Raw genomic sequence first — 69,549 nt, forward strand, 5'->3', positions numbered from 1 at the left:
TGCGAAGGTTTTGGGCCAAAGCCTCCTTCCACTCTTCTTCCAGTGCCATGATGAGAAGCGGTGTGTGGCAAAGGTGAGGTTTTGTGTGATGCTGGTGGATCTTGGGGAGGGGGCTGGGCTGCCTCCTGCCCTGGCACCTCCAGGAGTGCAGCCTGGTGCAGGCCTTGGCACAGGGATGTGGGTCCTGTGCCTTGGCCCGTAGGGCCATCTGTGGGTGTCTGGTGCCCTGCAGGCCTCTCGGGAAACGCTGCTTGGTGTGGCCAAGTTCCTGAAGAGGAGGAAGCTGAAGCAGCTGGTGAAGAAGGGGCAGCTGTCAAAGTTCAGCGAGGTGCTGGTAAGGAGGGCCTGGAAGGCCCAGGCTGAGGCTGGAGAAGGCCCCTGAGGGCGGTGCTCAGGGTGCGGGGCCGGGCAGCTATGCCCCTGGCCGCTGCTGCAGGCAGAGGCTGCGCGGGCTCTTCTCCAGGCTCCCGTGGGCCTGAGGCGGGTGCTCATGGAGCCCCGGCCCGGCAGGGCGGCACGGCGGCTCCCCGGGCAGCAGCCGTCCCTCTGCCCCCTCCCCTCAGGAGCCCTTGGCCAGCGGCTGCTGTGGCCGCGCCTCAGGGCTGTGCGGGCAGGGGAGGCCGGGGCTGGGCGCAGGCAGCGCCCGGCCCAGGGGCTGAGCCCGCGCCAACGCTTCCCTCCTGCCGCTCTCTGCAGCTGGCAGAGGACAGGAGCCGAGCGGCCGAGCACCTGCGCGGGGCCTTGTGCTACCTGCAGAGCCCACAGGAGCCCCTGTGAGAGGCGGCCGTCAGGATCATCGGTGAGTCCCGAGCCTGGGCTCCCTCCCCGGGCCGCCGCAGCTCGGCCCCTGTGGGATCTCAGCACATCGTTCCCAATGTCCAGAGATGCCAGGAGAACCCTTGGGGGTCTCGAAAATCCTGGAATGTTGCCAAGAGTGTTTGGTGGCTTGATTTTGATCCAACCACAGAAGTAACAAGAGTCTGAAGACAAGAGAATCACTTTAGAGTAAAAGGTGTAAAAGAGACACATTTAGAGGGTGAGATACAGACTTTAAGGTTTTTGGTACAGGGGGGTTATGGAGACAAGATGGAGGGATCAGGGCGTGTCTTGTCCTTCTTCTTTCTTCTTCTTGTCCTCCATCTCCTGTGATGATGTTGGCACTTAGAGATTGGTTTATGGTGAAGGTGCACTTGCTAACATGGGTGAAAAGCATTGGGAAATAAAGGTAAATATTGTGTACGTAGATTTTAGTATAAAAAGACATGACCGCCCCGTGGGTGGTCAGAGAGTGCCTGTGACTGCTTGCAGATCAGACCTCTGTTGGGCAGACAGAAAATTTTGTAGATAAGAAATAATAAACAATCTGAAGACCGAAAAGCTGAAGAGTCCAGACTCGTCCTTTCCATCGTGTGCCACCCAAGAACCACTCTACCCGTGTCGGGGCAGAGACAGACAGCCGGACCGGACAGGCCCCGGCCCCGCCTGCTGTCCCGGCAGCGGCAGCCGGGCCCGGCGCCGTGGAGCCCCGGCCGGGCTGGGCGCTGCTGCCGCCCTCTGGCAGCCGCGCCCTGGGGAGGCAGCGTGCGGCAAGGGCGCGGGCTGAGCCCTGCTGGGCCAGCAGCCCGTGTGGCCGCGGCGCCGGCAGCGGCGCTGGCAGGGAGCTGCGCCGCTGGGGCCGTGACAGGCTCTGTTTTGGCAGGGATGGCCGGGATGGTCATGAGGGGCCGCAAGGAAGAGCTCCAGCTCCTCAATGAGGGTGAGTGCGGGCAGCGGGCTGACAGTGGGGGCTGCCGCTGGGGGAACTGCAAATCCTGCCCTGGCTGTGGCAGGCTTCGCTCCCTGTGTGGACAAGCACAGAGAGATCTCAGGGAGACGCGCAGGGGAGATTGGTGGCCAGCACCTTCTAACCCATCCCATTGTCTCCTGCTGCCTCCTGTCCATGGCCAGAGTTAGGAGCTATGGCCCTGGCAGGAAGGCCTCCTTGGCTACCTGCAGATCCAGGCTCTGACTGTGGCTCTGCTCATCTCTCTTGCAGCCCTTCAAGGCCTGAGAAGAGATGACAGCCCTTCCCAAATGAACATAGCCCTTCAGCAGAGAATCATGGAGAGATCTGCAGAACTCCGTTTATCTGGCGGCTCAGAAGAACCATTGCTGCTAAAAGGCCTGAAGACACCATGGAAGAGAAGATCACCTGGAGAGACCAGAAGAGACCAGGAGAGACCAGCTGGAGCTTCAGGCACAGCTGATGATTGGCACAGCTGAGCCTGTGGGAAGTTGCCATAGCTCCTGCCTTCTCTCTGCCTGTTGACAATTGCGTGCCTCCCCAGCCCTCAGACCCTGCCCGTCCCCTTTCTTCCCTCACCACTCCTCCCTTTGCTTGGCCTTCCGTGAATAAACAGTTTGGCTTCTTCACTTTGCCCGCATGCCTGTGGAGGTGAAGCAAATCCGCGGCCCTGGGACACACAGGCCCCTGCTGCTGTTCTCTGCCACGCCGTGTTTTGTGCACAGAGCCAGAGGAACAAGGGCAGGCCAGGCTGGAAAGGTCCCTGTGCTGAAGGTGCAGTTGCAGAGCACCGTGCAGTTCCAGATCTTGCTGAGCACACTGGAGGCCAGCAGTGGCACAAGGAGCCTGTGTGTCAGGACCAAAGTGGTGTCTAAGGCCCTGCCATATTTGGTCCGCTGTTGTGCGTGTCAACAAGATAATGAAGAACAGACAATGAAGGAAACCTTATGGTTTAACTGGTGGGAATTTGACCCTTGAGGGAAACAATGGACTGGTCAATGGATGGGAAGCTGTGCCACAATGGAGCTGTGCTTGGCATGGAGGGAGTATCACAAGTCATTGCAGCCTCATCTCATGCACTGGCCAAGCGTGAGATAACGTAACAGGAAAAGCTCCATTCCAGAGGAGGAGATGTCGGGCCTTGCCATGGCACAGGCACTGAATCATCCCCAGCACACGCAAAAACCTTCCCGGCAATAAAGGAAGCTCTTGTTGGGCAGAGCTGGGGGCATCTGACCCCCAAATGGTATCAAATACTGCCTTTGGTAGCCCAAAAGCCCTGTGAGAGCCAGTGGAGCCCTGTGTTTGTGCACAGGGATGCTTTAGGAGCACGGCTGAACTTCAGTAACTCCAGCTATAATTACAACACCTCCTTAAGAGTCTGAGCTCCCAGAGCGGAACAGGTGCATTGGCCCAACCAGCTGCAGTTTTGCCCCATTTTGCCCTCCCAAAGCACTGCGTTGTGCAGGGCGTGTGCCTGGCCCCGGGACACTGCTACGCTACCAGTGGGCACTGGGATCCAACCTGCTGCCTTGGCGGCTTCTGCCCGCTGCCGGTGGTGGTGCCGGGACCGATTGGTGGCCGTGAGTTTGCAAAAGGAGCGATTTGCCCTCCTCCCTCCCGCCTGAGGCCGCCATGGCCCCTGAGGGGATGGAGCTGGAGCGGGGCGCCCCCTGCTGGCCGCGGTTATAACTGCCACAAAAACCAACAGCGCTGAGTGGGCGGGAAAGTTCTGGGTTTGTGTTGTTGGTTCTGTTCTGCTTTATAAATTTCCTAGTAAAGAGCCCTATTACTTTTCTTACACTTTTGCCTGGAAGCCTCATCATTTTTGAAACTAAAACAAATTTTAGACATTTGTCTTCTTTCGATTCCAGGAATGTTCCCACTTTCCATGGCAGATATTTCTCATTTAAATGAGTTGCCAACTCCTGGGTTCCAGCGTGGATGAGACAGACAACCCAAGAGCAGACACGGTCAGGGAGTGTGCCACCTCATGGTCTGCCTTTTGAGCCATTAGGGCCACCAAGGGCCCTCTCCCCAGCTGGCACTTCTGTTCATGTGGACACTCAGGAGCTGGCTTTGGCAGAGTGTCATGCTGTCCCAAATGTGCCAAGGCTGACAGACTGATTGACAGACGGGGCCCTGTCTCACCAAAAGCAAGGCCTCACCCACCCCTGCCACATGGAGGTGTTCCAAAATGTCTCCAGACATCAAACTTTTCCTGTCTCTGACACCCCACCCTGTGCCATGGCCTTATCCCGACTGCCCTGGGACAGGGGGAGGCTCTGGAATCCACCCAGGGCCTTTGTGACATCATGGTGTGGGGAACACAGCAGAGGAGGGGTTTGGGACAGAGGACAAGAGAATCCAGAGCCTCCTGAAGGCCACTTCAGAACAAGGAAGGTCCAGGGCCCTGCAGGTTCCCCTAGTGGAGAAAATGTGCTGGGGCAATCATCTGGGATTTGCCTCTATTTTGGGGGCTTTCCCAGGAAATAATTCGTTTTCAGATCCTTTGGACTCTGAACATTGTTGCTATTTCTGTTGGTTTTATTCTCTCTCGTTGCTGTTTCAGGAAATTGTTCTTCTCTCAGCCCTTTGGCATCTTTGTGCCCACACGGGGAGGGATTGGGGCAGTTTTTAGTGGCAGCACAGACATGAGTGGGTGCCCATGGGTGGGGACCCCCAGTGCCCCCAGTTCCCCCCAGTGTCACAGCACATTCCCGTAGATGTCACCGGGTTCCCGCGGTCGCCCCTGGAGTCCCCGCAGCTCCGCGTTGGTCACCTGGGGATGCTGGAGGGTGGTGGCACGGGGGGACGCTGCGAGAGACACGGGCTGTGGGATCTGGGTGGGGTGACACTGGTGGGTGACGTGTCCCTCTGTGTGTGTCCCCCCCGTACTCACCCCCTGCCCTCTTGGTGACCACGACGTGGGTGTACAGCACCTCCCCCTCCCCTGGGGGGGGCTGGGGGATCCGGGGGGGCCCTAAGGGAATAAAGGGGATGTGGGGGAGGGAATGGGAGATCTTGGGGGGTTCAGGTAAAAGGGGAGAGTGTGGTTTGAGCCCCCACTCACTTTTCCTGGTGCTTCCTGGCAGCTGCAAAAGAAAGAGAGGAGGAGTCACTGTGGGGTCCCAGGGCCCTGACCCCTGTCAGGATTGCTGAACCCCCATGGTACCCCCAAGCATCCCTGAAGCCCCCTAGAATCTGTGAACCTCTCCAGTGGCCCCAACCAAGTCAGCCTCAAACACCCAAACCCAGCTGGGACAAAGACCAACAAACACCCCCAGAGCCCCCATGAGGAACGCCCAGCATCCCTGCAGGACCATCCAGACACTGCCCAAACCCTACAGGACTCCCAGCCAAAGTCAGATTTCTGGGGCCGTGGGTGCCGCCCTATCGCTCCTCAACTATGTGGGCCTCTACAGCTCCCTGGGACCCCCGTCCCCGTTGTCACCCACCCAGGTGGTGCCACCGTTGCCAGGCCACAATGACACCCACGAGCAGGAGCAGGAACAAAAGGGCCCCACTGACCCCTGTAGCCACTGCAAGAAACAGAGGGGGACACATCAGGGTCACCCATGACCCCCGGGGTCTTGCATCCCCGAGTAACCCTGTGTGACTCCACCTGTGACCCTGTGTTTCTCTGTGTCCCACGCTGTCGCCTCCAGGGCCAGCTCTGGGCTGAGTGCCCGGAACACGCAGGGCCCGTCCTGTCCCAGCTGGTTGGTGGCCATGCACTGGTAGGTGCCTGAATGTCCCACATCGATGTCCCTGAGCTACAGGAGGGGACCCTGGGCCACCTCCTTCCCGTTGTGCAGCCAGGTGAAGGTGACAGGGGCTGAGCCCACCTGCACTGAGCAGCGCAGGGTCACATTGTCACCTGCACGCACCTGGTGTGATGGGGGACTGGGGATGATGGTGGCATTGGCCACAGGCACTGTGGGGACATAAAGAAGGCTGGCACTGGGTGAGGTGGGATGGGGGTGCTGTGGTTGGGGTCACCCCCAGCCCGAGGGTCCCGCTCACCCAGGATGGTGACATTCATGGGGTCACTCTCGGCCACGCTGTCCCGGTCACAGACCCGGCACCGGTACTGGCCGCTGTCATTGTCCCCAATGTGGTGCAGCTCCAGGTGGGGGCTGGTGCCCAGCAGTGCCCCTGAGCCCTTCCGGTGCCAGGAGAAGGACAGGGGACCTGTCCCTGTGGCCACTGTGCAGCTCAGCACCAGGTGGTCCCCGAGTGCCACCTGTCCCCTGGGGGGCTGTGCTGACAGGGACACCCCCGAGAGCGGGACCCCTGTGGGAGGGGGTGACAGAAGGGGACAGTGAGGGACCTGGGGGGTAAGGGAGGGGAAGAGGAATCCCAGTGAGGGAGAGGCTGTGAAGAGACTGGGGGGTCTTGAAAGGGACTCCAAGAAAGGATGGGAGGTCAGGGAAGGGACACCTGGTGAGGGAGGGGGCTGAATCCAGGGAGGGTACAGGGACCCAAGGGAGGGGATGGTGAGACCTGGGGAATGTGATGGGACTTCAGAGAGGGGGGAGGGGACCTCGGGAGGGGTGAAGGGACCCAGAGAGGGATGGGGTTTCCTGGCACTGATGGAGGTCCCCAGACAGTGATGGGGGACACAAGCAGACCGTGAGGGCTCCCCGTGCCCATCCCCGCACTCACTGCGCACCGTGACGCGGAGCCGGGCTCTGCTCTTCCGCACGACCCCCCCTCAGAGTGCACCTGGCAGCTGTAATTCCCTGAGGGGGAGGCCCCCACGGTGGGCACCAGCAGCTGCGGGGACCCCTGCAGGCCCCCCACCACCTGCCTGTCCTGGTAGAACACGTGCAGGAGGGGGGCTCGGGGCCTCAGGGGGCTGGGGGTGCTGAGGCAGCTGAGAGTCAGGGGGACCCCCGGTCAGCTTGGGGTGACCCTCCAGCACCGGGACCAAGAAGAGCTCAGGGAAGGAGAGGGGAGGTGAGGACTGTTACTCTGAGTCTGCTGGGAAGGGGCTTTGGAGGTGTCAGGAGATCAGAATTCCAACTCTGGGGGTGCTCACCGTGCACTGTCACTGTCACTGCTGCTGACCGTGAAAGAAAGGGCCTCACCAAGCCCCCGCAGCTGTAGTGACCGCTGTGGTGCAGCTGCAGAGGGGACAGGGACAGCTCGGTTCCCCTGAGGGACCCCCACAGATCCTTCTCCTCCCGGTAAAATCGCACCCTGGTGACCGGGTTGTCCTGCCGGCCCCGGCAGCCCAATGTCACTGTGTCCCCCTCCAGCAGTGCCCGTGCTGCCACCTGCAGCACCAGCTCATCTGTGGGATAGGAGGGTCCCATCTCACTGAGAGGCTTGAGACAGGTGCAAGGAGGGTCCCCATGGCACTGGGGCATGTGGGTGCACTGGGATGAACTGGGATGTTCCTGTGTGCAGGGCACCACACAAGGGGTGTGAGGCCACCCACAGAGTGGAGGCAACCCAGATCTATCAGTGGCCACCCAGATGATTTAAGATCCCCACTCACCATCTAAGACCTTAACGGGGGGGCTGTGCCCACTGCCAGGTCTTTCACACGTGTAGGTGCCACTCTCAGTGACACTCAGGTGGTCGAGTCCCTGCTGCCCCCAGCGCTGCCCATCCTTATACCAAGTTGTGGCACAGGCGATCCCTAAGCCCTGGCAGGTCAGGGTCACCAGTTCCCACAGCACCGCCGGCCTCCAGGGGGGCTCCACCAGGAGCTGGGTGGTCTGGGCACCTGTGGGTGACAGGGGACACCAGCCTGCCAGGGCCAGTGTGGGGCTGGGGACAGCGGGGTGGGGCCATGGCATCCCCTAAGGACTCATCAGCAAGGCCGAGGGTCTGGGCTGGAAGGGAGAAGGGACAGGGCTGGGTGAGGGTGGCACCATGGAGACAGAGGCACCGGGGGCACAGGGTGTGGGAGATGTCCCCAAACTGTCCCCATGTGGACAGCAGTACATTCCTGTCCCCCTTCCTCTATCCCCACATCCACCCCATGGCTCTGGTGACCTCATGCTCTTGCTCTGCTTGCATTGGGGACCTCAGGGGACCCCGCAGCCCCCCTGTGCCCCCTCCCTTCCCCATCCCCGGGGTGTCAGGCCCGTGCCCGGGGCACTCACCCCACAGGAGCAGCGCCACCTTCCCGGCCATCCCGGTGTCCCCAGCCATGTGCACTGGCTGTCACTCGCTGCCGGGGGTGGCTGTCCCCTGGGTGGTGGCTCTTTGGCCAAAGAGGAAGGAAGCGAGGTCGGGTCTCGTCCTCATGCATAGGTGGCACCTGGTGGGGGCAGGGTGGCCACAAGCTGGGGACAGGCTGTGGGCAGGGTGGGGACAGGATGGGGACAAGGCTGGGTGGGAAAAGGTGGGACATGGGGTTTTCAGGAGTGGGGGGCTCAGAGGGTTTGGGAATGGGGAATGGGTGTCCAGGGGATGGGAGGTCCCAGAGATGAGGTCCCTGGGAAGGGGGGGGTTATGAGGAGGGAGAGTCACTGGGAATGGGGGTGCCATGGGAATGGGGGTGCCCAGGGCTGGGGGGACTCAGGGATGGGAGTCCCAGGGGAACGTGGGCTCCAGGGATTTGGGGTCATGGGATGGGGATGCTGGGGGAAAGGGGGGTCCCATGGGAGTGGGGTCCTGGTAGAATCAAGGTCCTGGAGGAAGGAGGATTGCAGGAGATGAAATGAACAGGAGAGGGTTCCTTGGGAATGGGGTCCTAGGCCATGGACATCTTGGGGAATGTCAGTATTAGGATGGGGGTACCAGGGAGGGGGGGACACAAGGAAAGGGGGGTCCCATGGTTGGTTCCCATGGGAATGGAGGGCCCAGGAATGGGCAATTGCTGGCTGGGCCTGTGCATCTCAGTGCCTTCCCTGGGTGCCTCAGATTTTGGGGTGACCCAAGCCCAGCCATGGCCTCACAAGGTGCTGGCGGCCTGGGCGTCACCCCAGACAGATTCTGAGGGGCTCTGTGTCTATGGAGGTGCCGCAGAGGTGAGAATTCTGTGGGGGAAAAAGGCCTGCCTGTGGTTTGCTCAGCCCTGCAAGAAGCACAAAACCCAACGGCAGCCCAAGCAGTGGCTCTGCGAGGGCCTTTGATGGTTTTCAGAGCAGGGCTGGCTGGAAATCCCCCTGCAAGGGCAGCTCTGGAGGAAGCAGTCCGGAAATGCAGCAATTGATCACTTTGTCCCTAGCAGCAAGGGTCTGAGATAGCTCCCTAACTTCTGCAAACACAATAATGTTTTGCACAACAACCTGACTGGGTCCCTCCTCCTTCCTGTCTCAAACCTGCAGCCCTTTGGAATGTCTTGGAAAGAATATTTGGGTTCTTGCTTGGCTGCCTGACAAGAGGGAAAAGTGAGGGAATAGAGAGCAGTGGCTCTGCCTGCGGCCGTGGTGGGGCTGTGGGGATTGACCCTGTCTGGATTCCAGGTGGCCCCAAAGTTGCTCCATCCCTGCCCTCCTCACCTGCACAGGGCACAGGGAATAGACAGGGCTCTGCCCCGCCCCTGCCCCGCCCCTTCCAGGGTCCCCCTCCACTTCCCGGAGCTGTGGGGGCCTTACCCTGACAACGCTCGGTCCCGACACATCGCGACAGTGGCTTAGGACACGCTGCCACAGTCAGTTCGGACACCCCGTGACCGTCCCGGCACTCGCAGCGCGATGGCAGCTGGGCCCCTTCCCGGTGCTCCGGGACCACCATTGCGGTCCCTCCTTTCCGCAGACCCCACCGCAGGGTCTCTGCTCCCCCCTGTCCCGGGGTCTCCCCTCCACCGTTTCGCTCCCTCCACGCTGGGGGCTCTCCAGGGGGGTCCCGGTCCCTCCATCACGGCCCCTCCGGCCGCGCCCCCCGGCCCCTCCGGCCGCGCCCCCCGACAGCCCCGGGGCCGGCACCGGCAGAGGCTGCCGAGCTCCTGCAGGATGAGACGTTCCTGGGGCAGCGCCGGCTGAGCGGGGCCCGGCTCCCTCACGCCGTCCTTGCCCGCAGCACTCGGGCTCCAGCAGCCCCGGGCTGCTCCTTCAGGATGTGCCGACCGCTCCCGGAGCGCTGCCCTTTGTCGGGAACGAGCCCGAGAGTGCCCAAATCATCCCCAAGGCCTGGGCTGGGACCTCCTGTGAGGCCGTGCCCGAGCCCTGAGGGGTTTGGGAGCCCCATGGGTTTCACTGCTCCCTCCCAAAATCTGGGGGGAGCAGGAATGGCAAGCGGTGCCCTGTGGCCTTCGTCTGAGCACCCTGCAGAATTCCCGGCACTCCTGCTCCTCTCCATGGCCAGGTGCTGTTCCAGTGGCCCACTTGCTCCAGCTGCTGCTGCCTCAGCTGCAGGATCCCAAAATCCCCAGGAGAGGCACCAGAACCCTGTGTTTGTGCACAGGGATGTTTTAGGAGCATGGCTGAACTTTAGGAACTCCAGAACTAATTGCAACACCTCCTTAAGGGTCTGCCGGTCCCTGAGGAGAACAGGGGCATCAACCCAACGAGATCCAATTTCTCCCCATTTTTCCCTCTCAAGGCACTGCTCTAGACCAGGGCTGTCCCTGTGCTCCAGCGGCAGCTGCAGAGCCCTTGGAATTGTGGCTCTGCTTTCCATCTTCTCTTCCTTTCCCTGCAGATGCTGTGTGGGGACCAGCAGTGGCCCAGGAAGAGCAGGAACTCCAAATGTACTCTGGAGCCCCCAGAGGCGCCCAGGCAGAGCCAGGACTGAACATCAGTTTTCCTCAACATTCCAGAGCAATTCAACATTTGCAGATTGGCTGTGACAGGGCTGAAAGAGGAAAAGGGAGAGAAAGGCTGAGGATTTGCAGGAATTGTGGTGTAAAACCACCAGAGGTGCTGCTGTGGACACGACACCTGCTTGGGGTCAGGTGCTGCTTTCCTTCCATTTGAGATCATGGAGAGCGGTAACGGGTGTTGTGCAGGGCGTGTGCCTGGCCCCGGGACACTGCTACGCTGCCAGTGGGCACTGGGATCCAACCTGCTGCCTTGGCGGCTTCTGCCCGCTGCCGCTGGTGGTGCCGGGACCGATTGGTGGCCGTGAGTTTGCAAAAGGAGCGATTTGCCCTCCTCCCTCCCGGCCGAGGCCGCCATGGCCCCTAAGGGGATGGAGCTGGAGCGGGGCGCCCCCTGCTGGCCGGGAGTGCTCCCTGCAGCGCCCCCTGCTGGCCGCGGTTATAACTGCCACAAAAACCAACAGCGCTGAGCGGGAGCGAAAGTTCTGGGTTTGTGTTGTTGGTTCTGTTCTGCTTTATAAATTTCTCAGTAAAGAGGTACTATTCCTTTTCCTACACTTTGGTCTGAAAGCCAAATAATTTTTGAAATGAAAAAAGAGTTTTAGATGTGGGTCTTCTTTCCTTTCCAGGAATGTTCCCACTTTCTTTGGCAGACATTAGATATTTCTCATTTAAATGAGTTGCCAGCTGCTGGCTTCCAGCGTGGATGGGACAGACACGGTCAGGGACTTGGCTACCTCATGCTTTGTCCTTTGAGCCAGTTGGGCCAGCAAGGGCCCTCGCCCAAGTTGGCACTCCTGGTCACCCGGCCACTCAGGGGCTGGCTTTGGCAGAGCATCACACTGTCCCCAGTGTGCCATGGCTGACAGACTGATGGACAGACGGGGCCCTGTCTCACCAAAAGTAAGGCCTGACCCACTCCTGCCACACACAAGTGTTCCAAAATGTCTCCAGACATCAAACTTTTCCTGTCTCTGACACCCGCCCTGTGCCATGGCCTGATCCTGACTGCCCTGGAAAAGGGGGAGGCTCCAGAACCCCCACAGGGCCTTTGTGACATCCTCATGTGGGGAATAGGGCAGAGGAGGTGTTTGGGACAGGGGAGAAGAGAATCCAGAGCCTCCCTGTGGTGGTTTGACAGGAAATGTGTTTTTTGGGATGCTGTGTTTTGGGCCAATGGATATTCAGGATTTAATATTGGCATTTAACCTGGCCATTTAGGACATGGACACGCCTCTGAGAACATGGGGTTAAAAGCAGAGCTCTCCCTTGGGAGGGCCTTTTTGGGTTTCCGGCGGGAAAGAGTTCAGGTCTCTCCCCCAGCCCAGCTGCTGGCTGGGCAGGGGGAGGGGAAAAGCCATGTGGCCGAGAGAGGTAGGCCTGAGCCCGGGGGTGGAAGGGTGGAAGAGAGAGAGAGAGAGAGAGACCGGGAGCCACCGGGCAGCCCCCCCTGAGAGACACAGAGAGAGAGAGAGAGAAAGAGAGCTGCTGCCTGGGACTGTAACCTTGAAACTGGATAAACATGGGCCTGTGCCGGCAGCACGGCTGGGACGGAGAAGAAGGGGGGGTTCAGCCGGCCGCTTGTAGGAGCTTTTAACCCCTTTTTGGAGAATGAGAACTTTGCAGATCATTGACCTCTCCTGGAAGATAGAGTGGAAGATGAGGAAGGAAATGTGCAAGTGTGAGAGAGGTCTGGACGAGCGAGAGATAGTAGAAGAGTAGAGAAGAATCCTAGTGGGAAGAGATGATGGAGTGGCTTTTGCTGGACTCTTTTTGTATAGCCATGGACAGAACCATGTTCCTTGTGACACAGAGACTGCATTCTAGGGGGAGGCAATGGCCACAGAACCAAGAGGGTTCAGTGTTGGTGCCCCTCGGCCCCAGGGGGTGAAAAAATATGGGGGGGACAGGTGTCCCAAAGGAGAGACTGTGCCTTTTTTGGATTGGGACAGAGCATCCTTAAAAAAGACAACCCTAGAAGCAGCTCTGGTCCGTGTTCAGTGGTGAGAGCACTGGACATGAAAGGAAGAGATCACGATGGCAGATGTACTCCGGGCGGTGCCACGAGTGACGCGGAAACACACGAGGCTTCGACTGTGTTTCCAGGGAAAGCCCATGGTACAAGAAGGACTCCTCTCCTCTTGATGAACTGAGGATTGATTGTCTAAAAGGTGGTGGACCGAGAGTTGGTGATTTGAGGAATAAATGTATTGTGTTGGAAATTTGGGGGGGGGAGGAGGAAATGCATTTGTGAGGTTTTCATTTTCCCTGTGTGTGTGTTCCTTTTTATTTGTAGTTGTAGAGTAGTTAATAAAGTTCTGTTTTCTTTTCTTTCCTAAGTAAGAGCCTGCTTTGCTTATTCCTGGTCACATCTCACAGCAGCTACCAGGGAGAGGGTATCTTCATGGGGGCACTGGCATTGTGCCAGTATCAAACCATGACACTCCTGAAAGCCGCTTTGGCCACCAGAGCAAGGAAGGTCCAGGGCCCTGCCAGTTCCTCTGGTGGAGAAACGTGCTGAGGGAAACATCTGGGGTTTATTCCTCGTTGTGGCTTTCCCTGGAAATCATTCCTTGTGTGACCATTTGGAATCTGAACCTTGTTGCTGTTGGTTTCATTCTCTCTGGTTGCTGTTTCAGGAAATTGTTCTTCTCTCAGCCCTTTGGCATCTTTGTGCCCCCATGGGGAGTAAGAGGGGCAGTTTTTAGTGGCAGCACACACACAGGAGTTGGTGCCCATGGGTGGGGACCCCCAGTGCCCCCAGTTCCCCCCAGTGTCACAGCACATTCCCGTAGATGTCACCGGGTTCCCGCAGTCGCCCCTGGGGTCCCCGCAGCTCCGCGTTGGTCACCTGGGGATCCTGGAGGGTGGTGGCACGGGGGGACGCTGCGAGAGACACGGGCTGTGGGATCTGGGTGGGGTGACACTGGTGGGTGACGTGTCCCTCTGCGTGTGTCCCCCCCGTACTCACCCCCTGCCCTCTTGGTGACCACGACGTGGGTGTACAGCACCTCCCCCTGCTCTGGGGGGGCCGGGGCATCCGGGGGGGCCCTGAGGGAATAAAGGGGATGTGGGAGAGGGAATGGGAGGTCTTGGGGGTTGGGGGAAAAGGAGAGCAGTTGGTTTGAGCCCCCCACTCACCTTTCCTGCTGCTTCCTGGCAGCTTCAAAGGAAGGAGGGGACGGGTGACTGTGAGGTCCCAGGGCCCTGAACCTTATCAGGATTCCTGAACTCCCATGGTACCCCCAAGCATCCCTGAAGCCCCCCAGAATTCATGAACCTCTCTAAACCCCCTGACCAAGTCAGCCTCAAGGACCTAAAGCCTGCCAGGGACAGAAAAACCCATCACCCCCAGGGCCCCTGAAAGAACGCCCAACATCCCTGCAGGACCTTCCAGCACCTCAGCATACTCTCCAAGACCCCCAGGCAAGGTCACAATTTTGGGGCTGTGGGATCTTCCCTATTGCTCCCCAACTCTGGGGGCCTCTGCAGCTCCCTGGGACCCCCATCCACCCACTGTCACCCACCCACACGGTTCCACCGGTGCCAGGCCACAATGACACCCACGAGCAGAGCAGGAAGAAAAGGGCCCCACCAACCCCTGCGGCCACTGCAAGAAACAGAGGGGGACACATCAGGGTCACCCATGACCCCAGGGGTCCTGCACCCTACAGTGACCCCGTGTAAACCCACCTATGTCCCTGTGTGTCCCTTTGTCCCACAGTGTATCCTCCAGGGCCAGCTCTGGGCTAAGAACCCGGAACACGCAGGGCCCATCCTGTCCCAGCTGGTTGGTGGCCATGCACTGGTAGGTGCCCAAATGTCCCACATTGATGTCCCTGAGCTCCAGGAGGGGACCCTGGGCCACCTCCTTCCCGTTGTGCAGCCAGGTGAAGGTGACAGGGGCTGAGCTCACCTGCACTGAGCAGTGCAGAGTCTCATTGTCACCTGCACACACCTGGCGTGACAGGGGACTGGGAGTGATGGTGGCATTGGCCACAGGCACTGTGGGGACAGAGACGGGGCTGAGGCCACAGGGAGGGGCTGGCAGCCGGTGTGGGGGGATAGGGACAGGGGGGATGGGTGTGGTGGGGGATTTTGGCTATGGGGTCACACCAGAGAGGGGCGAGGGGACAAGGGGAGTGATGGAAGGACCCAAGAAAGGTGTCAGGGGGACATGGAGGTACCCAACCAGAAGATACAAGCAGGCTGTGCGGGCTCGCCATGCCCATCCCCACACTCACTGTGCACCGTGACACAGAGCCAGGTGCTGCTATTCCACACGGCCCCTCCTCAGAGTGCAGCTGGCAGCTGTAATTCCCCGAGTGGGAGACCCCCAGGGCGACCACCAGCAGCTGTGGGGACCCCTGTGTGCCCCCCACCACCTGCCTGTCCCGGTAGAACACGTGCAGGAGGGGGGCTCGGGGCAACAGGGGGCTGGGGGTGCTGAGGCAGCTGAGAGTCAGAGGGGACCCCTCGGTGGGTGTGGGGGGACCCTCCAGCACCGGCACCGAGAAGAGCTCTGGGAAAGAGAGGGGAGGTGAGGACTGTGGCTCTGAATCCAATGGGAAGTGGCTTTGGGGTTGTCAGGAGATTGGAGTTCCAGCCCTGGGGGTGCTCACCGTGCACTGTCACTGTCACTGCTGCTGACCGTGACATAAAGGACCTCACCAAGCCCCCGCAGCTGTAGCTGCTGCTGCTGTGGTTCAGCTGCAGATGGGACAGGGACAGCTCAGTCCCATTGATGGGCCCCCACAGATCCTTCTTGTCCCGGTAAATTCGCACCTTGGTGTCCGTGTGGTTCCACCAGTCCTGGCAGCGCAGGGTCACTGTGTCCCCCTCCAGCAGTGCCCGCGCTGGCACCTGCAGCACCAGATCATCTGTGGGACAGGAGGGTTCCATTCCACTGAGGGGTTGAGACAGGTCCAAGGTGGGTGTCCAAGGCACCAGGGACATCTGGGTGCACTGGGGTGCCCTGGGGTGCACTGGGATGTCCAGGTGTCCTGTGGACAGGCTCTCGTGCTGAGAGCCAGGGGGTGTGAGGCCACCCACGGAGTGGAGCCCACGCAAACCTCTCAGGGGTAACCCTGATCATTAAAGATCCCCCCTCACCATTTGAGATTGTCAAGGGGGGGCTGCGCCCAGTGCTGGGTCTGTCACACGTGTAGGTGCCTCTCTCAGTGACAATGAGGCGGTCATGTCCCTGCTGCCACCAGCGCTGCCCGTCCTTGTACCAGGTGCTGACACCGGGGGTCCCCGAGCCCTGGCAGGTCAGTGTCACCCGGTCCCACAGCACCGCCGCCTCCAGGGGGGCTCCACCAGGAGCTGGGTGGTCTGGGCACCTGTGGGTGACAGGGGACACCAGCCTGCCAGGGCTAGTGTGGGGCTGGGGACAGCGGGGTGGGGCCATGGCATCCCCCGAGGACTCACCAGCGAGGCTGAGGGTCTGGGCTGGAAGGGAGAAGGGACAGGGCTGGGTGGGGGTGGCATCGTGGGGACAGCAGCACGGGAGCATGGGGTGTGGTGGCTGTCCCCAAACTGTCTCGGTAGGGACAGCAATTCTTGTGGGGAAGTGTGTCTGGATGGTCCCCAAAAGTTTTGGCAAGGCAGGGGGACATGTCTGTGTCACAGCCACCCATGCACCACATCTCTGTGGCACAGATGCCTTGGGAACAGGGACACTGAGGCCACCCTGGGCTAAGGAAGAACATGGGGACACTGTGGACACCCTGGGCACAAGGAAACCACAGACACAGCCCATGCTGGCCCAGGTCACCCCCACCAGCTCATGATCCCATCCCCATGATCCCATCCCCATGGCCACATCCTCACATTTCTTCTCCCTGCATCCCAGTTCCCTTGTCCCTATCCCCAGAGCTGCCTAAGCCCAAAGGTGCCAGTCCCCACATTCCTGTCCCCACATCCCCATCCCCAAATTCCTCCCCCCAAAGCCACCCTACATCCCCAGGCCCACCAAGGTCCACTGTGGGTAACATGGACTGGCTCTGCTGGCATTGGGGACCCCAGGGTACCCTGCAGCCCCCTGTGCCCCCTCCCCTCCCTATCCCCAGGGTGTCAGGCCTGTGCCCGGGGCACTCACCCCACAGGAGCAGCGCCCCCTTCCCAGCCATCCCGGTGTCCCCAGCCATGTGCACTGGCTGTCACTCGCTGCTGTGGCCACCGCTCCCCTGGCTGGCGGCTCTTGGGATGAAGGGGAAGGAAGCGAGGTCACGTCTGTCCCCATGTGTTGGTGGCCCTTGGTGGGGGCAGGGTGGGGACAGGCTGGGGACATGGGGTTCCCCGGATTGGGGGGCTCGGTGGGTTTGGGGAGGCAGGAATGGGGTCACTGGGAAATGGGGGTGGTGAGGTGGGGGAATGTCTGGCAATGGGTCTGTGGAGCAGTGGCCGGTGAAAAGTGAAACGCCCAGGCTAGATAAATGTCCAGCCAACCTCCAGCCAGTCAGGCACTTCCCCAACCCGGAGTCAGGGGCTTGTGCCTAAGGCGATGTCAAGCCTTGCGGACGTGTGGCCGCAGTAAAGAGCTCCGAAGTCGCAGGATGAAATGAAGAGGCGACCCTCAGTTTCTTCGGGGGGGTGGTTTTATTGGTAGGGAAACGTGGAGTTCTTCGGTGGAAGAAGCTGAGAGCCCCGAGGCAGGGAAAAGCCTCGGTTTTACAGAGGGTGGGAGGGGTGAAAGATAGCAAATCAGAGAGGGATACATTAAGGATTGGCGTGATCGGAGAACCCATCAAACACAGTTGCGGGAGGGACCCTGGCCCCTAACCCAATCACTCGACACCCTGGCCCGAACTCTCTAGAAAAAGAGGCAGGGGTGTCGAGTGACAGGCAGGCTGCCAGGGGTGGGGAACAAGAAAGATACATTTGGTAACCAAGACAACTGGGGAGGGGTTTGGGGATTGACACAAACTGGTAACAGGGCAGGACTTTCTGAGAGAACAATGGAGGGAAAACTGAACAAGCATAAAACACACCACAACAGGTCTGCCATGGGAATGAGCGTCCCCATAGCTGGGGGGACTCAGGGATGGGAGTCCCAAGGGAATATGGGCTCCAGGGAATTGAGTTCATGGGATGGGGGAATAGTGGGTCCTAGGAGGATTTCAGGGGATGGAATGAACGGGAGGGGTTTCCTTGGAAATGGGGTCCTGGGCCATGGAGATCCTGGGGAATGTCAGTATTGGGATGGGGGTTGCAGAGAGGGTGGAACATAAGGAATGGGGGTCCCATGTTTCGGTTCCCAGAGAATGGGGGTGCCAGGGATGGGCAGCGGCTGGGTGAGCCCATGGGTTGCAGCTCCTTCCCTGGGTGCTTCAGATTTTGGGGTGGTCCAGAGCTTAACATAGCCCCCACAAGGTGCCGGCGGCGTGGGGATTACCACAGACAGATCCTGAGGGGCTCTGGGTCTGTGCCCCTCCAGACCCCAGTGACTTTTCCCTCTCTTTATTCCATTTTCACCATTTTACCCCTCAATTTCAGAAACCCCCAGTTTGTGCCTTGATGATCCTGGGGGGCACCTGAGCAGGGAATGGGCTGGGGAGGCTGTGGGGGATGGGGGAGTGCAGCTTTTACCGCCCCAACGCTTTCACTTTCTCTGTACTGCAGCAGAAGGAAGAGGCTGTTTGACACGTTTGTCACATGGAGGGGGGGTTCTGTCCTGGGGAGGGGCACATCCAGGGGTCTCCTGTCCTGGGGGGATCCTGTCCCAGGGGGGCACATGCTGGACAAGGGGCTCCTGTCCTGGAGCATGGCAGATTCGGAGGGGTCCAGACTTCTCCATTCTTGCTCGTCCCCTGCAGGATCTGAGCCAGCAAAAGCAGCTGGGGAATGGAGCCCTTGGGCAGGAAGGAACTCCCAGACTCCTGCTCCTTGAAGCCAGAGGCCACCAAAGGGTGGGGCCCAGCCATGGCCCAGCCCCACTGCACAGGGATGGCCATTGCCCAGCCCTGCTCTGCCCAGCCCCAGGTGGCAGCCAGCACCTGAGGGTCCCCCCTGCCCCCTTGGCTTTGATTCTGGCACCTTTAGAGCTGCTGCAGAGGTGAGAATTCTGTGGGGGGAAAAAGTCCCTGCCTGGGGTTTGTTCAGCCCTGCAAGAAGCACAAAGCCCAAAGAGAGTACAAGCAGTGGCTCTACTAGGGCCTTTGATATTTTTCATAGAAGGGCTGGCTAGAAACCGCCCCTGCAGGGGCAGCTGAGAGGGAACCAGTCCAGCAATTGATCATTTCTTCCTCTTGGGAAGGGACTGACAGAGGCCCAAAACAACTGCAAATCCTACAACAATCTGCTAAAGAACTGGAGCTTGACCATTGTCCTTGAACCAAACCTGCAGCCCTCAGGATCCGCATGGAAAGAATGCTTGGATTTGGATTGTAGTGGGCAGCTAAGAGAGAAATGTATGGAAATATCAGTCAGTGGATCTGCCTGTGGTCATGGAAAGGCTGTGGGGAGTGTCCCTTGCCTGGATTCCAGGTGGCCCCAAAGCTGCTCCATCCCTGCCCTCCTCACCTGAGTGAAAGGCTGAGGGTTTGCAGGAATTGTGGTGCAAAGCCACCAGAGGTGCTGCTGTAGGCCTGAGACCTGCCTGGGGTCAGGCGCTGCCTTCCTTCCATTCGGGATCATGGAGAGCGGTCGCGGGTGTTGTGCAGGGCGTGTGCCTGGCCCCGGGACACTGCTACGCTGCCAGTGGGCACTGGGATCCAACCTGCTGCCTTGGCGGCTTCTGCCCGCTGCTGCCGGTGGTGGTGCCGGGACCGATTGGTGGCCGTGAGTTTGCAAAAGGAGCGATTTGCCCTCCTCCCTCCCGCCTGAGGCCGCCATGGCCCCTGAGGGGATGGAGCTGGAGCGGGGCGCCCCCTGCTGGCCGGGAGTGCTCCCTGCAGCGCCCCCTGCTGGCCGCGGTTATAGCTGCCACAAAAACCAACAGCGCTGAGCGGGAGGGAAAGTTCTGGGTTTGTGTTGTTGGTTCTGTTCTGCTTTATAAATTTCCCAGTAAAGAGCTGCTATTCCTTTTCCTACACTTTTGCCTGGAAGCCCCATCATTTTTGAAATTAAAAAGATTTTTAGACATGTGTCTTCCTACCATTCCAGGAACATCCTCACTTTCCTTGGTAGATATTTCTCATTTAAATGAGTTGCCAGCTGCTGGGTTCCAGTGTGGTTGGGACAGACACCCCAAGAGAAGACACGGTCAGGGACTTGGCCACCTCATGCTTTGTCCTTTAAGGGAGCTGGGCCACCAAGGGCCCTCTCCATAGCTGGCACTCCTGGTCACACGGCCACTCAGGAGCTGGCTTTGGCAGAGCATCACACTGTCCCTAGTGTGCCATGGCTGACAGACTGAGGGACAGACGGGAACCTGTCTCACCAAAAGCAAGGCCTGACCCACCCCTGCTACACACAGGTGTTCCAAAATGTCTCCAGACATCAAACTTTTCCTGTCTCTGACACCCTGCCCTGTGCCATGGCCTGATCCCGACTGCCCTGGGAAAGGAGGTGGTTCTGGAATCCCCACAGGGCCTTGGTGACATCCTCGTGTGGGGAACAGGGCAGAGGAGGTGTTTTGGACAGGGAACAAGAGAATCCAGAGCCTCCTGAATGCCACTTTGGCCATCAGAGCAAGGAAGGTCCAGAGCCCTGCCAGGTTCCTCTGGTGGAGGAAACGTGCTGGAGGGAACTGTCTGGCGTTTGTTCCTTTTTGGGGGCTTTCCCTGGAAATTGTTCCTTGTGCGACAATTTGGACACTGAACCTTATTGCTGTTGCTGTTGGTTTTATTCTCTCTGGTTGTTGTTTCAGGAAATTGTTCTTCTCTCAGCCCTTTGGCATCTTTGTGCCCCCACGGGGAGGGATTGGGGCAGTTTTTAGTGGCAGCACAGACACGAGTGGGTGCCCATGGGTGGGGACCCCCAGTGCCCCCAGTTCCCCCCAGTGTCACAGCACATTCCCGTAGATGTCACCGGGTTCCCGCGGTCGCCCCTGGAGTCCCTGCAGCTCTGCGTAGGTCACCTGGGGATGCTGGGGGGTGGTGGCACGGGGGGACACTGAGAGAGACACGGGCTGTGGGATCTGGGTGGGGTGACACTCCTGGGTGATGTGTCCCTCTGCGTGTGTCCCCCCCATACTCACCCCCTGCCCTCTTGGTGACCACGACGTGGGTGTACAGCACCTCCCCCTGCTCTGGGGCGGCTGGGGCATCCGGGGGGGCCCTGAGGGAACAAAGGGGTTTTGAGGGAGGGAATGGGAGGTCTTGGGGGTTGGGGAAAATAGGGAGCGTGTGGTTTGAGCTCCCCACTCACCTTTCCTGGTTCTTCCTGGCAGCTGCAGAGGAAAGAGGGGAGGGGTGACTGTGGGGTCCCCAGGGCCCTGACTGCTCTCAGGATTCCTGAACTCCCATGGGACCCTCAATCTTCAACAGGACCCCCATGCATTCCTGGAGCCCCCCAGAATTCATGAACATCCTCCGTACCCCAAATCAACTCAGGCTTAAGTACCCAAAGCCCAGGAGGGACAGAGACCCCCCAAACACACCCAAGGCCCCTGAAAGAACCCTCAACATCCCTGAATAACCCTCCAGCACCTCCCCAAGCTCTACAGCACCCCCAGCCAATGTCACAACACTGGGATTGTGAATGCCACACTCTCGTTCCCCAATTATAGGGGCCCCTACAGTCGCCTGGGACCCCCGTCCCCCCATTGTCACCCACCCACACGGTGCCACCAGTTCCAGGCCACAATGACACCCACGAGCAGGAGCAGGAACAAAAGGGCCCCACTGACCCCTGCGGCCACTGCAAGAAAAAGAGGGGGACACATCAGGGTCACCCATCACCCCAGGGGTCCTGCACTCCCTGGTTACCCTCTGGGACCCCACCTGTGTCCCTGTGTGTCCCTGTGTCCTGCGGTGTCACGTCCAGGGCACAGGGGGTGATGGTGGCATTGGCCACGGGCACTGCGGGGACAGAGACAGGGCTGAGGGCACAGGGAGGGGCTGGCAGCCGGTGTGGGAGGACAGGGATGGGGGACTGGTGTGATGGGGGATGTCAGGGGTGGGGTCATAACACAGAAGGGTGTGGGCACAAGGGGAGTAATAGAAGGAGCAAGGAAATTTTTGTTGGGGACTTGGAGATGCCCAAACAGGGGACCCGAAGTGTCTGTGGGGGCTCCCTGTGCCCATCCCGCACCCCCTGTGCACCATGACATGGAGCCTGGTGCTGCTTTTCCCCACACCCCCCCTGCTCAGGGTGCAGCTGGCAGCTGTAATTCCCCGAGTGGGAGACCCCCACGGCAGGCACCAGCAGCTGTGGGGACCCCTGCGGGTCTCCCACCATCTTCCCATCCCGGTAGAACACGTGCAGGAGGGGGGCTCGGGGCCACAGGGGGCTGGGGGTGCTGAGGCAGCTGAGAGTCAGGGGGGCCCCCAGGATGGCCTCGGGGGGACCCTGCAGCACCGGCACTGAGAAGAGCTCTGGGAAGGAGAGGGGAGAGGGAATTTTGGCCCCGAGTCCCTGGGGAGGGGCTGTGGGGGTGTCGGGGTGGGGACTTTGTGGTGCTCACCGTGCACTGTCACTGTCACTGGTGGTGACTCCCTCAACCCCCAGGATCCCACCTTGCCCCTGCAGCTGTAGTGGCCACTGTGACTCAGCTGCAGAGGGGACAGGGACAGCTCAGTGACATTGGGGAACACCCCCAGTTCCTTCCCCTCCTGGTAGAAGGACACCGAGGTGACCGTGCTGTTCCGCCAGCCCCGGCAGCGCAGTGTCACCGTGTCCCCCTCCAGCAGCGCCTGCGCCGGCACCTGCAGCACCAGATCATCTGGGGGACAGAGGGGATTCATCACATCACAGGGATCTCAAGGGTCCCGCTGACATCGGGACCCTCACGGAGTCACACCCAGTGCACCAGAGGTCATCAATTCCACAAACAGGGTCCTCTCGCTCTGGGGTGCTCTGGATGTCCCCAGGGCAGGGGATGGGCTCTGGTCACACAGGAGGTGACCCATGGAGCAGAGCCCACCCAGAGTCCTTGGGGTGCCTGTGGGTGCAAGGCTGGGGACACCCAAACCCCCCTCACCTTCTGAGACAATCACAGGGGGGCTGAGCCCAGTTCCAGGTCTGTCACAGCGGTAAATGCCTTTCATAGTGACAGTGACATTAGTGCGTCCCTGCTGCCCCCAGCGCTGCCCGTTTCTGTACCAGGTGGTGGCACTGGCAGTCCCCGAGCCCTGGCAGGTCAGGGTCACCCGGTCCCACAGCACCGCCGGCCTCCAGGGGGGCTCCACCAGGAGCTGGGTGGTCTGGGCACCTGTGGGTGACAGGGGACACCAGCCTGCCAGGGCCAGTGTGGGGCTGGGGACAGTGGGGTGGGGCCATGGCATCCCCCGAGGACTCACCAGCGAGGCCGAGGGTCTGGGCTGGAAGGGAGAAGGGACAGGGCTGGGTGGGGGTGGCACCATGGAGACAGAGGCACGGGGGCAGGGGGAGTGGGGGCTTTCCCTGAAAAAGATCTCAGTGGGGGGATTGGTGTGGAACAGATGTCTCCAGGACAGGGACACAGCAGCCAACTCATGGTCAGGCATGGGGACCCCTGTGCTGGCACAGGTCATCCCTGCCAGACCCATAGCCACATTCCCATGACCCTGTGCCCATGGTCCCATTTTGGTGGCACCTGTCCCCATGGCTCAAGCACATGGTGCTTGTCCCCTTGTTCCTGTCCCTGCATCCCTGTGTCCCTCTTCCCCTGTCTCTGTACCCACAGCTGCCCCAGCCCCAAGTTTCCTTCTGTAGCATCCCTGTCCCCACAACTCCATCCTCCTGTCCCTGTCCCCACATCCCAGTTCCGCTGTGTGTGTCCCGTGTTCCTGTCCCCATGGCCACCCCACAACTCTGGTCACACTGGGCTCCATGTCCTGCTGGCCTTGAGGACCCCAGGAGACCTCGCAGCCCCCCTGTGCCCCCTCCCCTCCCCATCCCCAGGGTGTCAGGCCCGTGCCCGGGGCACTCACCCCACAGGAGCAGCGCCACTTTCCCGGCCATCCCGGTGTCCCCAGCCATGTGCACTGGCTGTCACTCGCTGCTGTGGCCACCGCTCCCCTGGCTGGGGGCTCCTCGGATGAAGGGGAAGGAAGCGAGGTCACGTCCGTCCCCATGTGTAGGTGGCCCTTGGTGGGGGCAGGGTGGCCACAAGCAGGGCACAGGCTGTGGGCAGGGTGGGGACAGGATGGGGACATGGTGGGGGATGCTGTTGCCAGGAGTGGGGGGCTCAGGGGATGTGGGGAACCAAGGATGGCTGTCCAGGAGAATGAGGGTCCACTGGAATTGGGGTTTCCATGCCTGGGGGCATTCAGGGATGGGGGTGCTGTGGGAACATGGTCCCCAGGGATTTGGGGTCATGGCAAGTGGGTGCCAGGGCTGGGGGTGCATGGGGGAAAAAGGGGACCCTCGGGAATAGGGGTTCTGGGGGAAGAAGCAGCCCATTGTATGGGATCAAGTCAATGGTGGGGCTGGGCAATGTCAGTCCTGGGATGGGGGTCCCCAGGGAGGAGAGACCAAGGCAATGGGGGTCCCATGGTTGGGTTCCAGGGGAATGGGGGGTGCCAGGGATGGGCAGTGGCTGGGTGGGCACGGGGGTCACAGCTCCTTCATGGGGTGCCTCAGATTTTGGGGTGACTCAGAGCCCAGCACAGTCCCCACCCTTGGGCACCCCATGGCTCTCCTAGGAGGTTCTGTGTCTCTGCCCCACTCACCCCTGGGCTTTTTCTTGTCTCCCCGCATTTCCTGGCTGAACCATCCCAGGGAACAGCTGGGAGAATCCCAGGAAGGGAAAAAAGGGGTTGGGGAGTGCAGGCAGCGGTTTCAGGGCTGTGGGGGATGGGGCTCCCTGTCTGTGACCCCCCAACTCTTTCTCTTTCCTGCAGCGGTTTGTGCTGAGGCAAGGACATGAATTCTGTCCAGGGGCCACATCCAGAGGGGTCCAGCCTTTAGGGAAAAGGGCAGCTCTGCTGTGCTGACACCCAGGTCTTGTCCCAGGCTCTTGTCCCTGGGAGCTCCTCCTCGTTCTGGGGGTGCCACATCCTTGGGGATTCCTTTCCCAGAGGTGGCACATCCTGGGGTCCTCTGTCCTGGCTGGGCCTTGAGCATTCCCGCTGTCCCCAGTGGGTTCCTGTGACCTCTGGGGTGCCCAAACTTAAGGAGGCATCTTTTATGACCTTGCCCTGATGATGGTAAATCCCAGGATCAAGCTGGTTGAATTCCCTGATGCCCAATTGCTATGGACAGTTTTGGGGTCATATTTTGGTCTCAGATTTTGAGATGACTCAGAGCCCAGCACAGACCCCACCCTGGGGCACCCCAGGCTTGTCCTGGGAGGCTCTGGGTCTCTGCCCCACAAATCCCTGGGCTTTTTCCTGTCACCCAAATTTCCTGTCTTAGCAATCTCAGGAAACACTTGATGCCCAATTGACTGTGACAAAATTATACAGCCATAGAAAAAAGGCATACATCTTTTCCTATACCATTATTTTCCCAATAAAAAACAAACTCCTGAAAAACCATACTGACAAGGAATAAAATGCTCTGGTTTATAGAATCCTTTTAATCATTGCTTTCCCAACAAGAGGAAATCAAAACACAATATAAACAGAAATAAGTGGATATAAAAACCACAAGAAAACCACAAACAAATCACAGTGAAATGAGACATTTTGGTTCCTTTTAGAAGACCCCTGCTCCATCCCACAGCAGCGTTTGCTTGTGGATAACACAGAGGGTGGAATCTCCCTGAGTGTCCAACAGCTCCATGGGATTGTTCCCTGCCTGCTGGGCAGCAACCCAGCCCCTAATGAAGCCTTTTCTTGGGCCATATTAAGGAACTCTTCCCATTTTGCTCGTTCCCACCCTGAAACTTGTTTGACTTCCCATGGAGGAAGGGGAGAAGCTCTGTCCATGCTTGGGACAGTGCCCAGGAATCTGTGGAAATGCCCCTGTGTGCCTCAGGGTCTGATTCCCTGGTAAATCCACTCCAGCCTGCCCTGAATTCCCCTGCCTGGGCACTCCCTGCTCCTGCTGTGACACCCCTGTTCCCCAGCCCCTTGTGTGCAGCCCCTGCTCAATATTTCCACACTTTTCCCTCTTATTTGGCAGCAAGAGCCCAACCCAAATATTAATTCCATGATGTTCCAGAAGTCTGCAGGTTTTCTTCAAGAACGAGTGTTCCAGTCAGTTTGTTGAGCAGATTGTTTTTGTCTTTACAGTAGTTTTGTGGTTTTCGCAGTCCCTTGGGCAAGGGACAAAATGATCAATTGCTGCATTTCCGGACTGGTTCCCTCACAGCTGCCCCTGCAGGGGGGGTTTCCAGCCAGCCCTGCTCTGAAAACCATCAAAGGCCCTCACAGAGCCACTGCTTGGGCTCCCTTTGGGCTTTGTGCTTCTTGCAGAGCTGAGCAAACCACAGCCAGGTCTTCTCCCTCATAGAATTCTCACCTCTGCAGCAGCTCTAAAGGTGCCAGAATCAAAGCCAAGGGGGCAGGGGGGACCCTCAGGTGCTGGCTGCCACCTGGGGCTGGGCAGAGCAGGGCTGGGCAATGGCCATCCCTGTGCAGTGGGGCTGGGCCATGGCTGGGCCCCAGCCTTGCATTGACAGGGGTCCCCAGGATGTGCCACCCCTGGGACAGGCACCTGGCCAGGAATGTGCAGGGACATTTCCGGAACTGCCACACCTGGGACAGGACCCCCCATGCCAGGATGTGTCACCCCCGGGACAGGATCCCCCCAGGACAGGAGCCTCTGGATGTGCCCCCCCAGGACAGAACCCCCCCTTTCCCATCTGACTCTAAGCACAAACGGCTTCTTCCTTCTTGTCCAGGAAAAGGAAAGTGAAAGTGTTGAGGAGGCACAGCCCAACACCTCCATCCCCCCCAGCCTGCCTACCCTTCCCTGCATCCCCTGCTCCCCATTTTCCCCTCCCCTGGGTCCCCCCAACCCATTCCCTGCTCAGGTGCTCCCCGGGATTGTTGAGGTAGGAACAGGTGCAGAGGGCACGTGGCACAAAAGTGAGGAAAATAAGGAAAGAAAAGCAATGAAAACACAAAAAAATCAAGGACAGTGGAGGGCACAGAGGCCGAGCTACCCAGGACCCCCATGTGATGCCTGCACAGGAAACAAGCATCCCAGGGGGGCATTGCTTGCTCTGGGTCACACCAAAATCTGAGGCACCCAGGGAAGGAGCTGAGACTCCTGTGCCCATCCAGCAGCTGCTCATCCCTGGCACCCCCATTCCCCTGGGAATCTAAACATGGGATCCCCATTCCTTATGTCCCCTCATCTCTGGGACCCTCATCCCAGTACTGACATTACCCACGATGTCCATGGCCGAGAACCCCATTCCCAAGGAACCCTCTCCTGTTCATTCAATGCCCTGAAATCCCCCTTCCCCCATGACCTTGGTTCTCTCAGGAACGCCATTCCAATGGGACCCCCATTCCCCCAGCATCCCCATCTCATGACCCCAAATCCTGGAGCCCACGCTCACCTGGGACTCCCATCCCTGAGTCCCCCCCAGCCCTGGACACCCCCAGACCCATGACTCCCCCTCCTCAGGAACCACATTCCCCTGGACATCCATCCCTGGCTCCCCAAACCCACCGAGCCCCTACTCCTGCAAACCACATCTCCCACCATGTCCCACCCGCCCTCATCCCCATCCTGTGCCCAGCTTGTGGCCACCCTGCCCCCACCAAGGGCCACCTACGCATGGGGACGGACGTGACCTCGCTTCCTTCCCCTTCATCCCAAGAGCCACCAGCCAGGGGAGCGGTGGCCACAGCAGCGAGTGACAGCCAGTGCACATGGCTTGGGACACCGGGATGGCCGGGAAGGTGGCGCTGCTCCTGTGGGGTGAGTGCCCCGGGCACGGGCCTGACACCCCAGGGATGGGGAGGGGGCACAGGGGGGCTGTGGGGTCCCCTGGGGTCCCCAATGCCAGCAGTGCCAGTCCATGGTACCCACAGTAGACCTTGTTGGGACTGCGACTGATGTAGGGTGGCTTTGGGGACAAGAACAGGTGGCAGAGATTTGGGAATGGGGATGTGGCGCAGGAATGTGGGGACTGGCACCTTTGGGCTCAGGTAGCTCTGGGGATGGGGACAAGGGAACTGGGATGCAGGGACAGAAGGGAACAAGAACGGTGAGGATGTGGCCATGGGGATGGGATCATGGGGATGGGATCATGGGGATGGGATCATTAGCTGTGTCCGTGGTGTCCTCGATCCCAGTGCCCAGGGTGTCCACAGTGTCCCCATGTTCTGCTTCAGCCCAGGGTGGCCTCAGTGTCCCTGTTCCCAAGGTGTCTGTGCCACAGGGATGTGGTGCATGGGTGGCTGTGACACAGACATGTCCCCCTGCCTCTCCAAATCTTTTTGAGACCACCCACACACACTTTCCCACAAAAACTGCTGTCCCAACAGGGACAGTTTTTGGGGACAGTCACCACACACTGCGCCCCTGTGTGCCTCCTTGCCTGTAGTGCCACCCTCACCCAGCCCTGTCCCTTCTCCCTTCCAGCCCAGACCCTCAGCCTCGCTGGTGAGTCCTCAGGGGATGCCATGGCCCCACCCCACTGTCCCCAGCCCCACACTGGCCCTGGCAGGCTGGTGTCCCCTGTCACCCACAGGTGCCCAGACCACCCAGCTCCAGGTGGAGCCCCCCTGGAGGCTGGCGGTGCTGTGGGACCGGGTGACACTGACCTTCCAGGGCTTGGGGACTGCCGGTGCCACCACCTGGTACAAGGATGGGCAGCGCTGGTGGCAGCAGGGACGTGACCATCTCAGTGTCACCAGGAGTGGCACCTACACATGTGACAGACCCGGCACTGGGCTCAGCCCCCCCGTGACAGTCTTAGATGGTGAGGGTGAATCTTTAATGATTAGGGTGGCCCCTGAGAGTTCAGGGTGGGCTCCACTCCATGGGAGGCCTCACACCCCTCATGTGGCGAGAGCCTGTGCCCTGCACACAGAGACATCCCAGTGCAGCCCAGTGCACTCCAGAGCACCCAGATGTCCCTGGTGCTATGGCCACCCACCTCAAAATGGTCTCATCAGTAAAATGTGACCTTCCTGTCCCACAGACCCACTGGTGCTGCAGGTGCCAGCGTGGACACTGCTGGAGGGGGACACAGTGACACTGCGCTGCCGGGGCCGGCAGGAAAACCATCTCAGCAGGGTGCGATTTTACCGGGATGAGAAGGATCTCGGGGGGTCCCTCAGGGGAACCGAGCTGTTCCTGTCCCCCCTGCAGCTGCACCACAGCAGCCGCTACCGATGTGAGAGCTTGGTGGGGTCCTGGCAGTCCCGGTCAGCAGCAGTGACAGTGACAGTGCACGGTGAGCACCCCCATGGCTGGAACTCCAATATCTTGACAACCCCAAAGCCACTTCCCAGCAGATTCAGAGCCACAGTCCTCATGTCCCCTCTCCTTCCCAGAGCTCTTCTCGGTGCCAGTGCTGGAGGGTCCCCCCACATCCACCGAGGGGTCTCCCCTGACTCTCAGCTGCCTCAGCACCCCCAGCCCCCTGCGGCCCCGAGCCCCCTTCCTGCACATGTTCTACCGGGACGGACAGGTGGTGGGGGGCCCGCAGGGGTCCCCGCAGCTGCTGGTGCCCGCCGTGGGGGTCTCCCACTCGGGGAATTATGGCTGTGAGGTGCACTCCCAGGGTGGGGCCCTGCGGAAGAGCAGCGCCCAGCTCCGCGTCACGGTGCGCAGTGAGTGTGGGGATGGGCACGGGGAGCCCCCACAGCCTCCTTGGGTCCCCCACACTGCCTGGCATCGCCCAGCCCTCCCTGATGCCTGCTCTGGGGTACCCAACCTTTCCCGGATCCCTCCCTGGCTCCCACCGTCCTTTCCTGGGTCCCGCACCAGGTCCCCCAGCCCCTACATGGGTACCCCCATCCTTCCCTGGCACCGTTTCCGTGTCCTGCCATTGCTGCCCCGGGTCCCTCCCCAGGTCCCCCCATTCCTGGCTTGTGTTTCCCTCCATCCCACATTGGGTCCCCTCACCCCTCCCTGGGTCCCATCACCCCTCTCTGAGGTCTCCACACATTCCCCAGGTCACACCATCCCCTCCCTGGGTCCCCCTACCTGCCCTGGTGTTGCCCATCTCCCTCTCCAGGTGTTCACTCCCTGATCTCCCAATCATCCCTCAGGGTTCCTTCCTAAGCACATCCCCTCCTCCATCTCTGCGCCCGCTCTCCATCACTGGAATTCCCCTGCCCCTCTCTGAACCCCCTGGGTCCCTCACTGTCCCCTGGTGTCCCCCTCTCCTGCAGGGGTCCCGCCCTCAGGGGTGTCCCTGTCAGCACAGCCCCCCAGGGGACAGGTGGCACTCGGGGACAGCCTGGTGCTGAACTGCTCAGTGACCATGGGAACAGGTCCCCTGTCCTTCTCCTGGCACTGGGAAGGCTCGGGGGCACTGCTGGGCACCGGCCCCTGCCTGGAGCTGTGCCACATTGGGGACAATGACAGCGGCCAGTACCGGTGCCGGGTCAGTGACGGGGACAGCGTGGCCGAGAGTGACCCCCTGAATGTCACTGTCCTGCGTGAGTGGGACCCTTGAACTGGGGATGAGCCCACCCAGAGCACTCCCCTCCCACCTTGCCACGCACCAGCCCTGTCTCTGTCCCCACAGTGCCTGTGGCCAATGCCACCATCACTCCCAGTCCCCAATCACACAAGGTGCACGCAGGTGACAACGTGACCCTGAGCTGGTCAGTGCAGGTGGGCTCCGCCCCTGTCACCTTCACCTGGCTTCACAACGGGCAGGCGGTGGCCCAGGGTCCCCTCCTGGAGCTCAGTGACATTGAAGTGGGACAGTCAGGCACCTACCAGTGCATGGCCACCAACCAGCTGGGACAGGATGGGCACCGCGTGTTCCAGGCACTCAGCCCAGAGCTGGCCCTGGAGGTGACACCTGGCTCACCCTGGGTCAAAGCTGGGGTCACACAGGTGGGGTCACCAGGGAGTGCAGGATCCCTGGGGTTCATGGTGACCCTGATGTGTCCCCCTCTGTTTCTTGCAGCGGCTGCAGGGGTTGGTGGGGCCCTTTCCTTCCTGGTCCTCCTCATGGCTGTCATTGTGACCTGGCACTGGTGGCACCGTGTGGGTGGGTGACAATGGGTGGTTGGGGGACCTAGCAAGCTGTAGAGGCCAACAGAATTGGGGAACCATAGAGAACAACCCACATACCGCCAATTGTGACTTTGGCTGAGGGTCCTGTAGGGTTTGGGGAGGTGCTGGAGGGTCCTGCAGGGATGCTGGGGGTTCTTCAGGGGCCCTGGGGGTGTTTGGGGGTCTCTGTCCCTGCTGGGCTTTGGGTTCTTGAGGGTGATTTGTTTGGGGCCACAGGGAGGTGCATGAATTCCGGTGGGCTTCAGGGATGCTTGGGGGTCCTAAGGGGAATTGAGAGTCCCGTGGGGGTACAGGATTCCTAAGGGGGTTCAGGGCCCTGGGACCCCACAGTGACTCCTCCTCTCTTTCCCATGCAGCCGCCAGGAAGCAGCAGGAAAGGTGAGTGGGGGGCTCAAACCACACTCTCCCCTTTTACCCCAAACCCCAAGACCTCCCATTCCCTCCCCCACATCCCCTTTATTCCCTCAGGGCTCCCCCGGATGCCCCGGCCCCCCCAGAGCAGGGGGAGGTGCTGTACACCCACGTCGTGGTCACCAAGAGGGCAGGGGGTGAGTACGGGGGGGACACACGCAGAGGGACACGTCACCCACCAGTGTCACCCCACCCAGATCCCACAGCCCGTGTCTCTCGCAGCGTCCCCCCGTGCCACCACCCTCCAGCATCCCCAGGTGACCAACGCGGAGCTGCGGGGACCCCAGGGGCGACCCCAGGAACCCGGTGACATCTACGGGAATGTGCTGTGACACTGGGGGGAACTGGGGGGCTCTGGGGGTCCCCACCCATGGGCACCCACTCATGTCTGTGCTGCCACTAAAAACTGCCCCTCCTGCTCCCCGTGGGAGCACAAACATCCCAAAGGACTGAGAGAAGAAGAATTTCCGGAAACAGCAATGAGAGAGAATAAAACCAACAGCAACAGGAACAAGGTGCAGAGTCTATATATGCAAAAAATGAACGATTTCCTTGGAAAGCCACCAAAAAGGAACAAATCTCAGACATTTCCCCCAGCAGGTTTCCTCCACCAGAGGAACCTGGCAGGGCCTCAACCTTCCTTGCTCTGATGGCCAACACAGCCTTTAGGAGGCTCTGGATCCTCTTCTCCCCTGTCCCAAACCCTCCTCTGCTGTGCTCCTCACAGAAGAATGTCACAAAAGCCCTGTGGGGTTCCCGGAGCCTCCTCCTTTTCCAGGGCAGTCAGGATCAGGCCATGGCACAGGGTGGGGTGACAGAGACAGGAAAAGTTTGATGTCTGGAGACATTTTGGAACACCTCCATGTGGCAGGGGTGGGTCAGGCCTGGCATTTGGTGAGACAGGGCCCCATCTGTCTATCAGTCTGTCAGCCATGGCGCACTGGGACAGTGTGACGCTCTGCTAAAGCCAGCTCCTGAGTGGCCGGGTGACCAGAAGTGCCACTTGGGAAGAGGGCCCTTGGTGGCCCAACAGCTTTAAAGGGCAGAGCATAAGGTAGCCAAGTCACTGACTGTGTCTCCTCTTGGGCTGTCTTTCACATCCAGGCTGGAACCCAAAATTGACATCTCATTTAAATGAGAAATATCTACCAAGGAAATTGGGAATGTTTCTAGGATGGAAAGAAGACCCATCTCTAAAACATTTTTTAGTTTCAAAAATGATGGGGCTTCCAGGCAAAAGTGTTGGAAAAGGAATAACAGCTCTTTACTGGGAAATTTATAAAGCAGAACAGAAGAAACAACACAAACCCAGAACTTTCCCTCCTGCTCAGCACTGTTGGGTTTTTGTGGCAGTTATAACCGTGGCCAGCAGGGGGCGCTGCAGGGAGCACTCCCGGCCAGCAGGGGGTGCCCCGCTCCAGCTCCATCCCCTCAGGGGCCATGGCGGCCTCGGGCGCGAGGGAGGAGGGGAAATCGCTCCTTCTGCAAACTCACGGCCACCAATCGGTCCCAGCACCACCACCGGCAGCGGGCAGAAGCCGCCAAGGCAGCAGGTTGGATCCCAGTGCCCACTGGCAGCATAGCAGTGTCCCGGGGCCAGGCACACGCCCTGCACAACACCTGCGACCGCTCTCCATGATCCCGAATGAAAGGAAGGCAGCACCTGACCCCAGGCAGGTCTCGGGTCCACAGTAGCACCTCTGGTGGCTTTACACCACAATTCCTGCAAACCCTCAGCCTTTCACACAGGTGAGGAGGGCAGGGATGGAGCAGCTTTGGGGACACCTGGAATCCACACAGGGTCACTCCCCACAGCCCCACCACGGCCGCAGGGCCGACCCTCTGCTCGATATTTTCACACATTTACCTCTTATCTGGAAGCCAAACCAAAACCCAAATGTTCTTCCCATGATATTAGAAAGGGCTGCAGGCTTGACACAGGTAGGAGGACGGACCCGGGCAGGTTGTTGAGCAGATTTTTGTGGGATTTGCAGAGTTTTTGGGGCTCTCTCAGAACTTGCTGCAAGGGACAAAATGATCAATTGCTGCATTTCCGGACTGGTTCCCCCACAGTCGCCCCTCTAGGCGGGGGTTTCCAGCCAGCCCTTCTCTGAAAACCATCAAAGGCCCTCACAGAGCCACTGCTTGGGCTTCCTTTGGGGTTTGTGCTTCTTGCAGAGCTGAGCAAACCACAGCCAGGCCTTCTCCCTCATAGAATTCTCACCTCTGCAGCAGCTCTAAAGGTGCCAGAATCAAAGCCAAGGGGGCAGGGGGGACCCTCAGGTGCTGGCTGCCACCTGGGGCTGGGCAGAGCAGGGCTGGGCAATGGCCATCCCTGTGCAGTGGGGCTGGGCCATGGCTGGGCCCCACCCTTGGATGGCCACTGGCTTCAAGGAGCAGGAGTTTGGGAGCTCCTTCCTGCCTGGGGCTCCACTCCCCAGCTGCTCTTGCTGGCTCAGATCCTGCAGGGGACAAGCAAGAATGGAAATGTCTGGATCCCTCCGGAGCTGCTGTCCCCCAGGACAGGAGCCCCTTTTCCAGCATGTGTCCCCCCTGGGACAGGATCCCCCCAGGACAGGAGCCCCATGGATCTGCCCCCCCAGGACAGAACCTGCCCCTCTTCCCCTGCCCTCTCCCCTGTGACAAACGTGTCAAACACCCTCTTCCTTCTGCAGGAGAGAGAAACTGAAAATGTTGGGGGTGTAAAAGCTGGGCACCCCCATCCCCCACAGCCTCCCCAGCCTTCCCTGCAGACCCCTCACCCCTGCTTCCCCCACCCTGGGTTTCCCCCTTCCATTCCGTTCTCAGGGCCTCCACAGGATCATCAAGGCACGAAATTGAGGGTTGTGAAATTGAGGGGTAAAATTATGGAAGTGGAAATAAAGAGGGGAAGACTCCCTGAGGTCTATGGGGACACAGACCCGACCTTCTTGGAATCTACCTGGGGTGATGCTCCCAAACCACAAGCACCCTGAGGGGACTTTGCTGGAGCCAGCCAGGGAAGGAGCTTTGACCCAGGGGCTCACAAGGCCACTGCCTATTCCTGGCACCCTCATTCCCCTTGAAATCAAATCATGGGAGCACCATTCCTTATGTCCCACCTTGCCTGGGACCACCATCCCAGTAATGCCATTGCCCAGGATTTCCATGGCCCAGGACCCCATTCCCAAGGAACCCTCTCCTCTTCATTCCATCCACTGAAACTCTCCTTCCCCCAGGACCTTGATTCTCCCAGGACCCCCATTCCCACAGGGACCCCCATTCCCTCAGCATCCCCATCCCATGACCCCAAATCCCTGGAGCCCACATTCCACTGGGACTCCCATCCCTGAGTCCCCTCCCATCCTTGGGACCCCCCAATTCTCCTGGACACCCATACCTGGGTCCCCAAACCCACCAAATCCCCCACTCGTGGGAACCCCATGTCCCGCTGTGTCCCACCCAGCCTTGTCCCCATCTTGTTCCCAACCTGCCCACAGCCTGTCCCCACAGCTACATCCCCATGATCCTGTGCTTGTGGCCACCCTGTCCCCACCAGGAGCCACCAACACATGGGGACAAGACCTGACCTCGCTTCCTTCCCCTTTGTCCACAGAGCCACCACCCAGGGGACAGCCACCCCTGGCAGCGAGTGACAGCCAGTGCACATGGCTGGGGACACCGGGATGGCCGGGAAGGTGGCGCTGCTCCTGTGGGGTGAGTGCCCCGGGCACGGGCCTGACACCCCAGGGATAGGGAGGGGAGGGGGCACAGGGGGGCTGTGGGGTCCCCAGAGGTCCCCAAGGCCATCAGAACCAGCGCATGAGGTGACTGGGGTCGTGGGGTGGCTTTGGGGACAGGGGAAGGGGGACAGGAATGTGGGGACAATAACAGAGGGTCAGGGATTTGGGGAGGCAACATGGGGCAGGTGGGGGTGACCTGTGCCAGCACGGGGTAGCTGTGGCATCCCCAGTTCAGGGGTGACCACAGTGTCCCCATGTCCTGCCTGAGCAAGGGGTGCTGCAGTGTCCCTGTCCCCGAGGGGTCCATGTCACACAAGGACACTTTGGGCACATCCCCCACACCCCATGGCCTTCTGCCTCTGTCCCCATGGTGCCACCCCCACCCAGCCCTGTCCCTTCTGTCCCTTCTCCCTTCCAGCCCAGACCCTCGGCCTCGCTGGTGAGTCCTCGGGGGATGCCATGGCCCCACCCCACTGTCCCCAGCCCCACGCTGGCCCTGGCAGGCTGGTGTCCCCTGTCACCCACAGGTGCCCAGACCACCCAGCTCCTGGTGGAGCCCCCCTGGAGGCCGGCAGTGCTGTGGGACCGGGTGACCCTGACCTGCCAGGGCTCGGGGACCGCTGGTGCCACCACCTGGTACAAGGATGGGCAGTGCTGGTGGCAGCAGGGACGTGACCGCCTCATTGTCACTGAAGGTGGCACCTACACGTGTGACAGACCTGGCACCAGGCACAGCCCTACGGTGACAGTCTTACATGATGAGGGGGGTTTGGTTGTCCCCAGCCTGGCTCCTATGGGGACCCCAAGGGGTCTGGGTGGGCTCTGCTCCATGGGTCACCTCCTGTGTGACCAGAGCCCGTCCCCTGCTCTGGGGACATCCCAGAGCATCCCTGTGCAAGGAGACTTCTCTCTCACAATGGGCGGCTCCTGGTGCCTCCTGGTGCCATCATGACCCTCCTGATGGCCCTGGTGTGACAGGACCCCTCTGTCCCCCAGACTGGCTGGTGCTGCAAGTGCCAGCACGGGCGCTGCTGGAGGGGGACACGGTGACACTGCGCTGCCGGAGCTGGCAGAACAAACCACTCACGGATGTGTACTTCTGCCATGATGGGAAGAAACTGGAGGGGCTCCATGATGGGACTGAGCTCTCCCTGTCCTCCCTGCGGCTGCACCACAGTGGCCGCTACCTCTGCGGGGGCCGGGTGGTGTCACACTGGAGAGAGTAAGAGCAGGTGACAGTGACAGTGCACAGTGAGTGCAAGGATGGGGACAGGGAAGCCCGACATCCTCTGAGGGTTTCCCCACCACTGCCTGAATCCTTCATCCCTCCCTTTACTCCTCTCTGAGTCACCCCAAATTTCCCAAGTCCCTCTTGGTTTCCCCCATGACTGCCCAGTTCCCCCTGCAGATCCCTCATCCCTCTCTTTGTCCTCCCCAGCCCTCCCTGGATTCCCCACCCCTTCCAAGGTCCCTGCTCCACCCTCTGGTCTCTGTGCCTTCCCTGGGTCCTCCCATCTCTGAACCCCAAATCATTCCCTGAGGCTCCTCAGTCTCTCGTCTGGTTCCCCATCCCTGCCTGGGTCTCTCCCCCTTTCCATGGGGTCTCGCCATTGTCCCCAGGACCCAACGTGCCTCCCAGGGTCCCCTGCTGCTCACTGGGATCCTCTCTGCTCCCCTCCAATCACCTTCTTTCCCCTCCTGTGTCCCACACCCCCCCTGGGTCCCCAATCCCTCCTGTGTCCCCCCATAGGGGTCCCGCTCTTGGGGGTGTCCCTGTCAGCACAGCCCCCCTGGGGGACAGGTGGCACTTGGGGACAGCCTGGTGCTGAGCTGCACGGTGGCCGCGAGGACAGGTCCCCTGTCCTTCTCCTGGCACGAGCAGGGCTCATGGGCACCTCTGGGCTCCTGCCCCCTGCCTGGAGCTGTGCCACATTGGGGACAATGACAGCGGCCAGTACCGGTGCCAGGTCAGCAACGGGGACAGAGAGGCTGAGAGTGACCCCATGAATGTCACTGTCCTGGGTGAGCAGGACCCTTGGGCTGGGAGTGACCCCACCCACAGCACCCCCATCCCACCTTTCTTTGTGCCAGCCCTGTCTCTGTCCCCACAGTGCCAATGGCCAATGCCACCATCACCCCTGGTCCCCTGTCACACCAGGTGCGTGCAGGTGACCCTGTGACCCTGCACTGCTCGGTGCAGGTGGGCTCAGTCCCTGTCACCTTCACCTGGCTGCACAATGGGCAGGAGGTGGCCCAGGGTCCCCTCCTGGAGCTCAGGGACTTCGATGTGGGACATTCGGGCACCTACCAGTGCATGGCCACCAACCAGCTGGGACAGGACGGGCACCGTGTGTTCCAGGCACTCAGCCCAGAGCTGGCCCTGGAGGTGACACCCTGGGTCTCAGGGCAGGTCACACGGGAACACCAGGGTTTTCAGGACCCCCGGGGTTCCAGGTGACCCCAGTGTGTCCCCTCTGTCCCCAGCAGTGGCTGTGAATGTCAGCAGGACCCTCCTGTTCCTGCTCCTGCTCCTGGCTGTCATCGGGGGCTGTCACTGGTGTTATCACCAGGGTGGGTGACAATGGGGGGGGATGGGGGTCCTGGAGTGAGGGGAAGCCCCAGAGTGGGGGCAGAGATTGGCAGCACCCAGGGCCCCTGTGCTGGGGGACACTGAGCCTGCAGTGACCTTGGCTGGGGATCCTGGAGGATGTGGGAGCAATTTGGAGGGTCTTGGTTGGGCTCCAGTGTCATCGCTGGGTGGGCTTTGTGTCATATTGGAGTGGCACTGGGAGCTCCTGAAGGATTTGGGGAGCTCCTGGATGTCTGTGCAGGGATGTTGGGGGATCTTTCTGGCATCCTGGGGGAGTTTGGGGGTGCCTCTCTCTGCAAGGCTTGGGGTTCTCGGGGCTCAGAGGGTTGTGGACACCAGGGGGGTTGGGGGTTCTGCGGTGGTGCAGAAGTTCCAGAGGGTTCAGGGGTGCTCAGAGTGTCTGGGTAGAATCAGGGATCTGGTGGGAATCAGGGCTGCAGTGGGGATTTGGGGGACCCCTGGGTGGTTGGAGCTGCAAGGTCCCAGGAAGGTTCAGGGGTCCCGGTGTCCCCTCGGTCACCCCCTCCCCTTTCCCTTGCAGAACCCAGGAAGCTCCAGGACAGGTGAGTCGGGGCTTGGGCTGGGACTCCCCTTTTCCCTTCCCCAGACTACTGAGAGCCCCCCTTATCCCCACAGGACCCCCCACTGGAGGAGGGGGCTGTGCTCAACACCCACATCATGGGCACCGAGTGGGCAGTGGGAGAATTTGGGGGGGACAAGGACACGTCACCCACGGGTGTCACCCTCACCCAGGTCCCCACAACTGGAGTCACTCTCACAGCCCCCACGGGGGTCCCCCAGCCCTGCCCCGCCTCGGGATCCCCAGGTGACCAACGCAGAGCTGTCGGGACCCCACAAGGGACAGTGGGACCCCTGTGACGACGAGAGCGTGCTGTGACACTGGGGGCACTGGGGGCACTTGGGTCCCTGCCCCAGGGAATTCCCTGTGTGTTCCCCCCCTGGATCCTGTGCTCCCATACTCAGGGGTTGCCCACAACCCCACAACCCATGTGGGGCTGCCCAGAGCTCCTCGTTCCAGTGCTCCCAGTGCTCCCAGGGGCTCCCCATTCCCTCCCGCAGTGCCAGGGGGCACAGGATCCTTGTCCCTCTTATTGTACCCAAAATGCAGCTTTGTGATTAAACTGGGAGAAATGGTTTTTGTTTGTTCAGCTCTGCCTGACGAGCTCGGGATTAAGGAGGGTTCCAGTCAGGTTGTTGAGCAGATCCTTGTGGGATTCGCAGGATTTTTGGGGCTCCCTCAGTCCATTAGGAACAGGAACAAAATGATCAATTGGGGCATTTCCAAACTGGTTCCCTCACCCCTGCCCCGCAGCGGGGAAGGAGCTGCTGCTCCCTGTTTGTCCCCTCTCGGGGTGACACAGACCAAGGGCTCGGGCAGCTGTGGCGGTGCCGCCCCGTTACCTCGGGCACCGATCCGGCAGCTGCCGAGCCCCTCGGGCCCACCCCAGCTCAGCCCATCCCCGCCCGGTGCCCAAACCCCGCACCTGGCGCTCCCCGAGCGGCGTCTGAGCCCCGGAGCTGCTGCGGAGCCCCGGCCGGGGGCACTGGGAGGGTGGAGGGGACCGGGACCCCGGGGAGGAGCCCCCGGCGCTGCGGGAGCGGAGTCCCGGCCTCGGGTCACTGTCGCCGGTCGCGGCTGCCATCGCACTGCGGGAGCCGGGACTGTCCCGGGCTGCGGGGACCGACGGTGTCGCTGTGTCCCGAGGGGGGATTTTGGGGTCTCACCCCGTCCTTTCCGGGACCCCCCGATCCCCCATCCCCCCGCGCCTCCGGGGCTGTTGGGGACGTTGGGGACAGCGCCGCTCGCGCCGGGGGCCGTTGGGGCCATCTCGCGACAGCCGCTGCCGCTGCCCATGGCCAGGCCTGGCGGCAATTGCGACATCCGCATCCGCCAATGGCGACACGCGACAGCCGCCCCTGCCCGGGATCCGCCTCCCTCCATGCCGGGGACACCCCGGGGTCCCGGGTCCCCCAAAACCCTCCTGGGGACACCTCGGGACCCCCTGACCCCCCGGTCCCTCCCGGGCTCGGCAGAGGCTCCGCAGAAGCTTCGGGGCTCGGAGCCCGCCCGGGGAGCGCCGGGTGCGGGGTCGGGCACCGAGGGGGCACCGGGAGGGGAACCGGGCAGGGCTGGGGAGGGGGGATCTGGGCACCGGAGGGATTTTGGGAAGATCTGGGGAGATTTTAGGGTGATTTGGGGGATATGGAGGGCATTTTGAGATGCTTTGGGATTATTTTGGGGGCCATTTGGGGGATTAGGAGGGGTTTTGGAGTGATTTTAAGGGATTTTGGGGGTGATTCAGAGGTGATTTTTGGGAAGTCTTGTGAGATTTGGGGTGATTTTGGGGCAGATTTTGGAGAGTTTGGGGTGATTTGGGGGATTTAGAGGATATTTGGATATTTTGTGCAGAATTTGGAGGATGTTGGGGTGATTTGGAGGATTTGGGGGCAATTTGGGTTGTAGGGATTTTGAGGAGTTTGGGGGTGATTTTGGGTTGATTTTGGTGGATTTTCATGGGATTTTTATGGTATTTTGGGGGCGATTTTTACGGGATATTTTTGTGGGATTTTGGGAGAATTTGGAGGGGATTTTGGGGTCTCACCCCATCCTTTCCCACAGCCCGAGGGCTGCTCCAGCCCCATCATGCTGCTCCATGATGTCACCAATGTCACCACCGCCCCCAGAGCGCTGCCCTCGCTCTGGGACAAACCCAAAAGTATCCGAGTCATCTCCAGGACCTGATCCAGGAGCTCATGTGAGGCTCCCAAAATCCAACATTTTCCCCCCAACATTTGCTATTTCCCCCCTCCCCCGCCAAAATCTAGGATTTTTTGCCCCAAAATTTGTGATTCTTTCACTGAAAATTCAGCATATTTTGCCCCAAAATTTAGGAATTTTTTGCCCAAAATTTAGGAATTTTTTGCCCAAAATTCAGGATTTTTTCATTGAAAAGTCAGGGGTTTTTTTCCTCCAAAATTCAGGATATTAAAAAAAAAACCCAGATTATTTGGCTGAAAATCTGGTGCCCCCCAAAATCTGGGATCTTTTTCCCCTGTCACTGATCTTGGCCCTTCAGAATTCCCAGGGATCGACCCCTGGCCTCGCTCATCATTAGCACCAATGAATTCCAGCGGATCCAGGAGGAGGCTCAGCCTCCGCGGCAGCTCGCGGATCAGCTGCGGATCCTCAAATCCCACCAGGACGCGGCTTTTGAGGGCATCTCCTGATTCCCTGAGCCCCAATTTCCCAATCCCAAATTTCCTGATCCCTCTTTTCCTGATCCCAAATTTCCCAATCCCACTTTTCCTGATCCTGATTTTCCTGATCCCGCTATTCCTGGTCCCAAATTTCGTGAGCCCGATTTTCCCTATCCCAAATTTCCCAATCTCCATCTTCCCAATCCCAAATTTTCTGATCCTGCTTTTCCCGACCCCACTTTCCCTGATCGCACTTTTCTGATCCCAACTTTCTCCCAGTCCCAATTTTCCCAATCCCACTTTTCCTGATCCTGATTTTCTGGATCCCGTTGTTCCTGATCCTGATTTTACTGATCCAGGGAATGCCCCGGGATGTCCTTGGGAATGTTGCCAAGAATGGATCTGGGAATGTCCCTGGGAATGCCTCGGGATGTCCCAGGGATGTCCCCAAAATGTCTGCAGGCTGTCCCAGGGATATCCCTGGGAATGACCCCCAGGAAGATGCCGGGAATGCCCTGAGCTGTCCCTGCGATGTCCCCGGGCTGTATTAACATTGTTTGTGATTCTCTTTATGGTACAGAAATCATTGAGAGAATTCAGCACTCATTCCTGAAGGAAGTCTCTAACAAAGTTCTTTTTCTGTTATTACCCTCTCTGTACAACTTTTCACTTCCCAGGTCTCAGCAATACAACCTTCTGCACTTTGGATCACACACCCCTCTGCCTGGACCTGCACTGGAAGGTGATGTGAAGGCGGATGGCCTCGCCATGACAGTCACTATACCACAAAAGTTAGGGCAGGCCAAACTTTCTCATGATTTCTACCATCAAAATGCCCGAGCACTGGGAAAACAATTCCACCTGACTTTGCCACAAGCACGGGATGTAGGGAATCCTTGCTCACAGTGTCAGCAGACTCTTTCTTTGCCACAAATGTTAGGTACAAACTCACAAGGGTTGAAACCTAATGACATCTGGCAAACAGATGTAACACACTTCTCGAGCTTTGGGACATTTAAATATGTCCATGTTCCTCCTGATACCTTTTCTGGATTCATAGTAGCAACAGTACACAAGGGTGAGAAATCCATGGGAATTTGATGGGAATTTCCCATTCCATGGGAATTTGATAGGAACTGGGGAGGGGAATTGAAGGATTCTAAATGCCTGGAATGCTTTCATTCCTTGGGAATATTGGAGGGGAACTGCAGGATTCAAAATTCCCAATGTCCGGAATGCCAGTATTCCATGGGAGTTCCATGGGGAATTTGGGAAGGGAGCTGACTCATTTGAAATTCCTGATGCCCAGAATGCAATTATTCCATAGTTTTGGTGGGAATTTGGGAGGAGAACTGGAGCATTCTAAATTCCCAACACTCAGAATACCCTTATTCCTTGGGAATTTGGGAGGGGAACTGAAGGATTCCAAATTCCCTATGCCCCAAATGCCATTATTTCATGGTAATTTGGGAAGGTAGCTGCAGGATTCAAAATTCCCAATGCCCAGAAGGCAATTATTCCATAGTCTGGGGGGAATTTTGGATGGGAACTGGAGGATTTGAAATTCCCAATGCCTGGAATGCAGTTATTTCATGGGAATTTGGGAAGGGAACTGGACGATGCTCAATTTCTGATGCTCGGAATGCAATTATTCCATGGGAATTTGGGAAGGGAACTGAAGGATTCAAACTTCCTGATGCCCAGAATGCCATTTTTCCATGGGAATTTGGGAGGGGAGCTGGAGGATTTGGGATTCCTGGTGCCCGGAATGCAGTCATTCCATTCTCCAGTTTTGGTGGGAATATGACATTGGAGCTGGAGGATTTAAACTTCCTGACACCCAGAATGCTGTTATTCCATGGGAATTTGGTGGGAATCTGGGAGAGGAGCTGGAGGATTTGAAATTCCCAACACTTTGAATGCCATTATTCTGTGAGCATTTGGGAGAGGAGCTGGAGCATTCAAAATTTCCAATGCCTGGAATGCCATTATTCCATAGTTTTGGGGGGAATTTTGGAGGCGAACTGGAGGATTTGATGCCTGGAATGCCATTATTCCATGGGAATTTGGAGGGAGAGCTGGAAGATTCAAATTCCTCATGGCCGGAAAGCCATTATCTAATGGGAATTGGGGAGAGCAGCTGGAGCATTCAAAATTCCCAATGCCTGGAATGCCGTTATTCCATGAGAAATTGGAAGGTAAATGGGGGGATTGAAAGTTCCTGATATCTGTGTCTCTCATGTGCCTTTGCAGCTGCCAAAAGTGCAGTTTTGATCTGTGCTAATCATGCTTGTGCCAAACATTGGCAACAGTGCTTGTGCATTTTGATGGAAAAAAGCATGACTCAGTTTTGCTTGTTCAAAATGTTTGGCAAAGTGTTTGAAAAAACCATTGTCAGTTTGTCGGCTCTCGCATTTCCTTCTGCCATGAATCCTGGAAGTGAGGAATGAACCCTGATATGAGAGACAAAATATTGGTTAGTTCTGAGTGTCAAAATTGTAGAAAGACATGAAAGCCAACAATATCATTTGTAACATCCTTTAAAACTGATGCTTCTATTCTTTTAAGAATACTAGCAACATAAGATAAATCTGTAATTAAATTCAAAAGTTCTGAAAAGAGCTGAAATGCTCTAAACTACTGCAGCCAGTTCAACAATCTGAGGAGAGCCCTCTATTGTTTGAACATCTGACTCCCATGTTTTGGTTGTTTGATTTTGCCATACTATTACTGATTTGTGTGTTTTCCCTGCTCCATCAGTGAGGAGAGTTATAGCACTTAAAGGCTCCTCACTTAGCATGGGTTTTTCTCTAAAACTTAATTTAGCTTGCAACAATTTGTGGCCTGGGTAATGAATAGAACAAACACCTGAATAATTTAGCGATGCAATTCGCAAGTCTGAATTTTGCAAAGCCCAATCAACCCTTTTCACAGGTAAAGAAATAAATACAAAATCTTGGCTTGCCATCGTTAGCAATCTCGTTCTGGCTCTAATTATGATTTCAGCTGTCATCTCCATGGTTGTAAAAATTGTTTTTGGAGACCTATAAGGAAGAAAAACCCACTGTGTGATTAACAAAGGATCTTTCTCAGAAGTGTTCCATTGAAAAATGAGACCATAAAGTTGCATTTTTTCTCCTAACACTGCAAGAAATGCAGTGTCTATGGAATTCTACAAGATTCCCTTACTTTTATTTCTAGCTTTACAAGAAAAGAGTAAGATGTTGGAGTCAACCAAACTAAGGCATAGGGTCAGCTGGACTTCACACCAAACAAACCAAGCCTGATCTTCAAGGTCTGGGAAACATTCATCTAAATCAGGGCAAGCCTCAGATCTCCTCCCAAGAGCCTTTGGAGTAGTTATGCTCATTAGTCCAAGTTCCACTCCCCTATTGGTTACATGTGTTCCATATAGAGTATGGTTTCTAGAATGTTCCACCCCCAAGACTATATATTCTTACCTCTTCCTTGTTTGTGGCCCTTGGAGCTTCTCCCTATGTTGTGTTCTGTTCCTAAGCATAGTTCCCATTTTTATTTCTCATTAAAAGTAATTTCCCTGTTGGGCACTCCATTGTTCCCTCTCCTTCTCTCCTATTTTGCACCACGTTCACCCTGAAGTCAGGGGACCCAAAGGTTTGTCACAGCCACCCTCACTGCGACAGCCCGGAGCGCTGTCAGGCAGTGCCAGGATCCCGGCTGTGGTTCTGGTCCCCACAAGTGAGGAATGGCAGCCCCAGGCTCAGACCCAGGCAGAAAGCCAACCAAGGGAGAGCAGAGGGAGGGCACCCTTCCAGTCTCTCTTGGGCATGGCCGCAAAACAGCCCCTGCTGCTTCTTCCTCCACCTGTGTTTGGGCTGTGCAGGTGGCAGAGCCAGCCAGGTTGTGCTCTGTGTTCCAAAGCCTGTTGGGAGCGGGCATGAAAAGCGCTGTGTGCACAGCACAGAGTCCTGGAAGGTGCTGGCAAGAGCACCCTGCAGGAACAGGGCTCTGGTCCCTGGCCAGGAACAGCCTGGTTTTGGTGCTGTGAGCGCAGGCAGGAGCTGAGGCAGGTGAAGAGGCAGCGGGCAGCTTGTGTTTGTAGAGGACCTGGGGCTGCACGTCTGAACCTGCACCTGGAAACTCACTTGGGGGAATAAGAGCTAGAGCTGGAGTGCCTGTCCTGAAAGGACCTGAAGTCATTCAGCCTTGCCAGCTTTTCTTAAGGGTGTGTTGGTGTTCCCTAGGAAAGCTGCACATTTGGGGAAATGCCTTTGGAGGAAAGGGGCTTGCTTCTCAAGGAAAGAGCTTCCCAGGGAGCTCCCAGTGAGGCAAGTGTGAGTGTCCCCCTCTGGCTCTCTTCTGTGCTCCTTTCAGTCCTTAAGGCCTGTTGAACTTGGCAGAGGGGCAGGGAAAAGGCAGTGAAGTGTAGGTTTGGCATCTGCCTGGACCTGTGGAAACCAACCCAAGCACCTGCAGCAGGGTGTGTTACCCCCTTTGGACAAAGGTGTGAGCAGGAGCATCTCTGTCCAGCCATGAGCCCCAAAGCCCTCTGTGAGAGCTGTGAATTAAAAGGCCTTTACACACAGACTTTTCACATCTTTCCTGTCTGCTGTGTTTCAACTCTTGGCAATATGCATTTGCCTCCTGCTTGGTGGGAGCTGCTGTGACCCAGGGCAAGCACAGAGCGCGGATGTGTGGGCCAGGGAGTGCGGAGAGTCTTGGCTGATCTTGGTGTGTCCCTGGCCTAGGAAAAGGCCTCCCAAGGTGTCCTGCTCATTGGCTCACCCTGTGCATCTTGGAGAGAACAAGGCAAGGATTTCTGGCAGCTGGGAATCAGCCAGCCTTAAAATGGGGGTGTGTGGTGGAGTGAGCCCAGCTGAGACAGGCTGAGAGAAGTCCAGTGCTCCTTGCTCCTCTCTGCTGAGCCGGGAGAGTTTGTCTGCTTTCGGCATGGCCCTGGCTGTGTGTCAGGGCTGCTGCGTGGACACGAGACAGCCGGTCCTGTCCCGCTGGGTGCCAGCGGTGCCTGGCAGCAGCCCTGCATCCACATCAGGATGCTGGCCAAGAGAGGCCCTGGAAGCTGAGGCAGCTGATTTGAAGCTTTTGCAGATACGCACAGGGGATGGCCAGCAGCGTTCCCTCAGGATACAGCAGTGCTGAGGGGTCTCCCCAGAGCTGCCTGATGCCACCCACTTCTTGTGGCAGCAGTGTCTTTCCTGTGGGATGCTCTAGCTCCCCCAAGAGTGAAGAAGGAGCTGGAGAAAGAGCTTGCCAGGCTGCTCTGGATCCTTTCCCAGCAGGCCTGCCAGAGTGGAGAAGTGCGAGCTGAGCGCAGATGTGCCCATGGAAGAGCCGTGCACGGGAAGGCTGGCTGGCAAGGATGACCCAGGAACCATAGGCCTGGCAGGCTGGCTTTGCTCCAAGCCAGGGAAGGCCTTGGAGCAGATCCTCCTGAGTGCCATCCCACAGCAGGTGCAGGGAAGCAGGGGCTCTGCTGGAGGCTGGGAAAGCTCTGCGGAGGGACGGGCAGAGCTGGGGGTCCTGGCGGGGTGTTGAGGGCTTCTCTGGGGGTGTTTGAGGGGTGGGTTTTGGGGAAGGAGTTTTCTGGAAGGTGAGAGGTCTGGGCTGGAATTTGAGTCCCTTTGAAGGCAGCATCTGTGCTTTGGCACAGCTTTGGTTCTGGAGGGCAGAAAAAATCTCTGTGACTATTTCTTTTCCTGGTCCTGTTTCTCCTGCAGGGAACAAGAGGGGAGAGCTGTACTTTCTTAGCCACTTAGATATCTGTACTGGGGGAGGATTAGCCCTTTTGCCATCTACTCATTTGTTTGGGTTACTCTTGTAACGCTGAGTGGTCTTTCATTTCTTGAGAGCTTTTATTCCTTTAAGAGAATGAGGAGATGATCATCCCTTCTTGGAAAAGCACTTGCCAATCAAAGAATGGCCTTCTTTTTGGCTCTGTGTAGTGTTATGTTTGGTCAAGTGACTTGCAGTGGATGATGTTAAGGCAAAGGAGTTGCTGCTTTGAGAAGGGAAGAAATTTCCAAAGCATTCCCATTCTCATGGCTATTCACTGGAGAAGTTTGCAACTTTTGCAAGTCCTTGAGTTGAGCAATGGGAAGTAAAGCTTTCCTGAAGTGAGGATTCTTAAATGGCCCGAGCCCACAGAGCAGGGCAGCATTTGCTGATGTTTGGAGCAGTTGCAAGAGATCCTGTGGGGCTGCCTTAGACACCTGGGTGAAGGGATTGCTTCCAGCCTGGGCCACTTTGGCCGGGCTGGGGGCGGCCCCAGGGCAGGCGGCAGTGTGTGCAAGGGCCCTGGCTGGCACGCTGCAGCAGGGTCAGCGTTGCATGGAATGGAAGCCGGTGACCAAGGGCCCTTTGTGACACGTGGGAATCAGAAGCTTGCCCGGGTGCTCGGAACAGGCGACGGGACAGAAGGGGACAGAGCGGTGCCGTGAGGAGCCCCCGCACAGCTCGCTCGTTCCCGTCTCAGCTGGAGCTTTTCCGCAGCGTTATTCCTGCAGCTGAGCTCGAGGCCAGCCTGCAGGACTCTGTGACTCGGAGCTTTTCCGAGGCGTCTGCCATTCCTGCGGCCAGCGCCATCAAGTCCAGACGGTGGGATTTGGTCACCGGAATGGCTTAGGAGGAGTCTCCTGTCATTGTGGCAGGAGCCCTCAAGAGCAGAGTGCAGGACTTGCTGTCCTGCAGCCTTCCTGAGGCTTGTCTGTCACAGGTGCCTTGAAGGCACAAGTGCAGTTGTTGACTTGGCGATATCCTGAGGCATCTCTCTTGAAGGCGCCCTCAAGAACAGACTCTGCCATGGCAGCCAGATTGCCCAGCTTGTTGAAAGTGTTCAGGGGGGAAAAAAAGAGAAGCCCTGGAGCCGCCCCAGCACAAGAGCCTAAAGACCCGGAGCAGATCCAGACGCTGCAGGATGGTGAGTAGCAGAGCTGGGCCACAGGGCTGATGGCTACAGCCAGCTTGGCCCCATGCCATCCCATCCCATGCCCTGGGGACATGCCCATGCCCATGGACAGGATGGACGAGGGGCAGAGCAGACAGCCCACAATGGCCGCGCTCCATCGCCTGGGTCATGCCGGGGCTCTCCCTGCCTGGGGAGCGCAGGGCTGGGCTGTGTTCTCCGGCCTCTCCCGCAGCCCCTCAGCTCTGGCTGCGCTCGCTCTTTGCCAGGTGCAGCCCTGGAGAAGACACAAGAGCAGGAAGCCGGCCGTGGCCGCTTGCGCAAAACCCTGAAGGTACCTGCAGTTACCCCCAGCTGGGCTGCTGTCCCTGCTGTCCCTGCTGTCCCAGCCTGCTGTCCCTGCTCAGCCCAGCAGCAGGCTTGGAGCATGCCACGGAGCATGCCTGGCTTCCCTGCCCTTTATTCTCCTGCAGATGTTTGGGAAATTGCTGCGCATTCGACGACGTAGAAAGGTGGGCCCCACAGCAGCTGAGGGCACAGCCCAGCCTGTCTTGGGGCTGACCGAGCTCCAGGCAGAGCCTGATGTCAGCCCAGATTGGGCTGAGCGCTCAGAAGACTCTGAGGCTGCAATGAAGGAGGACAGGGCAAAGGCAGACAAGGCAGCAAGTGAGGATGTGGCCGTGACAAACAGCAACATCGCCGAGACTGAGGACATCTCAAATACTGGCAGCAGGCCCACTCTCACTGGGATTCATGCTCCCACTAAGGTTCTTTTGGAGGACAGTGCTGCTCCTTCTCAGGAGCAGGTAAGCAGCCTGGGGCTGGGCCTGGAGGCCTGCCAGGATGGTGTGTCCCCTCAAGCCATGGTCCCTGGGCCCCCTCAGCCTTTGAGGCCAGCAGAGTGTGGCGGGAAGGGAAGCACTTCTTGGGGGAAGCTGGGCAAGTTGCTCCCTTGGACAGCACTCCAAATCTCCCCCATGCCTCCTCCAGGTGCCGGCCATGGTAAGAAACATCCACCAGACTCTACTGTCCCATGGCACTGTGGATGTCAGGCTGCACAGCCACATTGTGAGGCGGACTGAAGAGCACCCTGCCAACGTGGTGCTGACCCTCCTGCGCTGTGCCCCAACATGTGACAGGTACGGGGCCCACGTGCCTGGAGAGCTCAGGGCTCAGCAGCCTTTAGGGCCCATGGCCCTGCACAGCCTGTGCTATGGGGTCTGCTGGACAGGCAGAGAGGTCCAGGAGCCTCGGGCCCCTCTGTTTCCCGAGCCTGCTGCCCATGCTCCCCCCTGCCCCCCAGGGCACCGGGGCTCTTTCAGCTGCACTCGCACAGCTGCACAGGGCACGGTACTGTGACTGAGATGCCCCTGACACAGAGATCTGATCCCACAGAGCTGCTGCGAGGATATGGAGAAGCATTGGCTCGTCAGGAGTAACAATGGAGAAAGTGCTGCCAACACTGCTCCGTGTAATGGAGGATTGGCCACTGCACAGCGCATGCGCCTCTGATGGGGATGACAGGGACGTTTTTGCCCTGGCTGTGAGTTTCTGGGCCCATGCTCGCCGCCAGGTGGCCTCTGCAGTAGCTCTCAGTGCTCTCAGTGCCGGAGTCACTGGGCTGAAAGCTGGGCTAGGGGCAGGCTCAGGGGGCACCAGGCCCGCTGCTCCTCCTGCATCTGCCCTTGGGCCCTGCCCCATGGACACCTTGGCACTGAGCGCTGTCTCTGGCTGCTTCTTTTGCAGGCAGCTCTGGTGACTGTGCAGGTGCCCGGGTGGCTCAAGGCCATGATCCCTTATTCTGAGCAACTGTTTCTGGCACTGCTCTTCCATATTGTCATCACTACACAGCAGCCGCCAGCAGAGGAAGTTGATAGCTTCTGGGGAGCGTGCCAGGAGGAGCAGTGCCTTCCCATCACGCTTAACAGGTGCCAGTCCTCCTGTCCTTGCCATGCCCTTGTGGCCAGCGCCAGCGCTCCTAGTGTGACCTGGGCTTTGCTCTGCACACAGGTTTGCAGTGCAGGCCATGAAGGTTCTGCTCTGCCGACTGCGGTGTGAGCACGTGGTGATGTCTATGGAGCGCAAGTGTGCCTGGGAGACGCTGCTGTGTGCTGACAGCCAGCACTATGCCATGGCTCTGCTGGCCAGGTGAGACCCCCTTGTCCCCGCTGTCCCCGGCATTTGTGCCCTGTGCTCCAGGCAGTCCCTGTGGGCATGGGCCACAGAGGCTTGTCACTGAGGGACGGCCAAGGAGCCTGGAAAAGGCTGGGAGAGGAGAGTGCCCAGAAGGGGCCACCTCCCAGAGCAGCCACATCCCCTGCAGGGATGCTGGGGAAAGACCAGGCCTCTGTGAGTCAGTTCTGGGAGAGGTTTGTCCCCCACCTAGGCTCTCGGTGCCTTTTTTCCCCCTGCCAGGGAGATGCGTTATGACTTGAGCCCACTGTGTTCCCATGTGGCATATGGCCTTCTCCTGCTGCTCAGCAGTGAAAAGCCAAGCTGGGATCTGCCCTTGCTGGCATTCCTTGTGGAGGTGAGCCTGGTGGCCAGCAGTGCCTGGCTGAGCTGCCTCGCAGCTCTCTGGCCTCTCAGAGCCACAGCTGCCTGGGCCAGTGCCCACGCCCTGTGCTGCTGCCTGGGCCCGGCCCTGTGGGGTTCTGGGCTCCTGCTGGATGGTTGCCCTGTCACTGCCCCGTGCCTTTCAGGTCCTCGAGTGCCTGCACTTGAGGAAATGTGCTGGCACTCTTGTGAAGATGATGTCAAGTTGCCTGCAGATGGAGAGCAGGGAGCAGCGGCGCCTGGCGCTCAGAGGCCTGGTGGTGCTCAGCAGGGAGCCCTGGATGGTGAGAAGGGGGCTGCAGCTGAAGCTGCGCTGTGGAAAGCAGCCCCTTGGGCGTGCAGGGCTTCAGGAGCTGAGGCAGCTGCTCCCAGCTCTCCTGCCTCAGCTGCCCCAGTGCTTTGGCTCAGGCCTTTGGCCTGTGGGCCCTGCAGCAGCAGCAGCAGCAGCAGCAGCAGCAGCAGCAGGGTGGGCTTGCAGTGCCAGGGCGGTATTGGCGGTGCAGCCGTCCATGGCTTTGCAGCGCAGCCTTGTGTTCCACCCAGGCCAGGAGAATGTGCAGCCTTTCTGAGAGCCTTCTGGAGCTGCTGGGTGAGGCCGATGGAAAGGTGGTCAGCATGTCCATGCATGTGTTGACAAATGTGCTCCAGGCAGACATGCTGGTATCCAGCTCCACTGCCCCCAAGCTGGCTGAGGCACTGCTGCTGCTCTTTGACCACGTAAGGCTCTGTGTCCCCAGCTGCGGGCACTGGCTGCTGCCCAGAAACTTTGGCCAGGTGAGCGTGGAGTATTTGGTGTAAAGGCCTGATCCTCTTGCATTCCTCCAGGACAACAGCCACATGCAAGTGCTCTCCCTTGAGCTCTTCTTCAGGGTGATGGAGTCGGTAGTGGAGGAGGGAAAAAAGCCCCTTGTGAAGATTTTGAGCCAAAGCCTCCTTCCACTCTTCTTCCAGTGCCATGATGAGAAGCGGTGTGTGGCAAAGGTGAGGTTTTGTGTGATGCTGGTGGATCCTGGGGAGGGGGCTGGGCTGCCTCCTGCCCTGGCACCTCCAGGAGTGCAGCCTGGTGCAGGCCTTGGCACAGGGATGTGGGTCCTGTGCCTTGGCCCGTGGGGCCATCTGTGGGTGTCTGGTGCCCTGCAGGCCTCTCGGGAAACGCTGCTTGGTGTGGCCAAGTTCCTGAAGAGAAGGAAGCTGAAGCAGCTGGTGAAGAAGGGGCAGCTGTCAAAGTTCAGCGAGGTGCTGGTAAGGAGGGCCTGGAAGGCCCAGGCTGAGGCTGGAGAAGGCCCCTGAGGGCGGTGCTCAGGGTGCGGGACTGGCAACTGTGCCCGTGGCCGCTGCTGCAGGCAGAGGCCGCGCGGGCTCTTCTCCAGGCTCCCGTGGGCCTGAGGCGAGTGCCCATGGAGCTCCGGCCCGGCGGGGCTGCGGGGCGGCACGGCGGCTCCCCGGGCAGCAGCCGTCCCTCTGCCCCCTCCCCTCGGGAGCCCTTGGCCAGCGGCTGCTGTGGCCACGCCTCAGGGCGGTGCGGGCAGGGGAGGCCGGGGCTGGGCGCAGGCAGCGCCCGGCCCAGGGGCTGAGCCCGCGCCAACGCTTCCCTCCTGCCGCTCTCTGCAGCTGGCAGAGGACAGGAGCCGAGTGGCCGAGCACCTGCGTGGGGCCTTGTGCTACCTGCAGAGCCCACAGGAGCCCCTGTGAGAGGCGGCCGTCAGGATCATCGGTGAGTGCCGAGCCTGGGCTCCCTCCCTGGGCCACCAGAGCTCGGCCCCGGCTCCACCTGCTGCCCCAGCAGCGCCGGCCGGGCCCGGCGCCGTGGAGCCCCGGCTGGGCTGGGCGCTGCTGCCGCCCTCTGGCAGCCGCGCCCTGGGGCGGCAGCGTGCGGCAAGGGCGCGGGCTGAGCCCTGCCGGGCCAGCAGCCCGTGTGGCCGCCGTGCCGGCAGCGGCGCTGGCAGGGAGCTGCGCCGCTGGGGCCGTGACAGGCTCTGTTTTGGCAGGGATGGCCGGCATGGTCATGAGGGGCCGCAAGGAAGAGCTTCAGCTCCTCAATGAGGGTGAGTGCGGGCAGCGGGCTGACAGCGGGGGCTGTCGCTGGGGGAACTGCAAATCCTGCCCTGGCTGTGGCAGGCTTCGCTCCCTGTGTGGACAAGCACAGAGAGATCTCAGGGAGATGCGCAGGGGAGATTGGTGGCCAGCACCTTCTAACCCATCCCATTGTCTCCTGCTGCCTCCTGTCCATGGCCAGAGTTAGGAGCTATGGCCCTGGCAGGAAGGCCTCCTTGGCTACCTGCAGATCCAGGCTCTGACCGTGGCTCTGCTCATCTCTCTTGCAGCCCTTCAAGGCCTGAGAAGAGATGACAGCCCTTCCCAAAGGAACATAGCGCTTCAGCAGAGAATCATGGAGAGATCTGCAGAACTCCGTTTACCTGGTGCCTCAGAAGAACCATTGCTGCTAAAAGGCCTAAAGACACCATGGAAGAGGAGATCACCTGGAGAGACCAGAAGAGACCAGGAGAGACCAGCTGGAGCTTCAGGCACAGCTGATGATTGGCACAGCTGAGCCTGTGGGAAGTTGCCATAGCTCCTGCCTTCTCCCTGCCTGTTGACAACTGCGTGCCTCCCCAGCCCTCAGACCCTGCCCGTCCCCTTTCTTCCCTCACCACTCCTCCCTTTGCTTGGCCTTCCGTGAATAAACAGTTTGGCTTCTTCACTTTGCCCGCATGCCTGTGGAGGTGAAGCAAATCCGCGGCCCTGGGACACACAGGCCCCTGCTGCCATTCTCTGCCACGCCATGTTTTGTGCACAGAGCCAGAGGAACAAGGGCAGGCCAGGCTGGAAAGGTCCCTGTGCTGAAGGTGCAGTTGCAGAGCACTGTGCAGATCCAGATCTTGCTGAGCACACTGGAGGCCAGCAGTGGGACAAGGAGCCGGTGTGTCAGGACCAAAGTGGTGTCTAAGGCCCTGCCATATTTGGTCCGCTGTTGTGCGTGTCAACAAGATAATGAAGAACAGACAATGAAGGAAACCTTATGGTTTAACTGGTGGGAATTTGACCCTTGAGGGAAACAATGGACTGGTCAATGGATGGGAAGCTGTGCCACAATGGAGCTGTGCTTGGCATGGAGGGAGTATCACAAGTCATTGCAGCCTCATCTCATGCACTGGCCACACGTTACAAACGGGGGGCTAAGTATTTTTAACATCTGCAGGGAGGGGTTCTGTCTACCCGTACAACGCAATATCTTCTGATTGCCTTTCCCTAATTTCCCATGTTTCCCCCCTCCCTCATGATTAATAAAAACATACGAAGTGGAAACGTTATAAAATTGCAAAGGGTCTTAAACTGATGTATGGTAAAACCGACAATGGTAAAAGACAATGCAACATATCTGCAACAAGTGCGCCTCAAAGCAATTGCTGGTGGCCAACAAATAAAATGTTACCGTCTTCCAAACAGTTTTTAACAAACAATACTAATTTGTTCAATATTCAAGGCCCAAAACACAAGGTCAGGAGTATCATATTAAGAGGGCCTATTAAAGTTGAAACAAGGGTACTCAGCCATGGGGTCTGATTGAACCATGACTCGAACCATCCTTGTTGAGCTTCCCTTTCTCTCTTTCTCTGGGCTAGCCTTTCTCTTAGTATTGCCATCTAGTCTCGTATGACCCCGGTATGGTCTGCATAAAAACAACATTGTTCCTTCAAGGCAGCACACAGGCCTCCTTGTTGCATGAGCAAGAGGTCCAGTCCTCGTCTGTTCTGCAGGACAACTGAAAGCAAGGAGAGGGATTTCTCTAGAAAGAAGATGGATTTCTCAATTCTCTGTCTGTCCTCATCGATGGTCATCTGCAGTTCAGAAAGTCCATGGTGTTGAGATACAAGGGCCGAGACACCTGTGGCTGCACTGGTAGCTTCTAGACCGAGGAGCATTGCAATGGTTATGCCCGTTATTACTTCCCTTCTGTGGAGCCAGTTAGGTTTTTCTAAAAGGTGATACATTCCTTCTTCTTGGTGGTACAGGACTCTAGGAACAATTAGAACTTGGACACGAAAATCAATAGAGTTATTGAATTTATCAAGGAGTACGCAGGGGCTTACTCCAGATTGCTGGCAGACCCATATTCCTGATGTAGACGGGATCGCCCACTTATAGATCCCTCCATTAGGCTCAATAAATTCGGTGCAGATGTTGCCCATCTGCCTTGCTAAAATTGCTTTGCCAAAGCACTTGCCTTGGCCTGTGACCTGACTCAGGGTAATTCCCCTCCAGGGGGTGTGCCACCTCCACTGGTGTGGATTCTCTGCCATTGAATAGGTAAAGGGGACATTAAAGGCAACACCCTCATAAAAAGGGGGCTTTGCATCATAGCATAACCAGCATGATTTAGTGAGGTTCGGGTTAGATTGGTTCAGTGATAAAAAGGTAGCATTTAATATACCAAAAAATGAGTCGTAAGGAGCTGGTGTATCTAAAAGACCAGATGGGGAGGAGATAAAATTTACTACCTGTGCATTAAGGGTAAAATTGGCGCTAGTTGTGATCCCCCTCTTGGGCCCACTTGCTGTAAGAATTAGATTGGGTCCGATTGATCGGGATACTGACGGTAGGAGCCTGATAATTCGTATGTTCACCCAAATGTCGTGAAAGGTGCGGACAAACACCGACCACACCTTAACTGTGGTCCAGTTCTCATTGCTCGGCTGCAAAATTGTCATTGTGTAGCTTGTACAATTGTGTTTTCTCCCGTCTTGGGGCGTGTATATTTGCTTGTCACTTCCAAATTTTGGTTCGAGACAGCCATGGGGAGCATACCTGACTTGCAGGAACTTATCAGGTTGCTGTGGTTGCCATCTATTGCTTGTCACTATAGTTTCACAACCGCAATATCTGCAATATCCGTTCCCTGGATAGTTACAGAAACTTTTGCCTGGGTTGGAAGCAGGTCACCAATAGGTCTTGTATAGTGATAAATCTCCAAAGCTGGGGAATCCTAGTTGTGGGGGGAAAATGTCCCTTTTTAATAAAGCCTCTTATTTGGCCTTATCATAATGCAGAGCACTAGGGCTCAGGAGCTCAGTCCCTGGGTAGGGACCGGGTGCCCGAAGCTAGCTCGCTCATGCCAAGGCCGCGGGGCTACCATCTAGCAAGCATGGTGATTATCAGCTCTATAGTGATTGCAAGCTCTCAGGATTTCAGCTCTGCTTGCTAGGTAGTGGTGCCCTGGGCTGGAGGCTGCAGCAGACGGAGAGAGAGGAGAAGGAGAAGGCACAGGCTGTTCCACGGAGATGGCTTTATTTAGGGAGGTCCGTGAAGGGTCTCTGCTCTTCTTCTTTCTCCCCTAATGGGGTACAGTATGCTTCTTTTATAGGGTTGGAAAGGATCCAAGCTTGACCAATGGGTAAGGGGTTAACATGACATTGCCTTATAGGGTTACAGAGGTAGGTTAAAGGGTGGAGGACAGAAAACCAGGAATTTTCTTTTGCTGTTTCAGCATTCCTATTGTTCATATCCTCCATGGTGCTTTTCCTAAATCTATGGGGTTTACTACATCCCTTAGCTTAAACTCAAAGGATGGGCTATCCGGTGTGATGATTTCTTTAATAATGTTATCGCTTGAGAGGTGACGTAAAACCCACCTGAATGGCTGGTGAGGGTAATGCCCTGCATTGGCCTGCCCTCTGCCAACTAACCCTAAAAGCAAGATCACACAGAGATACCGTTGCCGCTTGGATCTCACTGGTGCGGGATTCCTGGGAGCTGTAGGGGTGCTTGATGATTTTTCCTCAGGTACTGGGGTATACCGGTTGCGGGGGCGTCCAAGGGTCCAGTCCTGCAAATAAAACTTCACAATTTTCATTAGTTCTACTCTGAAGGTCTGGTTTGATAGACATAAGTGGGCACCATTTAACTCTACTGACTTTTTCAACAGCTGCCTACCCTCGCCCCATAAGCACCAGTCTCCAACCTTGTTCCCATTCCCCTAGTTCATTTTTAATTATAACCTGTGGGCCTTCCTCTAATGCTCGGGTGGCCCAGTGCCTCTGAGTGGGGCTGTTTGTCTCGTCCCCCCTAGGGAATTGATTTAATGCTAGCAGAGCAGTTGCCAGTATGCGCGCTTGGTCTCTCAGGGGAACGGAATTAGTAAAACCCTCTGGTTTTGCCAATACCTCTAACTTGGCTTTCAGAGTTTGATTTGCTCACTCAACAATGGCCTGCCCAGTGCTATTGTATGGGATGCCATGTACTAAAGTGATACCCCATTTTGAAACGAATGCTTGGATCGATTTTGAAACAAAATTCGGGCCATTGTCTGTCTTGATCTGCTTTGGAACACCAAGCCACGCCATGGCCGTTAACCAATGTTGGATGGTTGCTTTGGAATCAGTTTTTTGATGTTGTGTGGTCATGATCACTCCGCTATATGTATCCACAGTCACTGCAAGCCACGCTTGGGGTCTAAGCAGCTGACTTAATGTAAAGTCTGTTTGCCATATTTCTGTAGCTTTGAGGCCTCTGGGGTTGATGCCGCTAGACCACAGTGGTAATTTTTGGCAGTGGGGACATGTGGCGACAACGTGCTTTGCATCAGCGGCCGAAAACCCACATTTTTTCACGAATGCTTTAGCTCCGATATGAAGAGACTCATGTAGTTGACGGGCATCTCTCAGCATCCACAGTCCTCTTGCGGCAGCATCTGCCTTGTCGTTGCCAATTTGAAAGAATCCCTTAACCGGATTATGGCTGTTAATGTGGATGATAGATATGGTGCCTTTTCGTGAAAAAAGTGCCTCTTTGAGCATCATCGCCACCGCAGACACTGACAGGCCGGGTCCAGACATGGCTAGGCAAAGCTTAGCCACAAATATAGAGTTGGTTACGATGCTGATGTGCTCTTCTGGAAACAGTCCACATGCTAGTACTATGGCGGCTGCTTCGAGTTGCTGGACTGAAAGCGTAGGATCGGTCGTTTTGATGCATTGCCACTGTTCTCCTGACTGCCATACTGCTGCTGCAGTGGAGGTTAGCGAAGATGCGTCCGTGAAAACCGTGGATCCTGCTCGCGGCCGGTCAGTTATTTTTGGCGGGAGATCAATATTGACAATCACAAGCAGCTGAGTCCAAGGGGATTTTGCTGCATAGCGAATCTCTCCTCCAAATCCAGCAAGGGCTATGGCTAGATGCTCTAATATTGTCGCTGACTGTGTGGAAAGCTGCGTGCAGAAGGGCAGATATATCTTGGCAGGTTCAATGCCCAAATGCCTTAGGGCGAGTTTCCTGCCTTTCATGATAAGGCTGCTAAGGAATGCAACTCCTGGGGAAAAAGCGCAAGATGGTTTTCCCAAGACCACCCATTGTATCGGTTGGGCTTTGTTGGGGGGCCCTTGGGTTAGGGCTCCTACTCCCCCTTTCTTTGTAAAGTGGACATACAGGTCAATCGGTGCACCTGAGTCCCATCTGGTGAGCGTACTCACTGACATTTGATGTTCGATAAAATTGAGCGAAATTATCACTTCTGGTGTCAGAGTTTTTCATTCCCATGGGTTTTTCCCTCTCAGGAGGTAGTTTAGGGGGTCCATGACCTTGGGAGGGATCAGGATGATATTGCTGAGCCATTGTAGGGATCCTACCAGCTGCTGCGTGTCATGGAGCGTCTTGATGTCTCGGCAAATTTTTATCTGGGGAGGAGTTATATAGGAGTTCGAGATTCCCACTCCTAAAAAAAGTTACGCACAGTCCCTTTTTTATTTTTGCACTTGTGATTTTGAACCCATTTAATTTTCAAGGTCTCCGAGACTGTCGACACTAGCCAGTCTACTTGGCTCGTTGATGGTGCGGCGATCGGGATGTCGTCCATGTATTGAATAATGGTCGCAGTCAGATCGTTCTGCCGAGCTGGTGCTAGTGCTTGGTACACCGTGATTTGGCAAATGGTAGGGGAGTTAACCATTCCCTGAGGCAATACTCTGTACTGGAAGCGCAGGTTGGGCCGCTGGCTGTTCAGGAAGGTGACGGAAAAGGCAAACCGCTCTTTGTCTTCCTCGTGCAGGGAAATGGAAAAGAAGCAGTCTTTAATGTCAAGAACTGCACAGGGCTGTCCTCTTGGTATCATCGAATTCATCAGCAGCAAAGTTTGTACAGGACCCATTGGTTAAATTCTTTTGTTCACCTCTTGCAAGTCGTGCAGGAGGCTGAAGCGCTCACTGGAACATTTGGGTATTACAAAGATTGGAGTGTTCCACAGGCTTGTGGAGCGTTCTACGTGGTTCCGCTGTAGCTCACGGCTAATTAGCTCAAGAAGGGCAGTCATTCGAGGCTTTGACAAGGGCCACTGCTCCACCCATACTGGGTCCGCTGATTTCCATGTTATTTTGATGGGTAGTGGCGGGTACGCGGCAGTGGCCCTTAGAATAAATTTGTCATCCTGACATCCAACAGGGTTAGGGCATCCCTCCCCAGCAAGGCTGGGCATTCTGACATAGCATATGGGGAAAGGGTGATAGTTCTCCCCAGTCCTCTTTCGGTGCAGAGCGTTATCGCTACCAGTTGGGTGCTTTTTCGGGCCCAAGACAGCCCTCCAACCCCACCCACCATGGGGGCTTCTTCCAGTTTCCACTGTGAAGACCAGTGTATGTTTGGGATGACGGTAACTTCTAAACCCGTATCAACCCAAAAGGGGAGGCAGATAGCAGAGTCATCAGAGTTGTTATGGAGACAGGATACTGCCCACACTATCAGCCGGTGTCTGCCCACCTTCACGGTGAAGGCCACCCAGGGGTCCCGCTCCCACGCTTTCATGGCCAGGGCCACCTCGCCCCCAGGGAGCCGTTCTTGGTATTCCTGGGGTGTAGATGGGTTTGGCTGAGCTGTTGGTTGAGTTGAGAAATTGGTCATTGGAGGGGGCCATGGGTGCGGGAGCTCTGCGCCCCATTGAGAATTGGCATAACTGGGCCGCTTCATGTCCCAGGTGGGAGGGAGCTGTGTGCGGCCCGGGTGCCCCCCCCCGCCTCCTGTTTCCCTGATATTTAGATCTGCACTCTTTGGCAAAATGCCCCTTTTTGCCACATGCCCAGCATGGCCCCCATGGTCTCGTCTGGCATGGGGGAACAGCTGTTGGTGGATACCCTGACTGGGGGCAGTTCATTGCAACGTGACCTGCCTGGCCACACTTAAAGCATGCTATCACACTAGTTATTGCAGTGCGGACAGCTGCCTGGATTTGGGCTAGATGTTTTTCTTTTGCGACATGCCTAATCATGTCCACGATGTTAGACCCGGGTGGTAATGACCATAAAATGTCCTTAGTGGCTGAATTGCATTGTTGGCGCAAACACTCCGCTAACAAAGGGCCCTTCGCTTCTGAGGGTAGGGCTGAGGAATCAAGTGCTACCTGGAGGTGGTCCACAAATTGTGTAAAACTTTGACTCTCACTTTTCTTACAGTAGACCATGGTGATGGTCTAGCAATGACCTTAGAAGCAGGTCATTGCTTCATATCCTAGAGAGGATAGCCTCTCTAGTGACACGGGTAGTTGTCATAACCTCGTGGGCCCGAAGGCCCGAAGGCCTGTGCCTGCGGGGTGACCATGGTTGGGTCTGTACCTGTAGAGAGCTTTTTGGATAATTGGTTAGCTCAGAAAGGACATTTCGATGTGATACCGATGGATAAGGATAGGAGAAACAAGCTGGGAACTGAGCAACCAGTGTCCAATCACTGACAAAGGTCACAGTGACCTTCTCTGAAATGGGAAGACGGGGGAGAAAATCGCTTGCCAGAAAATGTAGATATCGCAGGTAGAGAAGTTAGAAGAATGCAAACATAGAAGCAAAATATTTGTTAGAAGATAGAAGTAGGTGTGGTTGATCTAAGTGTGCTTTAACCAATAATGAGCTCAGCTTTTGCAATATGTATAAGCTTCATTAACACCAATATAAATATGTGTGGGTTTTCAATAAACTTCGGGATTTGCTATTCACACATATGGTGTGTCGCATTTCTCCCGCCGTTCACGACAAATGGTGACCCCGGACGTCGGGACTAGCCACGGTCGGAGGCGTGAGCGGAGTCAGGTCCTATCGCAGCTGAGGACGGCAAAAGCATGGCTGAAAAAGGGAAGGTGCGAAGGCCCCGGGTGACCCCAGAGGGGGGCCCGGCTGATACGTGCTGCCGGAGCCTGAAAAGAGCTGCAAGAAGCGCGCTGTTATCATTCAACACGGATAAAGAAAGGCAAGCAGTATATAATTTATTTCCTAGCTTTTTATAAAAGCGTAAAGTTAAGAGTATAGAGTTGCAGAAAGAGCTTAATGGGTTGTTAGCTCATGGGTATGCTCAAAGACTTTTTCGGACTCCTTGCACGGTGCATAGGTTATCAGAGTGCCGTATATTTGGGGATTAGTTGTGGCAGGCAGTCATAGATGATGATAAAGCCGCGAGAAAGTTGGGAAATTTAGGGCGAGTCGTGCATGCTGAATTCTTGAAATACCAGGCAGAGGAAAGAGCTGCCCAGCAGGCTAGTGCAGCCCGTGAAAGAAACAGGAGTTACAGAGACTGGTTTGGGTCCCCGCCGACACTAGCTCCTGCTCTAAACGGCAGTTCCCCACCCCCATCGGCGCCTGCTCTAAGCAACACGGCCCCGCCGACATCAGTGCCTGTTTTAAGTGGCACCCCCTCGCCGACTTCGGTTCCTGCCCCATACGGCGGTCCCCTGCCGGCACCGGCATCTATGTTAAGCGGCGGCTCCCTGCCGACGCGAGTTCCCGCTCCAGACAGCAGCTCCCTGCAGCTATCAGCTCCTGCTTTGGGCAGCAGCCCCCCCCCGCGCGTACTCCAGCCGTGCCGTTCGCGCTGCCTGCCCCAGTGTTAAACCCTACACCTCCTCCGCCGCCTGCTCCGCTCTGCAGCCGCCCCGACCCCCGAGCTGAGGGGGCGGCAGGACGGGCCTCCCACCCCCCGTGGAGCAGCGGGCTCCGGGAGGTCCGCCCGCCCCGCGGCTGCCCGGCACAGCTCTGCTTCCCGGCCACCAGCCGCCGCGCCCAGACACAAGTAGCAGCTGTCACCGCTTTGGCTCAACCGGCCTCCAGCCCGCCACCGCCAGGAGCCTCGGAGTGGACCTGGCAGCAACAGCGGACAGTAACCCTGATAACTATTCACCCAGAAAAGGTTCCAACTGGAGTGAAGGGACCACTTATTATTGATGGATTACCTATGGGAGCTTTGCTTTTAGGACGTTCCTCGGCTACAATGATGAGATTATTTGTTTTATCTGGAATAATTGACGCTGATTATACAGGAGAGATTTCTATTATGCTGTATACTCCTTTTCCACCTATGCAAATCGAACAATGAACTGTTAGATGAACTTCGAACTTTTTTAAAGGGAACTGATCCAGCACAGCCTGTTCGTATAACCCCTGAACAGGTTAAGACACTGCAGCAGATATTAGACTGTGTTACACAAGGCAGTGCTCAGACACGTGATCTTGATCTCCCTGTACAGCTGACAGTTTGGTGTGGACCAAAATTTTTACTGGGTGCACTTACTCAGCATAACAGAAAAACGGGGGAGACATGGGCCTTGGAATGGATATCTCCTCCACTTCAACAACATAAAACCCTTCTTCAGAAGATTGAAAGTTTAGCTGATTTGCTCAAAAAAGGTCGTGATAGGACAATGTGGTTGGATTCAATGCCCAAAAAGATCACTAAAGCCCTTATCGGATGCTATAACTGTTTACACAGATGCAGGAAGAAAATCCAAACAACTGTTACTCATTGTACATATTTATATATTTAGAAAACTGGACTGGATGTCATGTAACATTTAGAATTATAATTTAACCTGAATGTTAGTTTGCGCAAAAAAAAACTCCCTCCAAACAACAAAAACAACAAAACTCCCACTCAAAACAAATACTAAAATATATAATAGACTTCCAACCATAATATTAATACTATTATTATTATTATTATTATTATTATTATTATTATTATTATTATTGGGGACAATTCTGATAAATAATTACCAAAAAGAATATATTCATCCCTACTGTTCAAGCATCAATTGACTTTTAAAACATAAAACATAAACACTCATGTTTGAAGCCTAGAAAACATTCATTCTATTGTTTGAATAATGATTTCAGTCTACAGGAAAACTGTTGCTTAGCTTTTCCTGTAACATCGAACAAAGAGTATTTTGTACTTAGTTGCTATCCTTTTTCTTTGTCCAAGTGAGAACACAATATGTCATTTAAAATATTCTCTCATTTAATTTACATTTTAATCTGAAAGAGAATATGGGTTTAAAAATCATACCACAGCATTAACGTCCCTTTGCACTCAGAAACATATTTCTTGTACCTGTTCAATTTAAAGCAAACCCACAATACTCTAAGCACCTGACTCAACTTGTAACTTCTCCATCACTTCTTATATTTTTTTTCCCTCTGAAAATAACCAGTGTGAGCTGTAGCTTGTCTCTCATGTGTTAAGTTCTTCACTGGCTTTGCATAAGAAGATTCACAAGCACATGAGTTATTCTACACTGCTTATTTGTCTCAAACATCTGATCTAAAACACGTCATTTGATTTGTATTTCTTAATATTTTATAGGTGAGTTAGTTCTGAGTCATTTTTCTCTGTTTCCTGTGTCTAACCAAGATGATGAAGGACTTTGTTGATACATCAGACTTCACTGAAACAAAGGCTTCACACAGATCAGGCATCTAAACTATTTGTTCATTTCAAAAGTGGTATTTTGGCTACAGTATATTTTTTCCACTTGTGTGGTAGAAATATTCCTCTGGCACAGTCGAACGTGATAGGTCCTATTTTGGGAGGTCAAGATCCCAACCAAGTGTGGGAAGATTGTCTGAAGAACTTAAAGAAGCTGAAGCTGAGGAGAAAGAGACGTTCTTTAGAGCTTGTGACAGACATGATGGCCGAGTGGCCCAAAAGGGTGCCTGGGAAAATCAAGATGGGATGGAAACTTTATGGTGTTGCTTTATTAATTTTTGCTTCTTTTGGGGACAGTGTAGACCATCAGGCATGGGCCCCACCGCAGCCCAAAACTAACATATGGGTCACCCTGGCAAACTTAACCAAACAAGAGACTATTTGCCTGTCACTGTCTTCTCCTGGCAATCCGTTCACAACTTGTTTGGTTGGATTACCAGCAGATCCCTGGCCGTGCCCTTTACATGTACCAACTTGTAAGGTCAGCAATGCTAGGATGAATGTGGACAATTGGGATCAGTGGATTTCCCGCTTTCCTATAGCACCACAGGAGCCCCAAGAGTTAGAGTTGTTAGGGTCAGTGATGGCAGATGCATGCATTCATTTTAACCATAGAAGCCTGCTGTCAGTCAAGAACCACTCTAATGTTATAACTTCCAGCATGACTGTCTACCGAAATGCATCGGCCTGGTGCAATTATACAACAAAGAGAGTGTCAGTCTCATCAAAGGACCCTATTCAATTGCCAGCCGGATATTTCCTGATATGTGGAGACCGTGCTTGGGCCGGTATCCCATCAATGCTGCACGGGGGACCATGTACACTTGGACGGCTGTCTCTACTTACACCTAACATGTCCATGATACTGAACATGAGCTGCTGCCATCGTAGAAGTAAATGAATGGCTCATGCCTTTGCAGCTGACTGCCGAGACAATGTAAAGTTTTGGTCCCCAGCGGCCATAGTTGCAGCATCTTTCTTAACTCCAGGGGTATCGGCAGCAGGTGCTCATGCTATTTTAAATAAGTTAGGGTGTTGGCTTGCTAAACAAACAAATGCAACTTCTTTAGCAATTTCCAGTCTTTTGCTTAATGGAGATTCTATTCGCCATGCGACACTTCAAAATAGAGCTGCAATTGATTTTCTCTTACTTGCACAAGGCCATGGCTGTGATGAATTTGAGGGCATGTGTTGCATGAATCTTTCTGATCATGCACAGTCTGTACACTCACAGCTCTCTGAGTTACGGAAGTTAACTGGGAACTTACAGGTAGAATCAGGCCTTAGTATTGATGGATGGCTCAAATCTTTAAACCTAGGATCATGGTTACGCTCTATTGTTAAGGTTAGCATTGTAGTAGCTATTGTAGCTTTGTTGTTAGTATTAGTCTTGCCTTGTTTTTGTATATGCTTGCAGAATATGGTGCGAAAGATGATAACTACCGCATTTAATCAAACCATGCTTGTTCAACAGAAAAACGGGGGAAATGTAGAGAGCTTTTTGGATAATTGGTTAGCTGAGAAAGGACATTTCGATGTGATACCGATGGATAAGGATAGGGGAAACAAGCTGGGAACTGAGCAACCAGTGTCTAATCACTGACAAAGGTCACAATGACCTTCTCTGAAATGGGAAGACGGGGGAGAAAATCGCTTGCCAGAAAATGTAGATATCGCAGGTAGAGAAGTTAGAAGAATGCAAACATAGAAGCAAAATATTTGTTAGAAGATAGAAGTAGGTGTGGTTGATCTAAGTGTGCTTTAACCAATAATGAGCTCAGCTTTTGCAATATGTATAAGCTTCATTAACACCAATATAAATATGTGTGGGTTTTCAATAAACTTTGGGATTTGCTATTCACGCATATGGTGTGTCGCATTTCTCCCGCCGTTCACGACATGTACCCATTAACCGCTGTATACTAGAACCGTGCAGTGGGTGGTCTGCCCCAGTCACTAAGGCTAGTTGCTTTGTGCAGTTGTCCTCCCATTCCTATTTGAAAATGATCATCCCTGCCCCATTTAAAATTAATCTGCAAGTTCATTTAATATCAAATGGGAGCACTCATCTCCTCCAAAAACGCTATCGATAAGAGTGGAAACCATAGCCGAATTAATCCCTCTGTCTGCAATTGCTTTAACAATGGCTTGCACATCCTTAGGGTTTACCGGCGAGTAGGTTCTCTGATTTCCGCCGTGCCCCCCCACTCAGACTGGGAAAGCTAGCGTGGCTGATGGGGCCCAATTGGCGCATGCTATTTTTATTTTCCTCCAGTCTGTAAGTGGAGTTCGTCTCTTTTCTAACTTCCCCTTAACCCAAGCAGGAGTGTTGTGATTACTAATCTTACATACTCTCGCTCCCTCCTTGTCGGAGTCGGAATCGGAGTCAGCTACGGACCGCTTGTCTAACCACTCATCCCAGCTCGAGTCTGACTCAGGTCCAGAAGTCGACTGACTGGATACTTACGGACTCCAGAGCCTTTTTTTCAGGCTTTGACCCCGCCCCTTTTTTCTAGCATTGGGCAGCTCCTTCCCTCTAGGCTCGCCCTGCCTCCTGGTGGGGGAGGCTCACCTCTTACAGGAATATGTTTCCAAACGAACGCTCTGAGGGGCTCTGATTCCCCCTCCACATCTCTACCCTCTTTCCTGCTCGCACGTGTCTGTGCTGTCCTGCAAACCTTCTCTATTCCCACCGACCGCGTCCGCGTCCCCCCCGTCTCTCTGGGGTTCGGCACTACCCTGTGGTGCGTAAGGTGGAGGTCCCTCCCAGGCACCCTCAGACTCCAAGTTAATGGCGGCGCTCCTCGCCTCCCCTGACAGCCCGTCCCAAAAAGACCCCACCTGCTCTTATCCCTCAGCCGGTGGGCTTGGGCTCGGGAGCTGTAAAGAGGGTCCCCGTGGCTGCAAATCCTTGCACTCGGCAGAACCACAATCGCCCATAGTCTGCGGAGTTGCCCCAACACCCAGCCAGGGCACTGCTAGCAAACAGTCCCACGTGGCTTTCCAAGTTCCCTGCTCTTGCCGAGCCTTTTGCAGAGCCTGTACCACTTTTCCCCATGATTTAAGATTTCTCCCCAAACCTGAGGACATTGTTTCCTTGGCTAGAGCCTTGGTACATTTATCTCATATTTTTGGGTCGAGTATGTTCATCGGCTGGTCAATGACCCCAATTTGCAACAGCCTCGACACTGTGAGGGTAAAGTCTTTTGGATTACAATCAATACCCCATTACTTATGGATCTGAAATACGACCTTCGCGAGAGCTTCCATCCTCCTTGCTGGTCCAGGAGCGTCCTCCCCGCCGAGCAGGCACAGCCACTACGGCCACCATTCACCCGTCCAGGAGATTCCTGTTTCCCGGCTAATTTCCTAGGTTTTGGCACCACTTGTTGCCTCCGCTGAGATGTAGTGACCTGGTTCAGGAACGGCACGGCGGCAAACCTCCAGCTGCTCAGGCCATGTGCTCACAGACACTTATATGGTGGATGGCAAAATGGCGTTTATTAACTGTTTACATGGGGTTATATAACCTCGTTTCTGCTTGCATCACAAATGGGGGTCACTGGCCAACAAACAGGGGGCTAAATAACTTTAAGAGCTGAGGGGAGGGGTTCTGTCTGCCTGTACAACGTGATTGCCTGTCCGATTGCCTGTCCCTAACTTCCCACAGGTATCGACATCCTCTGGCATATCCAGAGTGCTGAGGAACACTTAGAAGAGCAGATGCATAAATAGGCGGGGGAAATACACCTGCAGGATCACCCCAGAAAGATTCCAAGGGGCTCTGGGTCTGTTCCCACAGCCCCAGTGACTTTTCCCGCTCTTCATTTCCATTTCCATCATTTTACCCCTCAATTTCACAAGCCCCCTGTGACCCTGGTCACAAGGGTTTTCAGGATGAAGAAGAGACGAGAATGTTGACTCCATGATCAGAAGGCTTGATTTATTATTTTATGATATATGTTACATTAAGACTATACTAAAAAGCAATAGAAAGGAAAGGGTTTCTTCAGAAGCTAGCTAAGCTAAGAATAGAAAAGAATGAAATAACAAAGATCTGTGTCTCAGACAGAGCAAGAGCCAGCTCTGCCATGAGTGGTCAGGAAATCCAAACATCCACAGGAGACCAATCACAGGTCTACCTGTTGAATTCCACAGCAGCAGATAACCATTGTTTACTTTTGGTTGCTGAAACTGCAGCTTCTCACAAGGAAAAATCCTAAGAAAGGATTTTTCATGAAAGATGTCTGCGACAGTCCCCCAGTTGCTGCCTTGATGATCCTTGGGGGCAACTGAGCAGGGAACGAGTTGGGGGAAGCCCAGGGTGGGGGAAGCAGGGGTGAGGGGTCTGCAGGGAGGGCTGGGGAGGCTGTGGGGGATGGGGGTGCCCAGCTTTTACACCCCCAACACTTTCACTTTCTCTCTCCCGCAGCAGAAGGAAGAGGCTGTTTGACACGTTTGTCACACGGAGGGGGGGTTCTGTCCTGGGGGGGTACATCAAGGGGGCTCCTGTCCTGGGGGGATCCTGTCCCAGGGGGGACACGTGATGGACAAGGGGCTTCTGTCCTGGAGCATGGCAGCTTTGGAGGGGTCCAGACTTCTCCATTCTTGCTCGTCCCCTGCAGAATCTGAGCCAGCAAGAGGAGCTGGGGAATGGAGCCCGAGCCAGGAAGGAGACACAGACTCCTGCTCCATGAAGCCAGTGCCCATCCAAGGGTGATGCCCAGCCATGGCCCAGCCCCACTGCACAGGGATGGCCATTGCCCAGCCCTGCTCTGCCCAGCCCCAGCTGGCAGCCAGCACCTGAGGGTCTCCCAGGCCCCCTTGGCTTTGATTCTGGCAGCTTTAGAGCTGCTGCAAAGGTGAGAATTCTATGGGGGGGAAGGCCTGCCTGTGGTTTCTGCAGCTCTGAAAGAAGCAGAAACCCTGATGGGAGCTCAAACAGTGGCTCTGAGAAGACCTTTGATGGTTTTCAGAGCAGGACTGGCTGGTAACTGCCCCTGCAGGGGCAGCTGTGAGGCAACCAGTCCAGAAATGCAGCAATTGATCATTTGTTCCTCTTGGTAAGGGACTGAGAGAGCTCCAGAAGAAGAGCAAATCCCGCACCAATCTGCTCAACAAACTGCCCTGGACCCTCCTCTTGAACAAAGCCTGCAGCCTTGAGGTACCTCATGGAAAGAATGTTTGTTCTCAGGCTGTGGCCATCAGATAAGAGGGAAAATGTGGAAATACCGAGCAGGGGCTCTGGCTGCGACCATGGTGGAGCTCTGGGGAGTGACCCTGTCTGGATTCCAGGTGTCCCCAAAGCTGCTCCATCCCTGCATTTCTCACCTGAGTGAAAGGCTGAGGGTTTGCAGGAATTGTGGTGTAAAGCCACCAGAGGTGCTGCTGTGGACCCGAGAACTGCCCAGGGTCAGGTGCTGCCTTCCTTCCATTTGGGAACATGGAGAGTGGTTGCGGGTGTTGTGCAGGGCGTGTGCCTGGCCCCGGGACACTTTTACGCTGCCAGTGGGCACTGGGATCCAACCTGCTGCCTTGGCGGCTTCTGCCCGCTGCCGGTGGTGGTGCTGGGACCGATTGGAGGCCGTGAGTTTGCAAAAGGAGCGATTTGCCCTCCTGCCTCCCGCCCGAGGCCGCCATGGCCCCTGAGGGAATGGAGCTGGAGCGGGGCGCCCCCTGCTGGCCGGGAGTGCTCCCTGCAGCGCCCCCTGCTGGCCGCGGTTATAACTGCCACAAAAACCAACAGCGCTGAGCGGGAGGGAAAGTTCTGGGTTTGTGTTGTTGGTTCTGTTCTGGTTTATAAATTTCCCAGTAAAGAGCTGTTATTGCTTTTCCTACAGTTCTGCCTGGAAGCCCAATATTCTTTAAAATTAAAGAAAATTTTAGGTATGGTCTTCTTTCCATTCCAGGAATGTTCCCACTTTCCTGAGCAGATTTTTCTCATTGAAACAAGTTGTCAGCTCCTGGGTTCCAGCATCGATGGGACAGACGATGCAAGAGGAGACAGGGTCGGGGACTTGGCCACCTCATGCTCTGCCATTTAAAAGCCAGTTGGGCCACCACGGGCCCTCTTCCCAGCTGGCACTTCTGGTCACCCGGCCACTCAGGAGCTGGCTTTGGAAGAGCATCACACTGTCCCCAGTGTGCCATGGCTGACAGATTGATGGACAGGTGGGGTCCTGTCTCACCAAAAGCAAGGCCTGACCCACCCCTGCCACATAGAGCTCTTCCAAAATACCTCCAGACATCAAACTTTTCCTGTCTCTGACACCCCGCCCTGTGCCATGGCCTGATCCTGACTCCCCTGAGAAAGGGGGAGGCTCCAGAACCCCCACAGGGCATTCGTGAGATCCTCGTTTGGGGAACACGGCAGAGGAGGGGTTTGGGACAGGGAACAAGAGAATCCAGAGCCTCCTGAAGGCCGCTTTGGCCATCAGAGCAAGGAAGGTCCAGGGCTCTGCCAGGTTCCTCTGGTGAGAGAAATGTGATGGGGGAAAGGTCTGAGGTTTGTTCCTTTTTGCTGGCTTTCCCAGGAAATCGTTCCTTGTGTGACAATTTGGACTCTGAACCTTGTTGCTGTTGCTATTGATTTTATTCTCTCTCATTGCAGTTTCAGGAAATTCTTCTTCTCTCAGCCCTTTGGGATCTTTGTGCCCCCACGGGGAGGGATTGGGGCAGTTTTTAGTGGCAGCACAGACACGAGTGGGTGCCCATGGGTGGGGACCCCCA

General features: G+C 56.7%; 1 protein-coding gene and 1 pseudogene across 1 annotated transcript; both read left to right on the plus strand.

Annotated features, from left to right (window-relative positions):
• The first annotated feature begins 26,875 nt into the window (after positions 1–26,875).
• Positions 26,876–30,645, plus strand: LOC143696213 (Fc receptor-like protein 3). Its single transcript, XM_077191918.1, has 9 exons — positions 26,876–26,917; positions 27,310–27,391; positions 28,077–28,097; positions 28,186–28,416; positions 28,639–28,893; positions 28,994–29,272; positions 29,837–30,106; positions 30,196–30,512; positions 30,586–30,645. Exons 1-9 carry the CDS (start codon positions 26,876–26,878, stop codon positions 30,643–30,645), a joined length of 1,557 nt encoding a protein of 518 aa, XP_077048033.1.
• Positions 30,646–34,771: 4,126 nt separating this feature from the next.
• On the plus strand, positions 34,772–40,667 carry LOC129133531 (Fc receptor-like protein 2; annotated as a pseudogene).
• Positions 40,668–69,549: the final 28,882 nt, after the last annotated feature.

This window comes from Agelaius phoeniceus, chromosome 31 (assembly GCF_051311805.1).
Source record: "Agelaius phoeniceus isolate bAgePho1 chromosome 31, bAgePho1.hap1, whole genome shotgun sequence".
Classification (NCBI taxonomy): Eukaryota; Metazoa; Chordata; class Aves; order Passeriformes; family Icteridae; genus Agelaius; species Agelaius phoeniceus.

Excerpts from the sequence above, each read along its gene's own strand:
- LOC143696213 (XM_077191918.1), top strand. The coding sequence starts at position 26,876 with ATGTCCATGGCCGAGAACCCCATTCCCAAGGAACCCTCTCCT. Across the intron at positions 28,098-28,185 it reads CCAGACCCTCAGCCTCGCTG|GTGCCCAGACCACCCAGCTC; the intron begins GTGAGTCCTCAG and ends TGTCACCCACAG. Across the intron at positions 28,417-28,638 it reads CCCCGTGACAGTCTTAGATG|ACCCACTGGTGCTGCAGGTG; the intron begins GTGAGGGTGAAT and ends CCTGTCCCACAG.